This window comes from Acyrthosiphon pisum, chromosome A2 (genome assembly GCF_005508785.2).
Source record: "Acyrthosiphon pisum isolate AL4f chromosome A2, pea_aphid_22Mar2018_4r6ur, whole genome shotgun sequence".
Taxonomy (NCBI): Eukaryota; Metazoa; Arthropoda; class Insecta; order Hemiptera; family Aphididae; genus Acyrthosiphon; species Acyrthosiphon pisum.
Window position 1 is genome coordinate 55,106,103 of NC_042495.1, and position 72,089 is coordinate 55,178,191.

At 29.1% G+C, this 72,089-nt stretch overlaps 1 protein-coding gene across 1 annotated transcript; it reads right to left on the reverse strand.

The window, feature by feature from the left end:
* Positions 1-3,537: 3,537 nt before the first annotated feature.
* On the reverse strand, positions 3,538-53,923 carry LOC100572347. The gene is made up of 6 exons (XM_003246928.4): positions 53,460-53,923; positions 19,205-19,416; positions 17,616-17,751; positions 17,180-17,313; positions 5,606-5,849; positions 3,538-4,295 (listed from the first exon to the last, which is right to left on the reverse strand). Exons 1-6 carry the CDS (start codon positions 53,548-53,550, stop codon positions 4,195-4,197), a joined length of 918 nt encoding a protein of 305 aa, XP_003246976.1. The 5' UTR covers positions 53,551-53,923; the 3' UTR covers positions 3,538-4,194.
* Positions 53,924-72,089: the final 18,166 nt, after the last annotated feature.

The window sequence follows — 72,089 nt, forward strand, 5'->3', positions numbered from 1 at the left end:
TATTGATGTTTGGTGCATATTTTATGTATTGATGTTGTATAAGGCATATCGTTGAATGTATTTTGATACTTCAAATTATTAGTATTGAAATTTGTTATTAATTTTTCAATTGTTGTTATAATTTAATCACTAACAACAATACCAAAATAGTACCAATCCATTATCAGTAGTTATATATTATAATGTAATATGTGGCTCAACGTGGATGCCATTTTTATCCTCATGGAATACCTACAACAAATGCGTCTCTGAAGTGCTAAGTGCATTACGTGAAATTCGCCATGAAAATAATAAAATTCGTCTTACATTCAGCACTGCAGTTATAGAATTATTATGTATTATTATAATAAGTGATTCACCAACTAGCTCATTGCTAATTTTTTTTTCTAATATTCCATTTATTCAAATTTGGAATTTTTAATATACTTTAAGATTAATACTGTATTTTTACTTTTTGGATATTTAGATATTATAGTTTAAGGCGTTTTTGGTGCATTGTAACGATATAAAATTCCTTTTGTTCCAATGAGATTTGACCTTTTGTACTATACATTATTAAACACAAGATTGTTTTTAAATGTTGATCCAACTAAATAAAAATTTGAACAAGCACTTTCTGAATTGTTGTATACTGTGTAGGTGCTAAAATAAAAATCCAAATTAACAGTTTTACGTAACACGTGAAATAAATATAATATTTGAGTTTAGTGTTTATTTTATGCCTAATTCTTATGCCTAAGTCATGAAATGTTAATAATATATTAATTTTCAAATCACTATACATCGTCAAATTGCCGTATTTTTTTATAAACTTATGTCAATATTTCTACTGTGAATAATAATTTACTTAATGAAGATAGCATATCTTGTATGATACTTACGAATGCTTTTTCTCAAAGAAGTGGAGTGTGACGCAAACTTGTCAATAAATCTATTCCGGATAAACCAGAATAATTATAATAGATTATTATTGTATCAGGACTGTATGTACACTGCATGATTCCTATTTTACATCCAAACGTTTGTCATATTAATTGATGTCTAGTTGAAAATAAGCGAATGACACTTTTATTTTTGATCTCAGCTCTACTACACAAGAAACAATTTCAAATCACCTATTTTAAATTTTTTGTATGACGTGTCTGAAAAAAATTATCATTTTTTTCTAAGAAAACCGAATGGGTATGACGTGACCAAAATGTTTCTGCTATAGTGGCATAGACTCATACAAATAATCAGTCACAGATTTCCCCGAGGAGTTGAAACACATAAAAAAAATGTATATTTGAATTTTACTTATCCTTCTACAACACTTGGAAATTAATTAAAATTTAATTTCATAATATTTATAATGAACTAAAATCACCACCCATTTACCTATATGAATTACTATTTTACTATCACACTATTTGCATGCGTTAAGTCAATTAACTGCAAAATTTTCAATTTTAAAACACATATTTTTATCTAGCTTTATACATTATAAAATATCATAATTATTATTTATTATTAAGATCAAAATATTTTTAATATAAATATATCATAATGTCATAAAATTATTATTCATGAGTAGAGTTGTAGAAATAAATTGTGTGGAACGACAAAGAACAATATTTCAATCAACGGGGTAGAAAAAATAATACTCCCTGATTTTGATGACCGACGAATCAAAGTCGACCATCAACCATAGTATATAGATATGGTCACAATGTTCCACCTTTGCTTACCTAGTTACCTGTATGATGATGTACTTGATGTTTTATTATAACGTATGAAGTTTAAACATTTATTTTACAAAATGCTTAGTATTTTGTCTTTATGAGAGAATCTTTAAACATTTTTATGGAAATGTCCATATACAAGCTAATAAATAAAATATCATTTTAAAACCATAGAACTATTTTGGTTGTAGACTCGTTACAACGTATTTAATTGAAATTTCATACTAATTATTACAATATTGTTTTATAATGCAACAAGTATCCGTGGATTTTATTTTTAAAAATATCTAATTATGCATAAGGGCCTATCCCTGTTATTTTTTATAATGTTATCGTTGGTCTAAATCAATTTTATCATTAAATTCGTTATTACAGTTCTAAATATGGAGTTTTCAATTTATTTACGAACGTACACAGATCATATTTTGATATGTATTACAATCATACACGTTTTATAGTATATATTAAATCATCACGTTAAGTTGTGAAAACTATCAGCGTTGATCTGTAAGTTCGGATATCTAAAGCGTCTATTTTAAAACAAAATATGAAGTCCATCAGCACTAAAATGCTTTTGTAAAAAAATTGATTTCCCTAAGTGGCTATGCAATATAAAATATATAAATCGAATATATATTGTATAACGCTTGATATAACGATTTATTGTCGTACGTGGTAGTGTTTAATAAAATATTATGCAGAAGATTATTTTATCGTTAACCAGGCGTTATCGCAAAGAGCATGAACTTTGAGTTTTAAGAAACTATAAAAATAGCATAAACTTTTAAATAATTCAAACATTTTTCGTATTTCCTTATAATATTATATTGCCACGTTAATCTGGGTCACCTTTTATATTATTTTATTCAAGAATTGAACCCAATAACTTACTTTCTGATAATTTTTGACTCGCCATAACCTCATAAAATGTCCATATAGGTCAAACCCGTCATAGTGTTTTTTCCAAGTCCAAAAATATATTCATTCTATTTAATACAAGGTAATACACTCCATACCACAAGAGCTTTTTATTATATTTAAATTTTAAAGCGAGCTATGAGTATTTTAAAATTGTAAATTGTTTGTGCATTTTAAAGTACTTATAACTCGCTTAAAAATTTAAATATAATAAAAAGCTCATGAGGTTGTCCAGATAATAATCTTACCTTTAGATTTTATAAGAGGTCAATTTACTCTAATTTTTAAACTAACGGAGCTACACGTGTTCTGCTTTGCGTATAATTTGCTATGTTATACACTTGTAAGACGGAGACAACACATGCGGGTATCACGTCCTCTTAATAGACTGACATCAACAAGAACTACATATATTTTTTTTTTGAAACTATTGAATATAGCGATTTTATAGAGTTTAATTTTCTGAAAAGTTTCAACATTTTATTTTCATTAATCTCATGTATTTTAATATTTTTTTTTAGTTTATAGGTAAAAGAAAACACCGGTTTTTGTATTGGCGGCGAGTCTCCTTTTATGGCTAATGGGTATATCCGCACTGGACACTCAGTATAATATATTCTACCACACAATGTTACGTTAGAACATGAGCGAATTACTATTCTATAAACAGTAAAAAACCAAAATAAAATTAAATCGTTTGATATTTGTTCAAATATAATTAATAATTGAACACTTTTTAAAAAGTAATCTTTGTAGCGCCACTACCGACGTGTTCCCCTCGGTCAAGTATGACAGTTTGCGTATGTACATAACTGCTTGCATAGTATAATATGGACAACATATTATTATGGTATAATATAATAAAAATCATTTAAAAACATCAATTACTCGGTTTTTATTTCAAAAAAAACTTGAATAAAACACAAACATTCAATAATTTATTTGCTCGTTTATATATATACTTATATATAAACTGTTACACAGTTAAATGGTTTTGGAAAATACAATATCGTGGTTAAATCCTATATTAAATTTATAAATCGTAATATAGTATAATGTTTTTGTGATCACGTATTATTATGTTTATATCGTATATCGTGTGGCGAAAATAAATGTATGTCATTTTCGTATTTGGTTTTTTTTACCAATAATGGGTGTAAATGGGTGGGAGGTGGAGGGGATGCGACGGTATGCTATTGCTTCGGCCAAGGCCTTGCTGTAGCTCAGTCGCGCTGTGAAAGAGAAGAAAATATTTTAAACAAATAATTAATATACTCTCAATTGGCACGGTTAAATAGATTCAAGACCGAGACACAAACCCTTCTGGGCATCCACTCAGATACAAACATAATAACATCACAACCGGTCAACCGTGTTTATAAATATATATATTATATAATATATATTCATGTATATTACAATCATAATGTATAACATTATTACTCTTGTAAAACACTTATCAAATACGACGACGACGAATATCGTCCGTTATAACATGATGACGTAATAATAATAATGTTGGGGTGTTTGTCTATTGTGTATGATAATCGTAAAGCTATCTTAAGAGATACGGTGCTATTCGATGGGCGATAATGGCGACCAATACGAATGCACATCCAGTAGCGAAACGATCAGCTGAACTCGCTTGTGGTCCACCTAGAAACGTTACACAAAGTTTAAGTAAACATGATAAAAACATACATTTGCAAATCGATAAGGGCCATCATTTTTAAATCAGTAATAAAATAATATCGAGTAGGGGGACCGAGATTATTGCGATTTTAATATGGGTATAATTGTCATGCGATTACATTTCGCTGCGAAGCTCGGATAGTCAGTATACAAGAGATAAGACAACTAGTGGTTTTTGAAATGCAGTTCTATTGAATAATGTTTAAAAAGAAAAGTTTATCATCGTATTAAGGTTAAAAGGTACATATGATAGGATAAGAAAAGCTGTACTGGAAGAAGAGGTCAGAGGATGGAGTGCGTCGTGAAACAAATCTTGAAAGACGCGGATTAAAGATAATTACATGGATTTATAGGAATTAAGTTACACAACGAAAGCTTGGAGGAATGTAGCAACCAATCGAGTTATCGAAAACACAAAGAAAATAGAAGAATGCATATATAATACGAAAATTATAAGAAGACCATCATGACTATTATGGCAAAAGTGTTCAACATTTATTGGGTAACGGATCCGATAAATATATACAATAGTAGAACAACCTTTATTTTCGATAATTAGTTTACGTTTTTAAAAAAAAACTAAAATGATTGTAATCATAATATTATAATATTATGTAAACAAAGTCACAATTAACAAGAAAAATTAATTAGGTAACCACTAGCATTTAAAAAAATAATATATGCTTAATATGAAAAAATTGATAAGAATATAAATTTTAGCGTGAGGACTATTTATTTTTGGATTGAACGATTGCATTGAAATCTGGAGCTTTCTATGTCAACAAAATTGTAGATAAAACACAAAAAAACGAGTTAAGGTAGGTTATAAATAACAACTATCAACAGCTGATAATCATCAAATAATTATTAAAAAAAAAAAAAAATCAGAGCCACACCAAAAACCCCAGAGAACTCATCCACAAATTCCTTATGGGTCCATGCCTCCATGGTCCATTGGCTATGAACCCTAGACTCGCAGCTTATTTTATCCGATAAATATTTTTTAAAAACGTATACGTGCATATTGAGTATCTATTAGTGCCAAGTATTGGAATTGAAATTGAAAGTATTGCCAGTATCACCCTAATGCATTGATAATATTATAATAGTATAGGTATAAATATTATATTATATTATTATATGGGTCAGGATGATTACAGCCATATGATAAATATAATTTAGTGTAGTCGTGTATAGAATCGATTTAAAAACTACTTTACGATTGTCCCAAATTTAATCTCTAGGGGTGGGGAGGTAGAGCGTATACCACTTACCCGATCTCAGCACGGCAGTGGGGCTGATCATCTGGGCCAGTCTGGGTGAGTCATCCATCAACTCAATAACTGAGTATTTTTTGTACAACAGAAACTGATTGGATTCGCAGCGGACCATCATACGGCCACCCGGAAAGTAATCGGCGTGGCTCTTAAGCTCCAGTCGCGATCGGCTGGTCAGCAGCCCGTCGTCTTCAGCTGTGACCCAATCCGTCGTCTTTGCATTTTTCGTAATATCTGTCACCTGCAACGCAACCACGATTTAATAAAAAAAATGTGACAATTATTTTTCGATATTGTGTTATATAATCGATTTTATAATGTTGTCACGTCGTGATCGTTTTTGCCATATTTCACCACCGATTAAATATGACAATGTATTATGTGGTAAAATATATTGTAAAAGCAAAAAAATTAAAATTATAAGCCACTCGTCGTCGTCGTCGTAAAAAAAATGTAAAAGGCGTTAATCGTTTTATGACTCTTGAGATGAAGTTAATAACAAAACAAAAAAAGGTCTGTGCACTTATATAACAATATATAACGCGTATAATCAAAATCGACTACCCTACATACAAGCACAAGTGTGGAGGGTGCGAGACAGCCATAATTCAAACGGAACAAAAACTAACTAAAACGAAATACTTCAGTAAAGCATAACTTTTGTAGTTTTAGTTTATGAAATTTCAGAAAATATTGCACAAACCAAAAAACCAGCACCAATATCGATTAAAACAAACTAGTGGAAAATAATAAAAATTAAATTTAACGAGAAGAAAAAAAAATAATACGCATAGATGTAAGATACGTTTAGAGAGAGAAGGAACTCATTTCGCGATGTAACTGACGGCATTTAACGTCTTGGGGCACTATTTCCTTCTCTCAGACATCCGAGAGGCAGCGTGGTATAGTTTTGGTGTTGTATAAACCATGTTTATGGTCAGAGAAGATAATAATGGAAATGAAATCTTCATTATTCGGAACCCGTGCGATTCCAGTAAGTAAACCACTTTCGTTTCGAAATAATGGACCTACATTAAAATATGCAATCAAATTTTGATGAAACCCGATCGTTTTGACATATTGTATATATTATGTCTTATACCTGGGGGGGGGGGGCATTCTATAATTTTGTACGACACGCAGAAAGTTACCGTTACGTCAGGGAATATTATTTTATTTTTCTGATCGATTACACGTTATAGTTGTAATGACAATCAAACAATAAAAAAGATGAAATTAATTGTATCAAGTTCCTAGGTTGCCCCTATAGTAGTAGTAACTAACGGTATTATAGCAACGTAATTACCCTTTTTTTGATTCTGAGCGTAGCGATGAACGTATTAAATTTACAAGACATATATATGTACTGATGTATTTACATGTAGTGTGGATACTTTTTGTTTTTTTTTTATTTTATATCAGAAAATCATCCTCGTAATTTTAAGTCACGTTCTGGACATAGTCATATTCTATTTAATGATACTGGTCGTGATTATTTAATAGATAAATAATGGTTGTACAACTAACGGATGAAATTGCCACTGAACTGACGAGGGTTCAATGTGGCTAAGTCGTCTTGTTATTACCATCGACATGGATATTTTTTTTTCTTCGCTTTAACCGACTGGAATTGTCAGAGTGTTTCAATTTTTCAAATCGGCGTGAGATCTAACATTTGCCGTTGACCTAAAGTCTAAATTATGTTTTGATACTACCTCTATAATGTCATAACTCATAATATATATTCTATACAAAATCTGTCATATACCCATATCGATAAAATTAGTAAGTCTACAAAACACTAATGAAATAACTTTGTCGGATATCATTAAAATTTAATATTTAATATTGAAACGTATTTTTCTTTTAAATACATTTTAAGTACATTGATATTATACAAATCGTAAACGCATAAATAAACTTCACCGCTGTACTTTTTTTTAGAATACTTTCATTCATTGGTCAGATTTCCACTAAACAAATATGTACTTTTTGACGTTCGTAACTAAAAAAAGTAATTTGAGTTTGAAAGTAAAACGAAATTTTGAAATTTAATGATAAGATTAAATAATGTAATTCAGTATTTTATATTTAATAATTTATAACATATTATAAGTTATTAGTTTCCCTTTGTCATGAAATGTTAAATACCATCGTGACATTTTAGTATATGTATTGCTTAGAGTAAACTAAGCATTTGTTTCATAACAACTCTACAAATTAAATAATATATACAATGAAACAATTTTATAAAAATTTTTTAGCACAATAATTAATAATTTAATTTCCAACAATTAGTACTTATTAAAAAAATAAATTAAGAATAAGGATAAGAATAAGTATTTCAGGATTTAATCTTGTGGTAGTATCATGAGATTCATGGCTAACAATATTTATACTTCAAATATATAGTATCTAATTATTCTTTTATTTAAAGTAGTTTTCTTTCATTCTTGTAGGTATAGATATATTTTATAATTATGCATTATTAAGTATACATGTATTTTATAAATTGCAATTTTAATACTATAATAAATTATCATACGTCATTGGCGAGGGTTGGACAATTTTCAGGGCTAATAAGACAAATCAAAAAAATCACTATAATTAATATTGATTTACTAAGCAATATGTTATATACTTATATAAAGGGATATTTAAATGTTTTATCAAAATATAAATACATAAAACAATTAAAAGTAATAAAATGAAAATAATAATATTATATAATACTCACATAAGCTTAAAAGTGAAAAATAAAACAAGTTGTAATTTTATTTTACTAGTTAATCTTTAAACCAATATAAATTTATAGGTACCTAGTAAAAATTAAAATAATTCTTCCATAAATAATAAAACAAACACTGTAATCCCTAGAAAGTTATAAAAAATATGAATAACTATAGATAACAAAAAAAAATGTTAACAAATAATAATAACATGTATGGTATTACTTATTTTTATAGATACAAATACATAATAATATTATGTTAGTAATACTTTTTTAGAGCTCTTATATTAATGTGCAGCTATGCTCTTAAATGCCATTATGGATGATACAAATAATGGAAGATATATTATGATGTGTGTAAACATGTAAACTTATGTTGTTAATATAAAATATTAAGTTTTAAAACAATGATACGAGAGTCGAGATAAACATTCGTTGTTAATTATCGAAAACTGGTAAATGCTAACATATACGTTGTGCTTCTCAAAGCGTTTATAACTGTTATAGTGGTCATATCATTGAATACAAGTTATTCTATGGTTATACATTGATACCAGATACAGAGTTGTATTGCTGTTTATAATAAACACCAACTCGGTCCAATAATAATTATAGTTAAATTGTATAACAACGTAACGATTTACATTTACTTGATTTACTGATTAATATTTACTACGGCACGGATACCATGTCTCTATTATAATAATTTGTTATAAATAGATAATATTTTAACTTTTAATATTATTAAGAATTAAAAACTACTAAAATTACAAAAAAAAAATTTTAAAAAATCATAAAAATACCTACTTATACAATTTAATATATCGTATTTACATGTTTTGTATTCCCGGGGATAATCTCGTTTCTATGACATTATCAGGGAATTTCGAAAATTGACAACTCCAACTTTAGTACAATGGCATGAGATAATCCAGCCACAATCCAGTTATCCAGTCTTGTAAAAAATACTTTTGAAAAAGTATTAAGATAATAATACTTACCTACTAGTATTCAAATAAAAAAATATTAAAAATACTTTTAAAATACTATTATAAAAATGTATTTTACGAACACTTACAAAGTATTTGAATACAAATACAAGTATTTTTTTTAATTTTATGCTATATAGTATATATTATATATGTTGTACAACAGTATAAGTACCTATTATGTTGCTACTTATCATAGATTTTTTTAATTACTATAACATGTCTGACAATTTAGAGATATATACATGTTCACATATTTCATTCTGCATTCAGATATCTTTCCACTAATATTAATTAAAATATAATTCAAAAAAATAAACTTAAGAGCGGTATTAACTATTAACATGGAACTATTTTAAGGTTATAAGATTTTAAATTGTCTTAAAAAATTCCAATATGGAAACTATATAAAATTTGATGTGGTATTTTTTAAATTTTAAATATTTTTATTACCTACTTTTACTATACAAAAACATAATATTAGTTTTCAACGAAAACAATATTATTTTTATTGTTATAAATTGTTTGTGAAAAATAATAAATTAAAATTAATAAAAAGGACTTTATGGTATTTTAATACAAGTATTTAAATTTTGTTAGAAATACTCTTAAAAAGTATTCAAAATACTTAAAAAAGCATTAAAAAAATTGTATTTAGAATACATTTAAATACTTAAAAAGTATTTAAATACAAATATTCAAATACGAATACTTTACAAAACTGCAATAGGTAATTTTAAGGCTTATTTTGATTCCTAGATATATCAACTATCAAGTATATACGAAATACTGGCAACGTGCACTTCGTTGCTCGCAAAATGTACTCAAACTTTGTTCAATTTGTTATTTAATATTTGGTGTATGGTGTTCAAAATTTATCTTAACTTTTCCGTTGTCCAGAATAAAAATTCTGATTCGCAGCAGTTTATTATCAGGTAGGCCATCTATACCTGTGGTAGATTGCGGAACCCGTGCTGTTTGTAAGTGAGTGTATGATATAGAGTACTGTACGTATATCCCAGAAGTCCCATATCACCCTTAGTATCTCTGTGGAAAATCAATATATTTAAATGCAGTTTTTTTACAGTCATAAGTATGGAAATTCTGATTAAATAACATAATATTCGATTTTTTTAAAAAAAATTCAAAACATATTTTTAGGCAAATAAGTTTATTAAATTTCCAAGATAGCCATTTTGTTGATCATACTTTTTAAAACAGTTAAAAAAAAAAAAAAAAAATATTAAAATTTAATGAAAATCGCCCAAGTTGGGGCTAATTATTATTTTTAATTTTAACGGAAAATCAGCGTGATTGTAATAATTAAAATGCGAATCGCATTTTGCTAATGCCGTATGCATAGGTAACATAACTATTATTCTTAGAAATTCAAAATAATAATTAGCTCTAACTTGAACAATTTTCATTAAATTTTAATATTTTTTTTTTTAAAAAACTGTTTTAAAAAATACGATCAAACAAAATGACTATCTTGGAAATTTAAAAAAATTATTTGTCTAAAAAAATTCTTTAATAGTTTTTGAATTTTTGAAAAAAAAAATCGAATACTATGCTATTCAATCTGAATTTCCATACTTACTACTGTAAAGAAAACTGTATTTAAATATATTGATTTTCCACGGAGATACTAAGGGTGATACGAGACTTCTGGGACATGCTATATATACACATTGACAAAAAATAATAATACAAATCAACTAACATGCCCGATTAACCAATAGGTAGCAACCAATATATAATGTTACGCCACTGTTGTATTTTTTACATCCAGATTTCCTACTTTTCCGGTGAATTTTCCTAAAATTTTCTTTCGTAAAAACCTTTTCCTGGCAATCACGAACATCTTAAAAAAAATTTGAACCAAATCGGTCCAGCAGTTCTCGATTGATGAGATAACGACATTTTTCACGCTTAATTTTTATATATATAGATTATAACTACAGTTTGTATATTCTACTAGTATTTTTATTTATTTGTAATTTATTAAAAGCGAATTTCCATTCCGACTTGTACTCATTACTTTCTATAATTATAATTATTTCACTTTTCATAGTAAGTTCAAAGCAACTTTTAATATCAACATACTGTACTCCCGACATTTTTTTAACAAGGTGTTTAAAACAAACAATTTGCACAAAATATCCATTCTGATTACACCGTGAGCGTCAAAAGCAGATTGAGACAGATTAGTCTCTATAATGTGGTAGTAACGAAGAATATCGAGTTCACGGTTTTCGGTGCAGTGCGTCTGTTTATAATATACACCCTGCGGGCTCAGTTTTAGGATTATTATTATTGTAATATGTGTTCGCGCTCGCATTAGAATAACAATTAGTTCGCGGGAACAAATAAAAAATTGTTTAAAAAGAAAAAAAAATCCTCAACTCGTATATACTATATTATAATATACGCGTGTGTACATGATTATAATAATAATAATAATAAAAAAAAATATGAATGCGTTTTTCGCACAAAAACGTTTCGTATAATATTTAAGCCCCCATTATTATTATATTATTCGAAAATATTTTTTATGATTCACGATAGGAAGAACAAAAAACATAAAAATACTATTATTATGTCCCCGTAATACGCGTGTATATACCGCGGTTATGGGTAATTTATTCCGAAATGTTTTACAATGGTTTGTCCGGGTACCCCGAGCGTTGCGCAAGCTTTTTCTCTTTTCTGTGTAATGACTTCCTTCAATTGCGACGACCATGACAATATTATTATGTAATATACATTATATACGTACAACATACCTATAGTAATATTATACGCACCTATATTATATATTATACATACATTATGTAAACCGCACACGGTCTTGCGGGCAGTTTTAATCAAAAGTCTATGATTTTTTCATAAGAAAAACACTCGTTTATATTAATGAAGTGCGTAGTACAGTTAGAAGGTATATACAAGGGTACGTGTGTAACGACGGGGTTGGCGAATTTCGAGTCTTTTAACCCATGTTATAATTTTATATATCAGATACACAAAATCATAATATACTATTATTATTATTTATATCGCACAAAGACGACAATACACGTAGTTGTTATACGAGCATGTGTCTCACATCGTATAATGGCAATAACCGTATAGGTTCAATGATAATGTTGTAGGGATAAAATTTATTTTTGAAGATGTCAAGCGCGCATATACCATATTGCATAATTATAATAATACAAACATGCCACTATAGGTGTTTCGTTTGACTGGCTACACTGATGATATTCTAGGTACATTTTGTATTTTGATCAATTTTAAGTACATAGTTTAATGTACATACCTGTGCAAAAAAATATTTTATGAACTTTTTTTTATCATAATAAAAGTTTATTTTAAGTAGTTTTTTTACTACCTATACATATTACTTATGATTTTAATTTTCTACCATAGTACCAGACGTAGATGAATACTTATCTAAAGGGATAAGGCTTTGATAGTTTGTTGAATTAAATATTATAACCAGTACCTAATTATTAACAAATCCACGCGTTTACATTACTTCGATTTAAGAAATTATAGTATCTTATAACCAAATTTATGTTTATAGCTTAACTAGGTATTCCATTGATTTTGACGAAAATCTCAGATACTGTTTTTAGAGATATCAGAAACGTTTAGAGAGTAGCTTAAAAATATACCAAGTGCTAAATGTAGTAAGCGATTTGCGGTAACCACATTTATCTATAGCCTATAGGTCGAATTATTTCACAAAGTTAAGTATACTGACGCCGATGTACTCTTGAACTGACGTACACTAGAACTGAGATACATTCAGACCAAGATACACTTATAATGTTATAGAATTGTATTTTATATTCGTTAATTTTTTCCCAGGCGTAGTCGGGTCTTATAGCTATGTACTATTTATTTATTTGTAATTTAAACGGGCTAAATGCCCAATACATGTTTTATAATATGTGTATAATTGGTAAGATTAAATATAATTTTAAATGAGTACAAGTTCAAATCGAAAGAAAAAAAGTAAATAATAATAATATTTTAATAATTTGAGAAATAAAAACATAAATTTGACTACTAATAATATCTATTAATATAATTAAAAAAATAGTAATGGTGAGATTAATTATCATTTAAAAAGTAACAAGTATATCGTATAGCAAACAGTACACAAATAATAATACAATAATTTGAGTATGAAAATAAATGTGATTATTGATAATATCTATTAATATAATTACAAAAAGGCTCAATAGAGTGAAAGTTAAAACAATCAATTAGAGTATCATAAGCTAATTTAGTGGATCTATTTAATGGTCCATTTAATATATAATATTAAAGGTCTAAAACGGACAAACCTATGCAACTCCACAGTTTTTGACCGATGTTCATAAAATGTTCATCAATAACTCAGCTAGATACATACGGACGGATCCAAGTTATTCGTCTAGTTGGATATACTTTTAGACCTATATTTTATATTTGGTCAATACAATCCAAATTAATGTGTTCAAAATATGTGTACCTAGTTTACATTATTTTAATGGAGTTTGAGACAGGGTTAATCCAATGACATTTTTTAATTTCTAACAGATGAACTGTGAAGGATCAGCTATTATTAATAAATATATCTATTATATGAAATCAAATGCCAATAAAAATTATGACTTTTACGCAAATTCACAGTTTTCGAAAAATGTCTTAAAATAAGGTCATCAATACATTCAGCAAGATCCGTAGTATCACAGGCTACCTTTTACTTTTTAATGTATACACATATTATCACTGTACACTTATATATTTAAATATTTTATTTGAATGTAAGTTGACTTACGCACAACTGTCATTTGTGTTAATATATCGTCGCCATCGGATAGTTATTGATTATTACGGTTAGATATAATAATTTCTGTATTTTATTTTCGATCAAAATAACCCAAAAAATAGCCATGTTAAAAATCTGTGAAGTTGACATTGAGTTAATGATGTTAAGAAGGTGTTGCCATGCAGGATCAGCTAGTATAGGTACCTTTAATAATATTATAGTATTTGTACGACTGGGGTGCAGATGAGTTTTATGTACTAATAATAATGTGTACCGGATACGGATGAGTTTTGTTCCGGCGACGGATCGATGTGTTAAATATTTACTTGCAGGAGCCGACAGAGAGTGCAACCGAACGAGAAACGATTTATTAAACGCAGCGGGACACCGGAAGCGAACGTCGTGCGTGCGTTTTCACGTGTAAAACGCTTTAAACAGCGATGGGTGTTAAATATTAAGTATTCCGTTGTACCAGCTATTACGGACCGCGATACCGTGGAGATGAGACATTTTGACGAATAAAACAAGATTTTTCGTTCTTAATTTTTTTCCCCTGAAATCGTGGCTGGGCAGATTCTTTGGAAATTCTTATTTAGTTCAAACACAATAATACATGCAAAAGATCAATCGTTTAGAAACCGTCTAACCGTTTTAGGTTTCTAACCACAAGCTTAGAACATATCATGTCCCCGTTGCGTGTCCGTCCACCTACCCGTTAATTACAGATAAAGTATAAATATTATGTACGATATTATATAGGTTGAGGGTATTATATAGGGTACGCGTGGTTGTAAAAATATATATATATATTTTTTATTAGGATAAAGTTGTTTCGACGACAGAGGTAACTAACCTGTAAGGTTGGTAGGGTTGGTACATTTGCAGGTATGGGATTTTCGGTGCGGTTTGTTAGCAGCACGTGTATGTGTGACAAGATTTTTACCACTACGAACCCGGGTGGTCACCCATCCGACAACTAGTGGCAGTGGATATTACTTACGCTCAACCACGTTGCGTGATTAATTATAGCCACCGCACCATCCAAGACACCGTTGTAAATATTATTTAGTCCATTTTCATTTTCGTAGATATATTTATAATTCAAAATAAAAAACTAGAAATTCGTTTAATTAGACACTATAATTATTAATATGAATATTTTAATATTAACTACAGTTGAACAAACAAATAATTGTATAACTAACAGTTTAATTTAAAGATAGGTAATGTACCTATACTTGCAAGTATTAAACAAATATTAAAATATGAGTATTTAATATTATATAGATTCATACTAGGAATATTAAAAATCTGGTACCAATATTATAAAGGTTACCAAATGGTTTTAAATTTTAAATGGAATTTAAGTAAGTTTATTGGGTTGCAATACAATTTGTTTTCATACCAAGAATTTACCATGCACACTGATTGAGTTTTCCCAACTTGTTTAGATTTTGTAATTACGGTATATGAAAGCAATAACAAAATCGTTTATAAGTTTTTGTTTTTAGTTTAATTTATTCTCTAGTGAAATCACGATTGAAAATGTCCATAATCGTAACCGAAAATAAATCAAACGATAAAATTTGTATTTTAGTTCTAATCATATATTTGTTAAATTAGTTTTACCTAAATACGTACTTACTATAGCTAAACAATTTATATTGGTTGCTATATGAGTATATATAATATTATTGTATATCAAATTTGGTATTATTTTTTAAATGTACACTGTAAACCGAGATTCTAAAATAATCGATGACGAATAAAAAGCAGTGATAAAAACATTTTTGGTAGGTTAAACTAGATACACAATTAGTACATAATTCTAATTCTTACAGTAAATGCTTTGTTTGTGTTATTTTGGGTTTAAAAATAATGCGAATGTTGTAAATTAATATGTAGATAGACGTATTTACGTGAATATATTCGAATTGTTACACTATGGCCTCTTTAAAAAAAAAAAATTAATACATACTGTATATTTATTAAAAACCGACTGGCGTACTGCAAGGGATGACATTGAATTTAATTAATCGTTTTAACACTTAACTGTCACATTTGAAACGGTCGACAATTACTCTGCATCCTGCATACATAATTATAGACCTTTAGACTACCTAATATAATAATGAATTAAGATATTATAAATAATATGTCACGTTTTACATTGCAGTTGAAAAAGTTTTGGATTAGTTAGTTATCGGTCGTCACCGAATTGGGACTTTTGTATCGGAACCATAATGGTAGTTTTTAATTTGTTTCGCACGTTTAGTATAATAATAACCTATTTTGTCGTAGAAATTCTACCTTAAAGGTTGTAAGTACTTGTGGTTAAAAGTATGATGGCATGGTGTTTATATTAAACAAGAATTAAGAATTGAAACAACTAACAAACTTACACTTATAGCAATCAAAAAATATATTTAATAAAATAGTACCGGTTGAAAATATAAAAAAAAAAAAATTGTCAGTATTTAAAATACTATCATAATAGTTACAAAATAAAATCATACAATAAAGTATTGAATAGGTATAATTAAAAAAGTTATTAAGTACTTTTATTTAAATTCAATATAACACTGGGGACATTGTATTTTACAAGTATTTTTTATCCTCAAACAACTATTTTTATTGTACATAAGTTGAAAAAAAGCTATAGCAATTTTACATCAATTAATTATTCTCTATAAAAAGCCTCGGATATTTCTACTTTTAAAAACCCAAAACACAAACTGGATACATTTTTTTTACAAGACGCCAGCCTCAATAATGAATACCAAAGCGTTTTTGCCTTCAGACACAAACAAAAATAATAAAATCAAAAACACACAATACACTCTAAATCAAGAATTTAGAATTCGAAAAACATACGATAGCTTCGTAAATATCGATCTCTTGACTTATAACTAAACTTTAAATTATACAGTCTTGGTATATAATTTATATTATATCCTATGCAATTTTACTGCGTTAAACTAAATGGTGAATATATAAATTGGATAATATGTAGAATTCGATCCACTCACCTTTTTGTCATTTATGAACCATGTGAGATTGGTGGCCGGGAACGCCGAATAAGAAGTGCAGTTTATCTTGACCGGTTCGTCTTTGATGTACTTGAGCTTACCGGCAAACATAAGTGGCGGCGACTGTGGTTCTTCTGCAAATTAAATCATGACGGTAAATGGCCTATCTATTTAAAATATTATCGAGTTATCGACATATTAATGTATATTTGAATATGATTCTTTTCATGGTAATCATTAATCATATTATTATATTTTATGTAATAAGCTAGCAGATATCAGCGCTTGGTGAGTTATTGAACTAAACATTAAAATAACTATTCAATAATAGAAAAAGATTTAAATAATAGTAATATTTAGGTTTTGGTTACATCGGTATTTTCACAACTATACGGTACCAATCAGAAACTGTAATAATATTGATAATAGCACTTACCAATTATAGTTATGTATGACTCTTTGATTTGAGTGTGAAACAGTGGAGCGTCCGCGGAAATTTCACATTTATAGTGGCCTGACATGTCCCGAGGTAGGTTAGTCAGTGTGACTGAGTGGTCGTCCGACTCGGATATCTAAACATGTTTACAAAAAAAAAAGATTTATAAAACATCTTAACTTTAAAAATAGATTGGTAAATTTTGAGAAAAAACCGTGTTCCCGTTTTGCTATAAATTATAGTAGACCATTTTCGACGGGTTGGTCAATTTTTGTAATTTTGCAATATTGAATGACAAATAGTGTATAGTTCATTGTGGATCGCGATAACGGTGGATTGGCGTTTTTACCTCAACCATAAGGAATTTCCAAACGTTCGTAGAAAGTTCGTTCTGCAGTGGTTATGATACATATATTATTATATTATACGTTGTACCTATTTACAGTTTTATTACCAATGGAAAAAAGGTCGTAGGTCCGGCGGATGCATTTAATTTAAAACGTCAAGAGAAACACATAATGACGGCAGGAATTTCGTTTGCCGCGTTGAAAGATCCGCCAGAATAATGTTATAGAATATTATTACCATGCACGGAAAATAACCCGAAACGGTCGTAACTGAAGGTTCACGTATAAACATCCTTGGGGGACTGTATATGAGATGGATAAACTTTGCTCTTATTTGCGTCGAGTCGAACATTCATTCTTCCGAGGGACCAAAGTTTCATTCGTTGTACGATATTATATAATTTACGATTATTATATATAGTTATTATAATTATTGTGCGCACTTATATAATATATATTTATTAATTTTATATAACTCTGCAGTACAAATGTGTGTGTGTGTGTGTGTGTGTGTGTGTGTGTGTTGCTTGTGTTATAAGTTATGTCACTGACTTGCACGCTTATTAGTTCGGTATTACCTATCATCCGAAATGGGTCCAACGTTTTTAAAAATTGAGTTTTAGCGAGTAAGGTCATATGACTAAGTCAGCTAATTGATAGATCTGTTATTGGATATATTAGTTTAATCGAACCAAATACCAATAGGTACTGCAGTCGATAAATAAAGTAAAATAATAATTATGTGTACTTACGTCGAATTGATATTAAGCCACGGTGACCTAATAACTAATAAAACGTAAGTACCTTTAAATTTATTAATTACCTACATTGGCTAAATTCTTTTTAATATCATATTTAATTATAGGTTTAAACACTATTTAACTGAAAAATATAAACTTTTCTGAAAAGCAGTGATTTTCTAATTACCTCTTTTATCCGATCACCGTCCATATAGTGTATATAGTCTCAGTGTTATATAAATAGTGTGATTTATTTGTTATAAACATTTTACGATTTTTTTTTTACCGTGAGTCGTTAGGACATATTAAACTGTTGTATATATTTTATTTTTTTAATTACATGATTCTCCCCCTCGACATCCGACTTAAACCGTCGACGTTAGGAAAATTAACCCCTTATAATAAACTCCAATGGAACAGTTGTGACAAATATGCTTTGAGTAGGTTCATAAATAATATTGTATAGGTATATCGTATACAATTTGTGTTATATTATACTCACGTCAACCGACGTAGTACCGGACAGCGGAAAAACCCTGGTCGGTGGTGACTCTTTGGGCACGAACCTGTAGAACTCCTGGTCTCCAAAGTACCATTTTATCGAGTAAAGGGGCACCCCCTCAAGATCATAGTCACAAGAAAGCCGCAACTGCTCGCCTGCTCGAATGGCTTCAGGGTTCCAAATTCGGACACCCTTCAAGCCGAACACCGCGTCTGAAAAAGATAAAAACGCTGATGAAATATTTTTTACAGATTGTATGTTATCATAATATGTTCTACTGATTATGTTGTAATGCATGTATGTAATCCAGCTAAGGCATATCCATTCGATTATCTAACCCAACGACAATGGTTATAAAAAACGCTAGGGAATTCACGTCATAATAATCCTTAAAATAATCATGTATTTATCCTCTAAATATCACCAATGATGCCCCTAAAATATGCAAAATATGCATAATTTCTTAAATATTCTATAAAAATTCGTATTAACTAACCGAAACAATGTTAACACGTATAATAGGTATTTTTATACCTTACTATATATTTTTTAATGACTCTTTTTGTTTATTTATAAAAATTAAAATTACCTATATAAAGTGTATTTAACATATAGGTATGTACTTTTCAAATTTTGATAAATAAAAATGTATAATAGTTAATAGTTATATTGAAAATCGTTAGTATAATATGGTCATGTACCTATAAGTTAAACATTTGCCATTTACCAAATATGATACAAATAGATTTTGCGAAAAACAATAACGCACAGATTCAATATAACTTGACTACTAATTAAATTAGGTACATTATATTATAACAACAGCTTTACAAAACACAAGATAAGAAAAAATTGATTTTCTCAAAGTTATTAGATCGATATAACATATTTTAATGCAGGAAATTATTTGACCTACGCAACGATGGATAGAACTTACTATAAAAGTACATAAATATAAAAGAACAAAAACAATAATTTTGTCAAATTCAAATTTAACAAAAATTGTTTTTTTTTTTTTTGAAATACGTAATAAATAACAGTATTTTATATAATACACATATTGTGATGGGAATACGTTTCCGAAAAAAATAACAAAGGTCGACAAAACAAAACAAATTCGATACAATATATAATATGCAGTCGTGGCATATACATCGTATACATAATATAATATATGTGTACGGTTCGCCGTATACTTCTGTGTAGAGTAAACGTATATATTATTGTTATAGTACACATTGTAATATCAAAACTTTGAAATATTAGTCGGTTGTTTATTATTATATCCATTCCGCATGTGCATAATGTATACGTACCGCGAGTTTCAATAATATATCATATACGGTTGTAGTTGATGCAGAGTGATTATTTTATCGCACAACTTGTCGATAACCCCTAACTTAAATTTAGGACCTGACAGCTATGTTAGGTTGTTTGGATTCGCGCGCCCCGAATGCGCCGTAATAGTATGTACATAACATATTAGGTACACCTACTCGGAGATAATTTTCCTCATAATTCTTCTTTTGTTTAAATAATAAATCACGTGATGCAGACCGTCGTAATGACGTGTATTCTTCTGGTGGGGATATTTCATAATATGCTTCCCAACGACACACCCACAAATATTTTTTTCCGGTATCAGTAATTATAATAACTACAATGATTCATATTCATATATATATATATATAAAGTACATGTGCCCGATGACTTTTAAGAAACGGGTAAAACGTATTGTCCGTCGAGTGGATACGGACAAATGATTATGATAATAGTGTAAAACTGTTAAAATAAAACGTTTTGTATGAATCGTTTGGTTAATCGACGTATACTGCATATTATACACAACTATATTGTAAAATGTATATTATATGAAACTTTGCGTGTGTAAATTACAATATTATTAACATATTGCTGTTGTTGCAATAACATATTGTAAATATATTTTATCGCGACATTTCCTCTAATTTAAGGGACGGCAGTTAGTTCCCGAGTGGGTCCGGATGATTTGATAAACAGTTTTGAATCCCAGAAAAGGGCTTTATACATCCTAAATATAGATCAAATTTAAAATAATTAAATGCAAACATTTAGACAATTCTGCGTCTACAGAGACAAATAATTAAAAAAATTATACAAAAATAAATTGTTTCTAAAAAATACAGAAGAATCTAAAAAAAAAAGATTGTGGTGTAATCATCATTAAATTTAAATATTTTTGGCCGTCTGGTTTTTTCCAGTCCATGATTTAGAATTGGTCCACAGTCCGCATATTATTTTCAACTTCTATATAGGTACCATAATATCTAATATCCATACTAGTATTTACCAAAATGGCGCGTGATGATAATATTATATAGGTGTGTGGTAATATTTGAACTTTTGTTTTATTTACTCTCATTAACACAATATAAAATATAATAAAAAAAAATTTAATACAAATATATAATATAATATCATTGAATATCTGAATATTTAGAAACAAAATTATAGTTATTAATTATTATACCTAATATAAATACAAATATTTCTTTCAATATTTTAGTGTGAATAATTTAATATTAATTTGATCTGTGCCGTTACCTTTCCCCCCGACCTTGAAATACTTGTTATTGAAAATCAAAAAATAGTTTTTTTTTTAATTGCTACACATTTTACTTGATTTTTTTTATGGTTAATACCGTGAAAAAATTAATTTGGGAATAATCGCATCACTCTATGTAATCGGTATATTAATTAAACTGCTTGTGAGTACAATTAGAATTTTTGACAGTGATTAACATCGGTACAGCAATAATATTATTAACAAGGATTTTATTATCACATTAATTTTCTGGCAAACAATAATGATGCACATGATGCAATAAATCATTATTTATGGAGCCGGGGGATGTTGTGTAAACGCAAAAGGGTATATTAAAGAGTCCTGAAGGACGCGATTTGTTCTATAGGTACCTCGTACCCATAGTATGAAATTGTATTTTACGGATTATTCTACTTTACACACACGCGTATCACTCGTGTTGGGTATGATTACGAATAAAGGCCATTGATTATCATTTTATATCTCTGTGTCATTAAATTATTATTAAATCATTGTTTTGGGTAAAAAAAAATATGTGCCTGTAGCAGTGGCCACGCTATAAGGATTTTTTGTGAGAAAAAATAAGAGAATACAAACACCTCTTAACAAAATCCATATAATATCTTTAACTTCATGTTAAGCTTTTTTTCAAAACATTATAATATTATTTATTCGTATGAAAAGTTGAATAATTTGTTTACTGATATCTGCGCAGGATATCATTCAAAAGCCACCTACACTTCGATGTACCGAAATTGCCTACACGAAGTGCCGGCCACAGAATATACGTCATTATACACACTATCACTACCACGCTATATACTCGTTTTTATATTACATACAAAATGTATTAAATAATAATATTGTTTATTTAATGGGAATAAAGCCCATTATATTAGGAATGTATAATATTGATTATAATATATAATATATAAATACACGGCGTGGTAGTTACATCAATAATTAATCAAGGCTAAACTATAGGTATGTGGAAATATAAATCCGAAAACAAAATAGTATACCTAAAAAAATATACGGGTGTGCTAATTATCCATGTGCATCATTAAGTCAATAGGACGGTTGCAAGTGTAATTAGCAGAATGAATGGGTACAGTAAAAGGAATTTGGAATCTTGTGAAATGGGAAGGGATTTTAACATTAAATTGGTGAGCAAAGGACAAGGGGAATCCATAGGTTCATACATCCACCTACGCAGGCATACAAAGTTAACCTCTACTCCTCTATCAATATATCCGATGAGGGTTGTAATCGAGCTTATGCATGACTGGACAGTAGTCATGTGGATTATTGTGGTCAGATTTTTGGACGAAGTACGTGGAATTCGTAAATTGCCTTTGTACGTTGCTGTACACGGGAAGAGTCAACAGCTGTGAAAAATTCCCATTGTACTGGCGTGTATTCTAAAAGGGGTTTAACAAGATAACAGTAAATGGCCTTTAATGAGGCATAGAGCTTTAATTATTTTTGAAAAAGCGCATCTCATAGCATAAAATTGCAAAGTTCTACAACAAATCACTACAATGTATCAATAAAAGATTGATCTCGGGGTGAAGGTAACACCTTAAACATTTTTGACGTTAACTGCTTCTAACCTTAAAATATTGATGTCATATATGTATTTGATAAAACACTGACATCTAATAAAAAGATACAGAGCGAATGTCGTTTGTGATACATTTCAATCTGATTGAATTCAATCACGATACACGTGATTTAAATTCACTCTGTAAAGATATACAGTGAGCCACCGAAACACATTGAATCATCAGAAAACGCTAGTTGTTTGCAAGAAGGTACAAAATTGCTTATAACATTTATAAAATGTGAACGAATCAAAGGGGATAGTTGCTTGGGAAACGCTTAAAGTGACGACAAAAATATTAGATTTATTTAATGTACAATACACAATGGTTGATTGATTTCCCTATGGCTTCAATAATAATTTGTTAAAATTAAAAAAAACTATTTATTATATCATAATGTTTACGTTTAAAAATTACGAATCGATGCAAATTAAAATAATTAAATGAAAGGTGGGTAATTATTAACTTTAGATTAATCTGACTTGCTTCATTTCCTGCTCCAACGTTTTACATTCAAATGGATCTTACTTGTGGATGGCGTGGTCATGATATAATATCGATAGGTTAACGTTCTCGTACTATTTTTTCCTCTATTTTCGCTTTTTACAAACATAATATTGTATAACTGCAGGTTTATTATAAGTGACTTACGAGAAAGATTATGGAATGGATGTTCCTTAAGTTTTAAATATTTATATATCACATTACGGGGATATATATTAATAATACCATATTAAACTATACTCGACCGTTTTATTCCACTTATGTATAGTGCCTATACATTATACGATATAACGTCATGTATTACATTTTATGTATAGTGTATGCATATAATATATTTTATATCATAGCAAACTTAATTTTAGACACAACGTGAGTCTAATATATTATAATATATTTAGTTGGAGATAAACTTTCTGAGAATCACGTGGATTCGAGAAAACCATAACTTCTATAAAAAGTTGGGCTATAAGAAATATGATTTTGTGTATGTGAATATTGAATAGGCGCCGGTGCTCGGCTGAACACTCACGATTTTTCCATGCTAAAATCTATGATAATATAATAGACGTGGAACGAACAATGTATTTCTACATACATTATGAGAGAAACGATCTCTATATTTGACGGCATTATCAATGCAAACGTACAATACATCAGTTCCATAGCCAAAAATTCACAACACGTAAATAATAGTACACAAGAATACCTTTTAAAGTGTTATATTATTTAATTAGTAATAAATAAATAATTTAATTAAAATTATAGAAAATATAATCGTACACCTTAACTATGAATATGATATTATTAAGATTCCGGGTTATTTAAATATAGACCATATTATATTTTATTTTGGACTTAAACATATTCTTACTGCATATTATGTTTTTTAGAATGTCGTTTTCCATTGTATTTTAATAGATTTAACGCAGGGTATTTAAGTTATTTTATTTTAATGTATAAACTATGAGCATAATTAACGTTGAAAACAAGTATGTTCTCTCTTAAAATAAAGGGAATACTAATGTGAAATTAAATTGTTATTCAATTATTTGAAACAAGAACGACTAGTTAACAACCAGTGATAATAATAGAGCTAAACAAAAATGAGTTACATCATAGAGCCAAGAATATATTTATGATGATAATATGCTGATATTTACATATTATAACAATAAAAGCGTTCGTACATTTGTTATTGATAATAAGTTTCACAAAAATAATTTATCACATTACTATAACTATTAGACCTGAATCAAAAAAACTTAACCGAATTGAATACATATATATGGGTATATTCGAACAAAAATACGCAACATTGGTCGTCTCACTTTCGGTGATTTTGGTATAGGTAGGTAGTAAAACTCTGATCTACGCATAAACACAGACCAGTCAATACAAGATTTATAATACAGCTCAAACGCGTTTACCGTCTTATATAGACGAGCGTCTTCGTTAAAAATTAATATATACAACGACCCTAATAAGAAACTTTCCTGTCCACTTAAAAAACTTTAACGACGCGTCTATTGATTTATGAAATTGAATTAAACTTTTGGAAACGCTAATCAAAGAACTAAATTTATTTGACAAAATCAAATTAAATAATCGAGATTTTATTTCATTAAAATAAAGGAATTACATAAATAATGACTGTGCAGAGTGCGCGCGCGCTCCAAGTCCAAGTATATATATGAAAAATATCTAGAATAATATGAATATAGCCGTAGATATAGGGTACACATTAAAATTGTCAATTAAAATTTAATAAATTAAATAAAGTATACCTTTGTACCCTACTCGATGACTTTGGAAAAACGGTAATGTACTATTTCTCCTCTTATTTTAATTGTTTATGCATATTATAATATAGCGCAATGTTTTTATTTATTAAAATATTTTAGTATGACGTTTTATTCTGGTCTAAGCTGGGCAGACGCATAAAAGTTGAGATGGTGGATTATTGAGTTGTACCACAGCGGGCAGAATTCATTTTGAGTGTGGATCTGTATGGTTTACTAAGGGATTATAATATATAGTTCTCATTCGGAGATAACCTATTGCGTTTTTATATGAAAAAAAAGTGTTCAGCTTTAGCTACATTTATTTAGATAGGTTATCTTAATTTTAAATTCAGATATATTATCTATATCTTGATAATTTTTTTTTTTTATCAAAGCACAACACTGATTAAAAAGATAAAATAAACGCCAAGGGGCGAAAAACAGATTGGTTTGATAAATATTATATAAAAACACTCATTTACCGATCAAAGGACATATTTTGTCCACGGTGATATTACAACTTAGACGTAAACCGTTTCATATATATAGAGCGACGGTCTTATCTTTGTATTTTAGACATAGGTAGTGTATTACATTAAAACTGGCGCGTGTTCGAAATATAATATTTATGCTCTGTATAATAATAATAATAGTAATATATGCGCCGGTATTATACGACTCGCGTTCTGCAAAACATAGCCCATGTGCTTTATACCTATATATATATAAATATATATATAATGTGCTTGTGTGGGTGTGTGGGCGAGTGTGTGAAGTATCACCCAGAATTAAAATAAATTATGCAGGGATACACGTAAAAAACGCTTTTACAACACACGGCATATTGTATACAGGGTGAACAATTTAACAGCCTACACACATTTTTGTTTGTTTTAAGAAAAAATATATTTTAGTTACTATTATGTCATGTAATTTACGTGTAAAAAATACCAAAGTACCGCTAAAGAATAAGTTTTAATTTTTATTATTATTATTTTTTTTTTTTATGACAATTTATATTTATTAATTTGTTAGATGACAAAAGAGAAACACTTCTTTTTAAAGAAAATGATAGTGACGGGCAAACCCAGACTATGCCAGTCTTGGTCTTGCTGCAAGACTCTTGCAAAATTAAAAAAAAAAAATTATATCCATATTTATGCTATGAGCTTGTAGAAATTGTTAACAAATTGTTAATTGTTTACTATCTATAAGATATAACTATATTAGTACATGGGGGACGAGGTGGCCAAGCGGTCTAACGCGTCGGCTGCGGCGCTGCCGGTCGCGGTTTCGATTCTCGGCCACTGGGTGGCATTTTTCTCTGGGCAAGTCACGGTGTCCGGAGAACAAATTCCGCCATCCCCACCCCGGGGCATGGCAGAAACCTACGGGTGCCCCATTCAAAATTCTGCCTAAATACACCCACGTGGAACACTCACCTACCGTTCTAAAACTCACAGTACCTCCCCTCTCCCGATGGCCTAAGTCGCCGCTAGATAAAAAAAATAAAAAAAAAAAAAAAAAAAAAAAAAAAATATATTAGTACAATATATATATATAGCACAAGTTGCTGTGGGTTAATTAATAAAAAAAATTTTTAGAAATATAATAAAAACGTAATAATATTGCATTTGACGTACCTACAACACGTTCCAAGAATTGAGGAAATAACAAATTATTGAATTATTAAAAACAAGATATGAAATAATTGGATACCACTATAACGTAGCTTGTAACAAATAGCAATACAGAAACTAAATAAAATTATTTTTAGCTGCCAAATATGACACAAATGTTGATGTGGGAGCAGTGAGTACAAACAAATATTGTAATAATAACACCAGTCACCGATATAGTCACCAGATTCTGCTTCTGATGATGCAATTTTAATTAGAAAATAATATGTCATCATAAAAATGGCCACCATAATGAAAAGTTATATTTTTTTTTGTGAATATATTGCAAACTATAGAAATTTTTTCAAAAATAACAAAAACGCATATCTCTGAAAATGAGTGTTGCCAGTTAAATGTAGAAGATTTTATATTTATACGTAGGTACTCTACATATTATTTTATAGGTATACCAACACACTGAAGAGCTGCAAATATTATTATTATATTAGGCATGGAGCAAACAGCGTGTTATAACGATGCGAGTTAAATGTATTATTATTCGTCGACGTGAAATCTAATCGTCTTTGCCGCGCGCTGTGATGCCTGCAAATCTGTAGTCTTTGAAGTTAGCGGCGAAACTTTTGACTTTGTGTACATAAAAACGACAAATAACAATAATAATAATTATAATAATAACAAAGAGCACGACGATGTGAAACAATAATAAAACTAAATTACAGCAGGCACAAGTACATAATAATAATAATAATGCACGCGTCGACATTGATGTTTGCGTTAGTATGATTTTGCCATAATTTTCGCGCGCCAGTGAATTGTGAAGTAAAAGTGCAAATAATTATATTATAATAATATTATACGTAACATTATTAGCCTGCAGAGCAAACATTCACAAGGGATAGGTGGTTAACCAGCGCATGTGTGCTGCCAAAGTTTTCAATCATAATTCATAATATACGATATAAAGACCCGAAATATAGGGTAATAGCACGTTACGTTTACCCCGAATGAATGGTCGGATGAATAATTAATTTCATCATTGAAATATAATATCGTGATATTATATTATTATTATCATCATCGACGTCATCGTTGTGGCACGGGTAATTGAAAACTCGACGGATGGCAGACGAATATTATTCTAGAAGTGCGTATAATATATCGAGATTATACGACAAGGAAGCGGGTCTTAAGCTTTTATTATATAATAATTATGTCACGGTAACGTGTAGGTATAATAATGGCATTTATTTTCGTAATGCGTAATACGAAGGTAATATCCGTGCCGGTGGAGTAACCACTGCCGAGGTTTGTATACACCATCTTAACGTATAATATGTTGTATGTATAAGTGTATAACAGGTACAACTGTTGTTGTTTTTATTTTTTCAAAAATTTAAAATCAGATATTGGTTCTTTTTCCAAAATTCAAGTCAAGCATAGACAATAATCACTTTCTATTCGATCATACAACCACTGCAACCACTATAATAACTGAAATTATAATTGTTTATTCGATTTTAGGTACCTAACCTATTTTTTTTAGTACATTACTTAGAATTCTTCGTTGGTAATGAGTAAGGACTAATATTGTTTATCATTAATAAATTAGATATTTCTTAAACTATGTTCATGTCGATATTACAACGATGCATATTTTTCTGTCGGTGGGTGGATCAATAATCAAAACGCTTTATAAATGATTTAATCCACTTATTTCAGTCTTGGTAGGCAGTGGAGTAGGTAGTGTTGAATTATATTCATCTTAATTCATCCTCATCCTAAGCTAACCCCAAAACTTCTGATTGCCGTGTCCTACTTATACGTTTGTTTAAAAAACTACCTTCAATAAATAATTACGTGTAATATTAAAATGTATAGAACATAATATTTCACACAGTTTTCGATTCTGATTTGAAACGCACGTTGAGTATATAAATTCTATTACTCACTGCATAATATTATTACAATATATTGTATCATTATCAATACAGAGTAGATTTCATCGAAAAGCGAAATAGGATTTATGATTTATAGTTTGTACATTATTATCGTTATTATAATTCAATTATCTATATAATAATGTATATTATGTTACAAGCGAGGTAGGAAATAGATAGGGCACTGTGCACAATGCCCGATTTTAATGGTCAATGTAGATAGGGAGAGTGTCTTTATAGTCTGGACAATGTGAATAACAAATAAATAAAGGTGGGCAAAGTACAAAAGTGTTAAAATTAATAAATTGAAATTTTATTAAAAACTATCCACTTAATTCATTCTCAATGAAAATGAAAACAATTTAAAAATATTATTATTTAAATACCCTTATAAAATATATAATTGTTTTGTATAAGCTGCTGAAAGATAAGAATATTATTATTTTTTTTTTACATCAACTACAAAGGTTAGCTTACATAAATATTACATTATTATAATATTAAATAATAGCACTGTACATTTCGATTTGTTTAATATAAGAAATTATATTGCGGTGGACCAATTTTATAATTTTGAAAGTGTTTTGATCTGCAAAATGTCCATGTTGTGTAGGTAATTTCTAGCCAAGGTGTAGAAAAGGGACGCAAGAGGCGATCAGAGGTTAGGCTACGTCGAATAAAAAAAGTAATCCTCTTATAGGCTTCAACAGCAGAAAAAAAAAGATTCCACGAAATTATTATTTTTATTTTTTTACTTTAGATTTTATTTCTATACATATAAGTACCGTGGGCAATGATATGCCTAAAATGTAATTCGAGTGAAAATATATTATGTGTATTTAATAATCATAATAATATACTAGTATACTACTATAATACAAGACGATGTATTGTTATGAAAACATTTAAATTTATATTCGGAAAACAATTTTTACGCACAAAATTCAACGGTAGGTTACATTACAATATCACGAAACATTCATGCTATTATCATTGCAGAAAAATGAAAAAGAACATTCTAACTCTGTGAAGAAAAAACTCTGTATAAATCAGTGCCAGCCATAAATTGCGTATATTCGAGAGAATTGTCGCTATAATATACGTATTTATATTATAAATGGTTTTTATTTTGTACAAAAGATAAGGTGTAATGAACTGTCTTTTGTTGTCATTTTATATAGTATGTATTATTCAAGTGTATGCCTGCGATTTTTATTTTATTTCACGTTTCGTTGCGATCTGCAGTGGAAAAATTTGATACGGATTTAGAGCATTTTAACAAAGCATAATAATATATTAATATAATTTATGTCTTCATATATTGATACACAATCGATAACGTTAAGCCTACCATAACTAACTATTTCATACGTACCAAAGGTGCTGAATGAATTAATATTTTGTAGTATGTGTTTCAATCACAGAAAACAAAATCAACTTTTAACGAAACGTAATGTTTTTAAATTTTCTAATATTTGAAAACAGCCCTTCTGTATAAATACAATACATCAATATTTTTCTGACATGCAACTTTTGGTGCTTATTGGATGTACATGTACTTTATACGCAGCTAGCAGTCGATCAATATAATTATCATAAGTATTTCAAACTGTCATACGCAATAAAATAATAATATAATATATGAAAACGAATTATACAATAAATTAAAATAGTACCACAACGCCACATGAACAAAAAACTGATAAAACCATAGCTGTAGTAGACATAACAACCAAACAAAGATAAGATGCAACTAAATAGGGTGTTTCATTTCAGATATTCTATTTTATAATATTCAAAATCGACCAAAATGTTCTATTAGAACTTACCTATAGGCTTATAATGTTAATATCAGTGAATATTATTTCTAATATGTGACTTAATAGTTTCAATGCCGAAATACCTTCACTGGATGGTTTCTACCCTCAAGACATTCAAGCCATTACACTTAATTTAATTTAAAAAACATACATTATGCTTATCGTACTTTTTTATAGTATAGGTTGTATAAGTTCTAGATTAAAAAAAAAATAGTTTTAATATTGATTATAATTGACGATGATAGTACTTACAACTTAGTAGATAAAAAAATTATAGACGATGATGTATATTATATTATTATCGAAGTGGTGTTTTTTAATTGTACAGTAATTTTTATATCCTTAGTATTAGGGTTACCATTAGTACTCTTTTAAGAGTACATGTACTCTTATGAGCTCTTAAAATTTTTGTACTCTCACTTTTTTTATATTAGCAACAATGTACTCTTATTTCCGAAAAAACCGAAATAGATAGGTAAGACATCACCATAGCTATAAATCTTGTGATTGTTCCGTTCTACTTCGCCATACCTGCTCAAAATGCCAATGTCGAGTTAATATTTAGTCTTATGAAAGCACAATGGACTGATGATAGAAATAGACTTCTACCCGATTCTGTAAAACATTTGTTGATGACACAATACAATTTTAAGCATTTTGACTGTACTCAGTTTTATGATTATTGTATTAAAGACAAACGTTTGCTATCAAACATTCGAAGCAGTAATAAATATTAAATTCTTATACATATATTATATTAATCAAATACCCATGTACCTAATTAAAATTATTAATAAAAACTATTTTTTTACCAAATATATCATATATGATAATATTATACATTTCTGTATTAAGTATTCATACATAGTTTAGTATATAAAATGTCTTGTTAATTAAATAAATATTAACTATGTAATCAGAGTTTTTATATTACCTATGTACTCTTTTCTAAAAGACACAATGTGGTAACCCTACTTAGTATTTTTTATATTATTGGTCTGCAATGCCAAGCATTAGGTATATTTTAAATTGTCGGTTTTGACACTCTAATGTTGGCGTAAACGATTCATTTTTAAATATTCCGATAGCAAATGTTATCAATCGAAGTATATAATATCCATAAATTGCATTTCTGTATATTTTACATACACTGCAGTATACGTTTGGAAATGGATATTAAAAAAAAAAAACAACAAAACAACTCAATACAAACAATAATTACACATGAGAATTGGATCTACAGCGCATTTTATGCTACGGAGAATAAAACGTAATGTCGGGACAAAAGTTCGACGAAATAATTCGTTCGGAGTTTAAAAAACAAATAAACAAACGCTGAACGTGTCGTCACGTGAAATGATCGCCGTGGAGTCGTCACTTCGACGAAAATGTTATTGAAACGAATAATTTATTGCGATATTAATTTAATTAATACAAGTTGAATGCTTTATTTTATTCTTGAAAATGGCCATTATATTTTTCCCTGATTTCGATAACTGGCAATGACCATCGACTCTAAGGGTCTAAAATTGTAGCATTTAATATTATTCAAAGTTGAAAGTTTTAAGAATATCAATAATGAAGTTAAGTATAGAGCACACACCAATCTTGTTAGGAATACTTTTCAAATGTATTCAGAATACATATTTAAATTCTTATTCGAATACTGTCTTTCAAAAGTATTTGAATATAAATACAAATACATTTTAAAATTATCTAAAATACTTTACAAGTACTTTCTATAGTATCTTAAAATGTTTTAAAGTTTATCACAAATGTAGGTATACTTAAAATTATTAATGTATATTTAAATTAAATAGGTAATTAATAAATGCATTCTTTAATTGGTTTAATAATTTCCGATGTCACATAACTATTATATTGTTAATTGAACTTCAACCAGTTAGATATGAATTTTAGTTCATCTGCGTATTAAATTAAATTTAAAAAAAACCCTAGAAACAATATAAAATATAATTTTAAGACTAATTTTTAAAACTGTTATAAATGAAAAGAAAATAACGTTCTTTGAAATGTGACTGTAAAAAAAAGAGGTATTTAGTGTTCTGGAATAAAATACAAAGGAAAAATATTTTGAATTTAAAATAGAATAGACCTTAAAATACACTTGTTAAAAAGTATTCAATTACAAGTATTTAAGTACTTAGCGAGACTGCGTAAGTCACAGATTAATTCATGACCATTTCTATAATACACCTATTATATATTATATATTATGAAATAAGTAAATTACATAACAATATGACGGTAAAAAACAACATAATATAATACATATTTTTTTTAAAAAATGTGATATATTCCTTAAATGGTTTATCGTCCATTCAGTGCTTCCCCGACAAGATATTTTTAGTAATTTTTTTTATCGATTTAAAATTTAATTTTATCGATTTTTATTTATATTCAGAAATACAGCCTCTAAAATAACTTCTGCTGCCGATACTTCGATTTGATATTATAATAGTATGAGTTGTATAACACTGTATAACATTGAACGAGTATTTTTGTTTCACGTACATACACGCGGTACACGTGTAGTGTTATTGCATCACGATAACGTTGACAATGATCTAGACAACAGATTGTTATAATATAATAATATTATTATCGTCGTTTTGAATGTTCTATTCCATTATTATACGCGATGTTCCCGCCCACACAACGCCCACGCGGCGGTAATGTATTTTCAAAACTGTTAATACCGTCATCGTTATTGTCGTGTTCGTCATCCACCGGAATATTATTATTATCATTATTATTGCCGTTATTATACCGTCATATTCCGTTTGACGGAACGTAATAGTATTATTATCATTGTATACGCATCACTTAAACGACGTTTTACAATACACAGATAAACCGATTTGGACGCATGCGAACACTGTGTTTTCCGCGACTTGTGTCGTAATATATTATTACTTCACTCGGCTGTGTCCTCATATCGACTGTACAGCGAGTGCACTTGGTGCGAGCTTACCCGCGAAAGTTCGCTTCGCTTTAAAGTAGGGTCGTTAATCCAACTTGCGACGCGCGCACCAGTCAACCATCACCCCGTTGACACCCTCGGCCGTCGTGCGGCACGCGTAAAGCTACCTTATATACCAAACGCAGTGCGCTTCCATATGATAATATTAAGTATTCACTATGATATTGCAGATTATAGCGTTATATATATGATTATAAATGTTTAATGCGCAGCGTATATGTAAACGCTGTAAATGTTAATTATTAACGATTACGAGACGATGGGTAAAGGTACTACAGACTAAGGTCTATAATAATATGTCATACCGTAATATTCAAGTTTACAAAACAGCGTGTTCGGTCGATATTCAACACAAGTTATAATATTATTATAACAAACCGACTGAAATACCCATGTTTAGAAAAAAAAAATACGCACGATGTATAGTAGATATTTTTAGTGGGTACCTGCGACGCAACAATGTACCTATATATATTATAATTACATAAATTCGGTAGGTACACGAAATGCGGTGTAGGTATTATGTTTTTATGTTGTTTTTTCTTTACATTGACGTTGATCCATAAGACACGCCTAATTATACAGCAAACAGTTAAAATTAGACGCACGAACATTGTAATAATTAAGCTTGTTTTAATAGTTTTTGTATGCATGCATACAAATTAAGAACTAATCAATCACTGTGTTGTAATATTATGTTGTTTCAGGCGTAATAATATATTATAAATGTCTATTTTAATTTTTGGCTACGGTTTATGCTAATGTGTTCGAAATGATACCGAACAGAAAACATTACTATTATGCAGTGTTAATTTCGCCTTTAATTGTTATAACCGTCTATGGTTGTTAAAATCCATTATTTAATGCAAAATAATTACCGTATTTAGAATGTAGATATTATGTAATATTATAAATTAATCTACGCAATAACGTGGGCATAATTACTATAGATTATAATATTATATTTTGCTCTAGGTAGTTCAGGACGTAAATAGTAATGTAAAGATAAATTACCACCGGGGTCGACTTAGTATGGTTAAATGTGTACTATGTTAAAAGTATGCTATTTTCACCATTTTTAAAAAGAACCCTAATATTAATAACACTTATCAATAAAAACATATCGTCTAATTATTGTATTTTATATACTGCGCAGGCCGATCGAATTTTTACAATAATATCAAATAGGTATATGATTAATTTAAAATCAGTACCACACATTGAGTTGATTTTTTATAACTTTGAAATTATACAATTCGTTTATTCGTGAAAAGTTTTTTTAGGTGATTGATGACTCGTAGTGTTGTATACTTAAGATTTATAATATTGTATAAAGTGTTAGTTAAATTAACTTCGAGTGAGAATATTACAATTTAAATGAAACTGGCACCGTTCAAGTGGGTACTTGAAAAATAAAAAACTTTTAAAAAACACAATTGCTTATTCTATCATCGATGATCCGTTATAATATTAACCCACTAAAAAATACTCTTGAAGTCCAGTATTCAGATTTCTATATTTTCAAGTTATAATAACGTAGTAATATTACAATATTATGTAGGTTAATTTGAAAAATATTTATTTTTTGTATCAGCTGAATATTCATACCAATATATTGTGTAAGAAAAAGTATTGTGAGGTGTCAGGCTAATTATATAAAATAGGTTTTATATGTTCAATATTTCGTAAGAAACCCTAGCGTATTATTAGATCCTGTTCAGTGGGGCCCATTATCTTTTTGAAAAAATAGAAGATAAAATAAGAATATTATGCCTAGTGCATACAACACATTTGTATCGTCGAATTCTATTGCTTTTTTTTTTTTGTAAAACAACTGCCAACTTAAAAATATGAATTTATTCATGTACGTATACCATATAAATATGTTCAGTTTTTAATCTATATTATTTATGTACTACAATATCAAGCTTGTTTAAACTTTCTGTGGTCAAAAATTTGTTTTTTTGAAAAAAAATACACTTAGACATCTACTCTGTCCACTATACTATTATGATGATTATATATCTAAAATACATAACACAACTCGACATGCACTTAAATCGTGTATGCATTAAAGAAGCTTTGTAATATTATTTTTAAGGTTGTTTGAGAGCTAAGACGTATAATACCAGAGGTCTAGCAAATCCTTCACTCAACCCTCCCCCCTCCACATCAGACTACTGTCCTTAGAGCAAAATCTAAAATCCCGACTAGCTAGAACGCATTCCGATGAATAAATTCTTTTTTATAATGTTATAATGCGTACTCGTGCGTGTATATAAATATAACATATATATTATATATATAATATTAAAATAGCACTATAATACACGCATACGAATATTATATTCATATATTATATAATAACGCTGAAAAATGTAAATGGCTATATTCTGTATTTTATGAGTGCTTACGGATAGAAGGAGTTAGTGAGAAAGAGAAAAATGAAGAAGGCGGTGGGTTAAAAATCTCTTAAGCGCATCAACCCGCGTTCTTATCATTTCGCGTATCTGGCTGCGGTTAAATGGATTCACATTCATCCCGCTCCCCTCCACCGCTGTGCAGTTCTCTCTTTCCGAGATCCGTTAATCTCCGGTCCGTGATCCGACCTATCCCGTTTTCCTACTCCTTCTATCCTTTTTATCCTTCTCCACCATCACCACCACCTCTAATACTACCCCACGACCAACCCCGCCTTACCCTTGCCTTTTGCCCATCTCCGTCGTCGTCATCGTCGCCATAATATCCTCACCCATGCTACATTGGGTGTCATTCTTATCTGCCATTTTTAAGACTTAGCCAAACTAAGCCACAGGATACCACCGGCTCCCACACCTTGGGAAGATATTATGTACCACATTCCCAGGGTCGTGGCGAGATGACTAGGTTATATCGTGATCATCACCATCAATATTATCATATCCATCATCACCACTTAAGTTAAAATTTGGTATAATGGTGCAAGTGGTATACACAATAAACACGGTATATTATGCTGATCCAGAATATTAGACTCGTGAACAGTTATCGCAATATAATTCAGTCAGTGGAATACATAAAATTTAAAATTATAGTATCTATTTATACCGATCAAAGATGAAAATCAATAATACAGCTAACTGACCAAGATTTTTTCCCTCAAATAACTGATGGATATTAATAAGTGATGAGTTACGACTAATCTTTTCAAAAAAAAAAAACAATATAATAGGTACCTACTAGATTCATTTGGAAAAATAAATTATTAAAACTATTAAGAATTATGATTTTACGAATAATTTCGATTAGTGGTATGTCGAGAAACTGTCACCCTACGAACTTAGCAGTTATTGTGAATCGCATTTTAATTTAATTATAATATATCATCACAGATTATAGTAAGGTTAGGTAAGTACAAAACGATTTATTTGTAACATGTATTGTATGTGTTTTTAGTGTTCACCATAGTGTATAATATACGCAATCGACTCAGTTCGGATAGTCCGATGAGCGATAAAATATTACAATCCTGGACGGAGTTCATAAAAATATTTTAATTGGTCATTTGCATATTGAGATTTGAAAGTATCGTACAAAAACGAAACGTCGATCAATTGCAAGGCACTTCAATCGTAGGTCCCTACTATATTATAATTTTAGTTTTAATCGTTTCATCTATGTATTACAATCATCGTTTTCTACCCCATTTCACGTACAATACCAATATTACACGTTATAATATTTATAGAATAAAGCAATATGGAATGTTATATTTCCGTATAAGCCTGTGCATGTCACCAATCACATACGTTTTTTATTTATGGTCCGTAACTATTTGTCAACCTTCAAAGATTTCCAACAAACGTTCCGTTTTTACTAGACCCTGTTATCCATTATAATATTACACACCGAGTTCATACAATTTAACATTGATAAAGGGATAGAAAAAAAGTATTATAAAATAGACGTATTATCCTACATGAAGCGAAAAAAACAGAAAATATTCGAAAATAAAATAGCATTATCAATTATTTGAATTCTTATAACACATGATTTTGTCCCTTGATTTATGTTATAGCATGCAGTTAAATTTTAATTGTTTGTAATTAATATATGAATGGTAAAATGTTTGTTTTATTTTTATAAACAGATTGTATTATATACGCATATTATGGTTTATAGATAGTAAATACCTGTGTGATAACATGATAAGTTTATTTAAATTCCATATACATAATAACATGAACATCCCGGATTTAATTTAGTCTAAGTTTTAGATTCTGAGCGGAGCGAATAATAATGTATTATAGGTATTTACAATGATGTGTGTTTTTTTATTTATTTATTTTTCTGTTTTTCATCAACATTATAAAAATGCTAATTGGTATTAAAAATGCTGCAATTTTCGAGATCAGCATCTTTTCTGATAGAAAAGTGAGTCTACTTTTGAGAGATAAAAATTTTCAATTCTAAGTAGTTTTAAAAAGTGTCAAGAAAAAAGCGGATAAGTGGATGTGATCTGCTGTACAGTAGGTTACAAGTGGGTTACTGTATAATGGATTGTATTCAATTTGAATTCAATGATATAATCATTGTATACGAAAAACGATTCTGAGCGGAGACGATTTGTTAGGCTTGATATTTTATATTCTTATTATTTATTGTAGCTTGTAAGTAAAATTAATATTTTTGAATTTGTCACAATTTTTTATTCCCTTATATGCTAATAAACAAAGCGTTTGAAATAAAAATGCCATTATTAGTGGTTTTTCGTAATTCATCAGTGGTTTTTCCCGTGTGATTAAATGTAATAACTATTGAGAAAATCAACCTCTTTTAAGTACCATCTTGATCCAATTTGCTAAAAGATAAGATAATATATGTTGAAATCAAAGTACTCCTTCAGATAGAAATTTTGTATTTAGGATACAAAAATAATAAAATAAACATCATTGTAAAACCACTAGCTTTCTCGCTCCGCTCAGAACCTATAATAATTATGGAAAATCGACAATTTTTACGCAAAATCGGTTTTCGACTAAATTGATTTTGGTTTTTGGAGTAACTCTATAACAAATGACCGTACACACTTGACATTTTTACTGAATGTTTATATTAGCATTTTCCATGAACGGTAACATTTTTTTAATATAACAGCTATTTTTGAGCTACCTAGTTATAGTTTTGAGAAATATTTTCAAATTTTATAAATTGTTTTTAAATTTATGATACTCAATAAGAACTTTTTCACTTAGTAAAAAAACTTGTAAATTTAATTAAGATTCCTTATAAGTTAAGTTAATGGAGTATCAAAAATATTAAAGATACATAGGCACTATTATTTTTCAAATGGATTTAAAGTCAAATTTTGACATTTTGAAAATGTTCAAATTATCTTTCATACAAATTCATAAAAGTTTTTGTTTTCATAGCTAAGATTAAACATGTTAATAGAAAATTCTATATTAAATAAAAAAAAAAAATGTTTACTGGAAAGTAATATTAATTTTTGATGAGTGTTTAAATATAAAATGTTTACGATATTTTATATTTGTATTTATTTTACGGGATACTTAGACAATTTTACATTAATATGTACAGCTTGTAAATAGTTATGTAGAGTGAAATATCTTAAATATAATACAAGGTAATTTTAACATTAGCAAAAAGGGATCATTTACATACAATATTTGAATTTGAGTAACTTAAACTAAGGTATACAAAATAAAATTAAAAACAGGAAATTGGGTTCTACATTGGCATTCCTCATTAATATCACTTTAACGGTTCATTTTAAAGGTAGTTTGTTGTAGCATATGTAGCATAAAAATGTGCAGTGATCAAGTTAATCGTTGGACCGGTACCGTAAAAAAATTGTGATAGAAGTTGGATGGGAAAATACCTTCTTGAAGTGAGCGTCCAAATAAAATCCAATTGACTTAAGCTTAAATAAGATAGACCATGAGATCCAATAGATTTAACACCATGAAAAGCTGAAAGACTATTAAAAACATCATCAACACTAAAGTTCATGGAATTTGGCAGATCAAATGTAGCAAAACCAAGTTTATCAACAATCGATTCAGTAGAATATACGCTGATGAGAACTAATTGCGCATACAAATTAGCAGACTCTTGCTCAATGGAAGAGATTATGCCATTGAGAGACATAACTTTAGGGATTCTATTGGTAGAACGTTCATTTTTAACGAATTTTCAGAATTGACTAGGTTTTTTTTTGTGACTTTTCAGCACGATCAACATGGTCATGATAAGATTTCTTAGACTCATATTTAAATTTAGCTTGGAAGAAAGAAAATTCATTATTATCAATAATATTTGAAGAGGACTTAAATCTTGCATGCTCCTTTTTCTTTTGGGAAATAATGTGCTTAAGTTTCTTATTAAACCAAGATGGAAATATAGATTCGCTAAAATAGCTAAACGGTGCAAAATCAATTACTGATTTATGAAAAGCATCGTAAAGTAGGTACCTATATTTACAGCTGAATCAATGTCATAACGTTGAAAAATGGAGTACCAATAAAAATAGTCGAAATAAATAAACGTATATTGTTATAATTGGCTTTAGGAAAGTTGTAGAAGGGATGGTTACTTGCTAATGCAATAAGAAATTGAATAAAAATTAGTTAACGTTATGTAAAGCGTAAGATGGTATTGGTCAATAGGTACAAGTGATTCATTAGATTTGTCGACTGTTAGGTATTCATAATTAGAGAATGCTAAATCTAAAATAGAACTGGTAGATATATTAGTATCAAAATTATTAAGTTGATAAAAACCATATATCGCAACTTTTCCGGAATGCATGATGCACGTGCTGTATATGTGTAAGAAAAAAGTTATCATTGTTACACCAAGAGATCTCAAGGAGATTGTAGTCACTACAAATAATTAATATGTCATTCGGATAAATGAGCATAAGGTGATAAATGGAATTAACATGGGATTCATAATAGAAAGGAGGGGATTGGGGAGGAATGTAGACACAAACAACAATAAAGCTAAATGATCTAATAGAAATGCGACAAATATATGCTCAACATTTAACTCTGGATACTGGAACAGAGGATACTGGGATGTATTTACGAATGCCAATGATAACACCATCGTTGCTTAATCAATTTACTAGTAGCATTTTTTTTTTATATTAAGTAAAGTTTTACTGACGTAAGTCATCTTAACTTATTGTTATTGAAGTACATTTTTTTTTAGCATTTGGAAAAATAGATGACAATTAATAATAATATAATAAATAAATATTAATAATAAAGATACTATTGGCTACGTTTTAAAGTATTTACATTCAGAAGAAAATTAAATTAAAATTACATAAATAATTAAGTAATAGTTGTAACAACAAATCGTGAGAGCGTCCACGCTTGAGTAGGCGTACAGAAGATGGGTCACTTAGCTTGTAATATTTCACACTGTGAGCAGAATTGATTTGATCGAAGAAGTTGATTGATAATTTTTTTATGTACTCAGTTATTGTGGGTAAATGGAAATCTTTGTAAAGTGCATCATTACGTACAAACCATGGAGTATTAGAAATGGTTCTCAAAACTTTTGACCGGAAAACTTGTATTTTGTGCATGTGGGTTTTTGCACAATTTCCCCACACAAGGACTGCGTATAGAAATAACGGTCGTAGGATTTGCTTATAAAGCATAAGAGAACATATCCAGCTTATTGCAGTTTGCCGGTTGATCAATGGGTATAGGACTTTTAGCCTATGGTAGCCTTGTTGTAGTTTGGAGGTGATGTGTGGATTCCATGTTAGTTTTCTGTCCAAAATTACACCGAGGTATTTGATATTAGGCGACCAAGGAATACTATTACCGTACAATTTTAAGTTACCAGAAGCTTTGGGGCGACGCGCGACGGTTGGTGAACAGAACCGCTGTACTCTTTTGAGGGTTTAGCTAGTAGCATTACTTCTATTATACTTGAAAATTGTATAATTACCATAATAATATAACTAGTTAATAAATAATGTTATTATTGCATTTTCATTGGTAAATTATCAAATGTTCGTCTATCGATTTTTGATATTTTGTTATAATTAAAAAAACAATGATCCAAGAAATTCAAAATTTTCATTAAATATTAAAATTACTATTTACAATACAATGCATTACAATCATGGTAAAATTTTCAAACTAATTTGACCCTTTTTGAGTTATTTATAATAGCCATAAGAAATTTTCCACATTTTGGGATTTATTTTTCAGTTAGTAAGAAATTCACAAAATTTTATTTTTCATAGCTAAGATTAAAAATTTTAACAGAATATTTCACATAAGTTTTTCTACATTTAACAAAAAATAAAAAGTTTACTAAAACGGAAGATTAATTTTTTATGACCGTTTGATTTTATAGTTTTTAAGATATTTGATATTCAGAATTAAATTATGATGCTTTAAATATCTAATTAACGATTAAAGTCCAGAAGTCTACCAGTTCAGTACGCCAGAACACTGATAAGTTTAGGGTTTGATAGCGCTCAGGAATTGCAAAAAGAATGAGCAAGCTTTACAGCACCCAATAGCTACTATATGAGACCCTAATAATAGAGTTCTAGGAATGAATCTTCCTCGTTGTACCTGGTAGGTCATGGTCGATGTGGTTATCTCCTACATCACATACTGGGTTCCAAGATAGACCATTATGTGACTGCGGAATCGGAAACAGACAATAAATCATATAGTAGTCGAATCATATAGAATTGCCAATGTAGAAAATTCAATCAAGGTTTTGAAGGCCTACATGCACTGACACCTGAAGCAATCACCTGGATTATGAACCTCGACATCTGTTGATGAACCCACATCTCAAGAACGACTCACCTTTAATATTTATGATTTTTGACTAACTATAGTTCTATTTTAAGTTATACCATTATATTTTTATATCTATATAATGTTTTGTATTGTTTTAGTTTATACCTTAGTTAGAGTTTGATAGTTAAGTTGATTTGTGGTAAAAGCCATACGAAATAAATAAATAAAAATAATTATCGACTTCCCATGAATCGATTTTTGATATTTTGTTGTAATTCTAAAACCAATGATCCTTCTATAGACTCTTGAAATGTTTATTAAATATTTATATTATAATTTTTCATACCTAGGATAATGTTTAAATGATTTTGACTCTTTTTGAGCTATTTATAGCCATTACATTTTAAATTTGAGTATTTATACTTATACTTGTATATACCACTAGATACTGAACTCCCACCATAAAAAAAAAATTAAAAAAATATTTTATTTAAATCATTTTACATTTACTATTTTATTTAACAATTAAAAACGATGTTATTCCCAATACATTTTGTATAATTAATGAAATGTTTTGCCAACCGACAAAATGGCAGCCGTCCACAGCTGAGCTTCTCTCGTAACAATGTAAATTATTAAGGAGTTCCTTATCTAGTATAGACGTGTAGTATATCTGTGGGTGGAACACTCTGAATATACGTCAAATATAGCTCCAGATCAATTACCACTCGCACCCGATACTAATATTAAATAAATACACTGTACGATTTAATGTGTGTACGTATGTATGGTGAATAAGGTACATAATATAATAGATTTTATTACTTTATGCTAACATTGAGTAAATTAAAAAATGCATTTTAACTTAGAAGACATTAATTTCTTTTGTTTTTTTTTTTTGTAACAATGGACGGAGTCATGCCTTTACGTACCTATAAATTATGTATAGAAATAATAAACCCTCAACGCAGTTGTCGAATAACAGTATAACGCCCAATAAAAGCGTATAATATCGTAATAATAATAATAATAATGTAAACAACGTTGTGTAATATAATACGAGTACAGTGGATTGGGAAAAATCATATTAAATTACGGATAACAATATTATATTATAATACTACATAATATTCTCGACTGAGTGAAATATATAAAATTTATTGTGATGATGTAATAATATTATATATTTATTTTATTGTTTGATGTATCAACTGTAAAATAGTAAAATATATAATATTATAATATTGCGAAGAATCTTAGAAATAATAAGAAAATTGTTGTTTTCGCTATTTTTTTTTTTATTATATTACGACATCTTATATACACATCTTTGAAGTCTCGTTTTTCATGCTGTATAATTTTACAATTTAAAAAATACGATATATTTTAAGAAATTTTTTAATTTTTTTCGACGGGGGGTTTTAGATAATATTGTGAAAAATTAGATTTTTAGGTAGATACTTAAGTAGTTTTCCTATATACGTATTATTTGTAACTTAAATGTATTAGTTATATTTAAAGAAATCATTTCTTAGGTTCTATAGGAAGCTCCTATCGAAACGCTGCAGCGTGATTTGTACAGAGTAATTGTTTCTTGACGAGTGACATTTATTTCGGTTTCAAATGAATGTGTTAGCAAATCGTTGTTAACAATGGTGCTTTATATTATATTTAATATAATGCTACTTTTTAAAAATTTATGATAAATCGTAAAAGGCTCGTCAAAAGTGTACTGTTGAGAAATTTTTTTCAAATCGTTCATTTCACGCAAAAGTTTACTGATACCCATATTTCGTAGGTTAAGAAAAATCACACTGTTTTGAAGACGAACAATACGGATAGTTGTTCGGAAAAGTCGTGAGGGGAACATCGACTTGTAATGATTTTATTCTAATGCAGAGATATATATTTTAATATTATTATATCAACATAATAATAGACAAATATTGATATCGTCCGAACTTACCAGAAGGCCAAATTTTGTACGTAAATCTTGTACGTAATTGGAAGCACGTAAGCGTGGAAGCGTTTGCATGAATTGAATCGACTGAAAATTTCTGTTTTATTTGAACGCTGTATTATATGCGTGTATACAATAATATTAGTGTCTGGATTTAAATGCAGTGTAAATTGCTTTTTTTCGTTCTTGGAAAAGGCATTCAAAGTTCATAATTCGTTTTATGTAACAGATACATCAAAGGCAATACTTGAATTTTGCATTTAATTTTTATATTTTCAATTTTATTAAATTTGAGTTGCATATTATATATATTAGCAGGGTGTACAAGCTTTTAGTGTGAATAAGAAATTCAAAATATTAAATCGCGAAATATTGTTTTCATAATATTATTTGCTTTAATACTTTTAAAGAACTTTTTATCCATAACAAGTGTCAATGGAACTTACAATTTATAAATCCGATAGGTAACATATCTATTTATTTATCTTCAGTGACTATCGGAGATGGTGTCTCGAGGACTCAAAAAAATAACAACTCATTAATCAATAATTGGAGTTGGATCGCGATCCCGTTTATTTTAATTACCTATTTACAAATTTATTTATTATACGTGTCCAAGCTAAGTTAAGTTTTTGATAAATGTTCTGAGAAGGCTGAAAGTTAAAATCTTCGTTTTTCTTTCGCTTGCATGCCTATCAAAAAAATGTGTGTTATTTTTTAAGCGAGAAATCGAAAATGTATTTTGGGTTATTTATTTTTATTCATTTTTTTATAGACTTATAGGTTATTTAAATCCAGTCCCTAAAAATAATATCACTTCAATTTTTTTGAAACGGAATGAATATTATTCAGTTTTTTTTTTTGAACTTTATATCTAATTGTTGTTTGTTATTTTTTTTTCCCATTAACTCGTGTCGTACGTGTCTTATACTTTGCAATATTTGTAGTCGTCAAGTAATATGTAAACTAGTAGAACACTTATCGTGATAAATATTAACATTAATTCTCAACGACCGAAACAAACCTTATAAACGCCACATATACTATGAAATATGTAGTTACCTCCATCATATATATGAATAAAGACCAATGCAATTCGTTTGATAATAACGCCCCAAAATCGATTACGTGTCACTGCAGTTTACGGTCTTGGCAATGTGCTGCAGGATGGCGTTACTCTGTAGGTTAATTAAATGTTCGCGAGTAGGTTTCGTCGTGTTTATACATTACATACATTCATCAATATTATGTGGCAAGAGCTTGCAGGTAGTTGGTTTGTGTGCTGAAATCACCGTGAAAAAATCAGATAATATCCGAGAATTGTGATTTTGAAAATTGTATCACTATTGACCCTAATTTACCATAATTATGACGCCATGGTGCCTGGCAGTTGAATCGTGATCAAACCTTACAATAATATATTAATATCTAAATAGAAAAATATCAACACCATAAAATATATTTGTAAAGTTATTTTCTTAGAATAAAAATTATGGCAATATAATTGTATGATACAATCATAAGTTTAAGTAATATGATATAATATTATTTAATTTAAGGCATTCATTATTGCATTAACTACAATAATTACAATACTAAACTTTATGCAAGCCATACACAACATTTTTATTCAAATGTATAAATAACGTATTAATTTGTTTTTAAATTAATATAATTTATAGTACAATAATTTATTAGAAATGTTTGCAGGATATAAATTATATTTCTCAAATTGGAAAACTCAATTATTCAACATAATAATTATGTAAGTGTTAACAAACATTAGGTCATTATTTAAATTGCATATCATGTACTTTATATACTGACACACTATAGATATAAAAATAAAATTTATATTAAATTTCTTCTAAATAATCTGTTGTTAAAATATTATTATTAATAGCTGGATGACCAACTATAAGTAAATAATGCAGATATTATATTATTTACTATGGATCTAGTGATATTTGTTAAATAATAATAACAACAATTTGTTAATGGTCGGTTGATTGCGATATTAATAAATTCAACATAGAGCATGGGTAGGTATACAGTGTTGTTGTTATAAATAAAGTCGGAGAATAAAAATTAAAACTTGCATTTTGTCATGAAATTTAATATGGGCTGTGTTTTTTATATTTTAATACCACACACTGATATTGCGGTACCTACTTAAATTGCCAATACTATGTTAATAATAATATTATTCAAAGTGTCTTGTAAGTTCCATTTTTCATTGATACGAGTCATGACAGATAAATTATATGCCTAACTATAGTAGATAATTGATGTATTTATAGTATATTAATATAAATTATATGGACCACACAATGTGCAGATAATACAAGAAATTTAGAGGATGTATTATAATAGTTGCAATTATTTTTTTAGTTTGACGGTCGCCATTAATATTGCTCTTGGGTCCAGAGTACCTATAGGTATATTAAAGAGATCGTATTTGAAAAAAACTATGCGGTTTCAAATCGCACGATTGATGAATATGATTAAAAATATCATGCTGTTGACGTATTATAGTTTACCATTACGTATTGTATACGAAACGTCAAATAATCATATTATGTGTATAAGAAATTACACAGTAAAAAACATATTATTTTGGAAATGTCGTTCCAAATCGAGTATAGTTTTCACTGTTGGACGGATAGCGCATTATTCAACATTTATGCGGCACATGAGTTATTATTGTATTCGCGTGCAGCATATGTAGATGTATAATATGCGATATAAGCTGACGTTTTGAGTTATTTTAATGTCAACCGAAAGCGTACTACCACGAATTCGAAAAACGAGAGAATATAGCGATGTTAAAGTGGTCGAGAGAATTAAAATAAATACGTTTTTCTATGGAACCAATACGTTCTAGACTTTTAAACTATTTTAGTTCTTATATACGGCCGTACATTAATCATTTTGTAATAATTGTAGCTTAAAAACATGCAATTAACTATATTGTAATTATATTTTTACATTGATTTTATCCGAGGTAATAATATAATGTACTATATTTATTATTATTATTATTATTTTATATGCGGTGCCAATACTACTACAAAAGCTGTGTTTTAAATCTTCTAGAACAGCTGACGAAACAATTAAAAATGGTAACGATAAAAACTAGAAATAATCACGGAATTCTAGATTATAAAATTTCTTACATATACAGCTGGCGATCGGTCAACCGGCCATCCATATGTCTGAGATGAGTGATATACGCAAATAATTATACGACTTTCGTGACTATTATATGAACGTGTATAAATAATTTGTTTTATTGTTATTTTCTACCACACAAATTTAAAATTATATAAACATATTACATTTACAACCACCAAAGTACATAATTTATAATATTATATTATGTTCTATTTTTTGGATACTATAAGTTATAACGAAATATATATTATCGTGGCTTGGTACGGTTCGTTGGCTGCTACCAGTCGTGGAATGCGACTGAGAGTAAGTGACGCCTGCTGCTACTAGATCCCGAATGGGTGACCACTCAGGTTCATAATAGTAAAAAAAACCTTGCCACACATACACGTTTTTGCTTACCTACTGTAACAACACCTTACCGTACCAACTTTACCAAGTATAGTTCATAATCCCCTACAACAGCTAATAACCAAAGTCGCCAGGCTTAAGTTTAATAATAAAAAAAAAAATAATATATTATCTTTTTATATATATTACAATATAGTATCATAACAATATATAATATTATTATGACATTATATAGTCTAATAATAATAGTAATATTAAAAAAAAAATTATAATAATTTATAGCAAGACGATTTGTTTCTATTTGCATATAATATACATAGATTTAGAGCAAGATGGTTAAAAATATTTGAAGCAGCAAAGGCCCTATATGGGCTGTAAAATATAAAATAAGAAGAAAACAATATATTATAACATTATGTACACCGATGTATTGACTCTGCAGCCAATTTCACCCACGATAAATAAAGAGAGTGGTAATGATACTGGTGTGTAATATACGAGTGTTTGTGAAACGAGCTGTAACGGAATAATATTAATTTAAACGGTAATCCATACGCAGTAACAATCGCAAAAGTGAATAAAAGGTATATTATATTATCTGATATAATATAAGATGCATAAGATATTATATTATGACGCAAAGTTGCTTTAACAAGAAAGATGTTTAACTGTAATTCATTCTCGTGTAGGTACACACCACACGGGACCAATTATAAACAAAATCATTCCATCCATAACTAAAAAAACGATAGGTATTCACTATTCAATCATTCGGCTTTTAAGAAATTTACATTTTAAACTCTATAAAAATTTGGTTACATTTTCATACTCAACACTAAAACTACAAATGTTATGTATTTATTTCGGTTCAAGGCAACTAAAAAAAAAGAAAGTAATAATATATGCATTTCGAAGATAATTATGTATTCCAAATATACAATAGAACTCAGTAATTTTCCAAAAATATTGTCAATAATAACAACATTTTTTATGCAACGCGGGTAACGCATTATTACTGTAATAACAATATGGTGATATTATGATAGTATGTATAATAATGTAAAAATATCGCCCGAGTGGTTAGACGATTTCAGTACCATTACTAATGGTTAAATTGTGTACCATAACAATTACTGAGGTATATTTACTTATTGGTCGACAGGTCTGGTTATCGATGTTTACCTGTTTGATTTGCGCGTGTGTCATCAATCAACCATCACAGTAGGTCGGCACTATTGTTATAATTGTTCTATACTAGAAAAGTATATTATGTTACCTATCAAATTTAAATACTCAATTGAGTTGTACAATTTTTTTGTATACGACATAATCTATAAAATAATATATGGGATAACACTTGCGTTTATATTATAGGTTCCTACACGTTACTATATACTTAAAGAGTACTGAGTATAAGGTTACTCAAATATTAAATTACAATATTATTGCTTATTGCAGTAATCTGCAGCAACGCAGCTTTGTTTTTTTTTTAGTAATAAAACGTTCAACAATAATATTCATTTTTATATTGATAGTTGTTTGTTTCAGACATGTATGTATATTATACACAACGGTTTTCGTATAATATGCAGCGATTCATATTCACGTATAGATGGTCGTTACGTTTTGAATCGCTCAACTATAGATAATGGAAAATATATAGGTACGTTGTAAAATTTAACACATCCGTGTAAACAACACTCTCCGTAGCTCCACCTGCACGCGCGACTCAACACAATTTGAACTGAGATACAAAAAAAACTGTGCCTTCTAAGTCGTAGTTAACATAATAATATTGCACGTATATGATATGATTATTTTAATGTATTTTTGCGCGACTAGTGAATTTGCGTTTTAGCTTTACGAACCCATTTTTTTCACTTATGAAAATGCTGTGATTTATAACGAAAGATAATAATGATATGTTATTACTCTACCATTATATTATGTTATACCTATTGAGCTCACACAAACATTACAATTATTTACTTTACGCCGGTGCGATATACGTAAGTATAAATTATAATAAGTAGGTGCGTATTATTGTTGTTGTGTACAAGCCCGTTAAGCAACGGACGTATAATGTAATAAGTCACATAATAAATAATATCGATAAGACTGCGATCGATCGTCGGTTAATGGCAGTTTTAGGCTATCGAGAATAATATATCATACAAATATCGGTGTACACATATACTACTAACGTACGATCGCATAAGATTGAGGCAGTATCGTATTTTCGGGTGAAATATAAAATATATCGACTTGGAAACTATGACACGATGGAATTTGTATTGTATTATTACCGTATGGTCGTATTATATTACATTATGTTGTAACGTTGAACATAGTCTAAAATTGAAAAAAAATATATTATATTTTACCACCCAAAAAAATTACAGCACCATGCGGTTATAACGCAGCTATAAACTAATACGCCTAAAGGGAAATAATAATATAATTTTAAAATCCTTGTTAAAATTTACACCGCACCCTTTGTGCATACTTGAACGAGTTTTGTAAAAATATGCACAGAGGGAAAAAATATTGTAATTAAAATATTTTAGCGAGACGTTTTTATTTTCATAATATTGTATTTGAACCACCAGCGACGATTATATTGGATTCTGCAGAGTGGGCTGAGGGGACTATCTCGGATCTGTGTACTATATTATATAATTATAATGTGTGCTCCATTATTTCATTATTTTTATGCGATTTTGATTTTTGATAAATACATTTTCAGTGGTACTTTATGAAAACGCTAAGTGTATCGTAGAATAAATGTAAATTCATAGATTTTTTTTAATATATTTGATTTTAACTTTGTATTAAAGACATTAACCTGCAGTTTCGATAAGTATGCGTCGCGCACAAGTGCTCAACGTACGTTCTATATATTTTTCCATTAGACGCTTAATATAAAATAAATAGTTGTAAAACTATAAAAAAAAATAAAGTTTAATGAAATAATATTATTTAATAATAATACATATATAGAGTCTATTATGAGAATAAAAATGCTTTTAATTTTAAATTAATCATATCCTATTGGTATAAATAATTGTATAATGTATAACAGTATATTATAAATCAGTTGGTACATATTACTATATTATACATTATAATGGTAATTGCCAATTGGTATTAATGAATTATCGTATGGGCTATGATTATATTTTAAACACTGAATTTACTTAATTTTTAGATTTGTTTATTGATATTTATTTTGCATTTATTATGCATTTCAGGGAAACTGATTCGTTTTTTTTTTAAACTTTGTTTCGAGTAGAAATAAAATTATTTAAAAAATATACCATATAATTAAATAATTAATACAGTTTCAACCACAGTCGGAGTATAACGTTTATTTAATAACTGATAAAGAGAAAAACTAATATATAGAGTTCTCGTAATTTAATTTAGTTATGAAAAAAAAATAAAAATTATTTATATATAATTATGCAGCTATTAAATTTAGGCATTTCATACCAGAGAAGAATAACACATTTTTCCATTTTAAATTTATTCATAGTAAAGAAATAAAGATATAGTGGTTATACATAATAACATAATATCATATCCTCGTATGGGTGCATAATACATTACATTATTAACATAATGTGTTGAAGTGCACACAAAACGATTCAGATTGTCTATGACTACCTATAGAACTCGTGTCTCTCAGATATTGTGTCCACTTGAAATCCTCTGTAATAAATGCCCTTACGGCACCTTCTCCAGCCACGACGATCGTGATGGGTGTGAAAGTGGAAAATTTATCGCGAGAAGTGGTTATTATGAACCAATAAACTCATAAGAATAATAAGTGTAATAAAATTATATATGTATAGGCACTGAGGGTGTGTGATTTTCTCAAGTCGGTCGAAAGCCTCGTGATACGACAAACAATAAAGTCTAGTTTTACTAAAACTACGTATGCGCCGTTTCGTGAAAAAGTTATTAAACTATTTTTAATATAATATTGTTTGTTTACAGATACTATATTCTCGAAGGAAGTCGTTGAAATAATTTCATTATCGTATAGCCATGGTATGGGTCGTAAAAGACATGTATATTTTCACCCGCGTGCATATGATCATAATATATATACCACTATGGGACATTATACCTAGCGATTTTGGGTATTTTAAATATTCGACTTTTGCCTATAACTTAAAAGTGGTTTCCGAAAATCGTTACTTTCTTTTAACCAGATGAAAATATCAAAATTTTTTTAACATCGTTTATTATCGCTATAACGCAAGACGTCTTATGTATAATATTATACCGATGCACAACCTATTAATAGTTACATATATATATATATGCAGAGTGTCCAGGGTGATAATATCGTCACGCAATCGTTGAGTGGATTTGATAGCTACCTATATCATGTCAATCTGACTGGGAATAGGTATACCACATACATCATAGTTAATAGCTAGGACGTTCTCGAATGTACCACTTGTTAAAACCCACAAGACCATATTATCAAAACAATGGTTACCGCGAGGTCGATAAAAAAAATTACAGTATTTGTGTACATTTACCTAGGTATATTATTTTGTGTAAGCATATTTTAGATTGTCATAATAATAATAATAATACCTAATAATAGTATAGTGCACGGATATCACCGTGTAATATTATGTTTATCAAAATTGCTACCCTCTTGGAAAATTATAAAATGCAATAACCTAACGTGTTGTACGAGTAATATTCATAACATTGGAATTCACTTAAATTAGAAATATAATTATTATCAGTTATATTTTTATGTGCAGTAAACTCGATAATATTATGTTTGGTATAGTCCATATACATTTGTTATGCAATAACGATATTCACAATTTTATATTAAAATATCCCTATAGGTATATTCGTAAAAGTAATATGTAATATGTGTTGTCTTATCTAAGCAATATAATAACTTTAATTTGATTTTTGGATTTGACTTATTAAATGTTTTTAGCCGTTTCGTGTGTATGTGATTTATTTTGATCTTAGATTCAAGAATTAAATTTCATACAGACATAGTCTACAAATCGGCCACATTTCCTTGGGACTTGGGGGTGATTGGAGTAAGTCGGGATATGTAGTTATAACACTCACCCGAAGCCAGAGCCAACAGCACCGCGATCAGACAAACCAAGACGATAGCCCGCGGTCTCCTGGCCGTCGGGGTAGTCCGAGGCGGCTCCATCCGCGGCAGCCGGTATCCGCGCGGTGGTAACCGCTCGGAGTGTTCGGTCACCACGACAGGCTCTACACCAAACGGACGCGTCAACACAATGTTATTGTGGTGACGGGCATGGCCACCATAAACCGGGTGTTTGGTTGTTTGTCGTACTTACGCACGGTTGCGCAAAATATTATCAAAAACGACGAGTAAAAAAAAGAAATAGGCAAATAAACAAAACTAAACCGCGAGACGATTGTGTGCCACGTTATCGAGTGTGTTTGTGTGCGTGTGTGTGTTTGAACGTGACCGTGTTCGGTTACGCACGGTATAATCGGTGCTAACGTTCGCGCTTTCAGTACGGTCGCCGACGTGGTACTGACTGATGCAGCGGCGGCGGCGGCGACGGTGGCGAATTTGAGTGCGCCGCGTCAGTGTGCTCCGCCCCGGCCAAACGAGTGGCGGGCGGTAAGTGCCGGAGAGAAAACGTCGACGCCGCCGCCGCCGACAGACGGAGATGAGAAAAAACGAGATCGACGGACCGAGCACACGCGTAGTCACGTCATTGTACGTATCATCGACTATACAACTCGTCTAATATATTAAATATATTATAGTCGTGTGTTGGTCGGGTCGACGTCGGAAAAACTGCTCTTATTTCTATTTCATCTCAGTTAACTTTTATATAATTACATGCACGCTTACGATCGTCTCGAATTTCACCCCGTCGTCCCGCCATAACAATATATAATACAATATTATAATATAGACTGTGGCCGCGTTCAGAAATGTATTGTATTCGTTTATTGTACTGGTCACCATACATCATACTGCTGCAGTAGCTGTACTACACGTTTCGACCAGTTTAAGCATACGGTATTCGGTTATAGGTTTCTGCAAAGCCGAATCTAATACAAAAACGCTTGAAGCGTTTAAATTCATCTGATTACAGCCCAAAACAATATTACTCCTTACTCCTTAGTATTTCACAAACAATAATGTTCACAAAGACCTGAAAATTCCTACCCTTAATCAATTACCAACATTATATTAGGTACTTGAAATCGAATACTAACTTAAATTCTCAAAGTAACCCATTATTAATCAAATAACTATCCTCCATCTCACTTCCCGGTAGAAGACTCAAGAGATACAGTGGCCTAGAGACCTACCAAAATAAAAATAAACTAAAAAAACAATAATTCATACCTAAAAAGTACCTGTAGATCTGGTGGCACTGCCGAGTAAACCCATAAACACTACCTCATGTTAATAATATTGTATCAAATTTACTTATCGTACTAATTGTGTTGTATAGATTGTGAATAAAAAATGAAAAAAAACCTATACATAAATTTTAAATAGCAGTGTGATTGTTATTACTTATTTTTTTCTTTGTCATAGTCTCGAAGATATAATATAATAATAATAAAATATGGGAATCATAGACTTTATCGCGGACGTAAAATTTGTCGACACTGCACTGCTTCGCTCATTATTTTTTCATTCTGCCTCAACGTGTTTGTGTAATCTAATACTTAATAACCTATCACGCAGGACTACAGCTATGTATAATATATATATAATTTATATTATATACTATCCATGTATATGTATAGCGTGGTTGCAACTCCACCGTTCAAAATGGGTGAATTTATATATATATATATAATGAAGACGAAGTTTTTTAGACAGTTATTACGACTATAATAGTGTGTTGAAGAATTATAGCAATCACTGCACAAAACTTAAATCAAAATTATTACGTGGCTGATGACATCTTATATTCGTAAGTGGACGTCATAAATGTCATTGCGGTTGTAGAACTATAACTATATTATAATTACTAGCATTGTATCATTGTTATTATATTTAATCTAACATGTGTCGCACGCATGTTCGGAAACACATTTATACTGATCCCCCGCCCTCCTTGAAAAAAAAAATTAATTAATTAAAAATCTTGAAATATATTACTTCTGCTTAATTATTAAAATATTATTGAGTAAAAAAATATTATTAAAATCTTTTCTTCCGAAAAAAGTGGTGAATTTTCGAAGGATTTCAATTTTTTCCTTGAATAAAGTGGTATTTTTTCATGAATGTTTATCATATAAATATGCAGTAACACAATTATTATCAAGAGCCAAGATAATCATTATATTGATTAGGTTTTCAGTACTTCCGTGAAACGCATGAAACATAATTCAATTGAACATATTCAAAAATTGTTTTGAATTGTTGTTAAAAAAATATGAATAATTTTCCAAAAGTGCTCCCATAATATTATTGATAATTATGATTTGTTGGTGCTTAAGAATAACATTTAGTACTTAGAAAAGGCGTCAGCCTAGGGGAAACACAAGGAGATATAATTTAGTTTCAGCTCAAAACAATTATGTGGATTAATGTTCAAATTTTATAAAAAAAATTTTCGTTCGATGTTTTTAATAATTATATTTTCGATTGGTCCCGTTAAAACAGAAATTCAGTAAATCATTATGAATATAGAATACTACACGATGTGAATATGTATTATAGGTACATTACATCATTATAGAATACCATAATTATTTTCACTTAATCAGTTGAGTTATAGTACATAGAAGTATTTTTCAATACTTCTGAGTTCTGATGACAAATAATTTTATTCAAAACACATTATCCAAATTACAATAATATAATATACGGTATGTTAAATTATGTGCGTTCAGGATCGGGAATTGAAAATTTCGAGCACTAAAAATAATTATGTAACTATAAAATGTATTAAACCTTGAGTCATATAGAGATATAATGGTACATTGGTATCTACAGCATAATTTAATGATTTAAAACCACTTCATCCTTGAAATGTAAAAGCGTTTTTGTTCATAAACCCTAGTTAACAATCACTTTTTATAATCACTACCTACAATATAATGTTGAGTATAAATTAAGAGGGCGTTTTAGGTTTTTCATATTTCGAAGTTGATTATAATTGGATTCTATAATTTATAGTAATATTGAACAATACCTACAAATGTACAATTCATTTTAGCTTCAAAATGTTATGATTTTATTTAGCATCCATAACTTTAATGGAGTCTGGAGAGGAATTCAATAACCAACTGTAATATTTTTGAAAAAATCTAAATCATAAACTCCTAACGTAAACATTTTAAATGTTTTTCATTTATATTTAGATTGAGAATTCTAAAAACAAAAAAAATGATTATTAATAACAATTATTAACCTATATATTATTATACTTACCTATATTATTATTATGTACGATGTTTAAAATAAATTTTCGAACAAATGATATTTGCATTTAGTTTATAGTTTATTGTATAATACTTTAATGTTTTTATTTCATCTTACATATTTTGCACTCCACATAATATTATAACGAATACTATAGTTATACTTTTTTGTAAAAACTAATGTATATTTAGCTAACTTAGAGCTACACAATATAATGCTGACGTCATAATAATTTACAAAATTATTATTACATTGATCTATAACGATACAACCAATAGTGAAAATATTACAATTACACAGAATTGTTAAAATGTCAATGTAAAATATGAAATCTGTATTTTAATATTAAAGCGAGAGGCAATAAGGCGCTATGGATAGGCATTTTAGGTACACCTTGGTCGTGCGGGTCGTACAATATATATTATAAAGACATATTTCAATAATAATGATAATATTTAAATAATGTGATACAGTGCAGGTAGCAGATGTAAATTAAGTGTACCTATAACATAGTACACTGTAATAGGACTGAATACAATTTCTGTAGCTGACGATAACCGAGAATGTGAAACCATGTTATGCACTGACGCATTGTTATTAATTATTCCAAACCGCATATAATGTAAAACTTAGTATACTATTATTATTATTTTAACACCGTCTCGTCTATAAGTATAGATGAATAGAATTCGATTATAATAATTATCATAGGCCGCATAGCTATTATATTAGATAACCAATACCCATTTTTACGTCGAACCGCTGACAAAACAAGTGGTCTCTCGTTCGAGTGTACCACAACAAACGTTAATAATATGATGTATTGTGCGCTGATTTCTGTATGGCGTATAATGTATGACGTATAATATATTAATATACATTACACCGAATTAGTGAGAATAATAATAGTAATACAAGTGCAGTCATTTCCGGAACACTTTTTGTCTGTTGTCAGTGTATAATATTATATTTTATGTAATTATATAATTGATTTTGTCGGTTATTGTTGTAGTGCCGATAGCTCATAATATTATCTATGCAGCGATCTCGTGTATTGGCAAAAAGGCTGGGAATTAACGAGTTAATAAGTTAAATTATTTTTAACTCATTTACTTAACTAACCAGTTTGCTGTTTTAATAAATTTAACTTTAACTTGACTCATTTGTATCTACGTTAACTTAAAATCAACTTATATTATTTATAAATTGTAATTAATAATACAATTAAGTTAATTTTGAATTTTCATATTCGGCATAATAGTATACAGTATTAATTAGGCACTGGTTATAATAATATATAGGGTAACATAATATTTATTTAGTTGTCCGTAAAAAGACATCAACCTGGACTCCGGGAAAACGGGGGACGGCGTTTCGCTTGCATATTATTATACAATATACGCATAGGTAGACGATAATTATTACCGCGTAGGAGTGTAGGACGAATAGGTGGGTATACCTATGATGTTATAGTCTGTCCGGGGTTTTCCACTTAATATTAGATACAATATAAATTGTTTATATTATTTAAAAGTATCTAAGAATTTCAAAGAAAATATACCGTCGTATTTGATCTACAACGACGTTATAACTACGATACCATAATTTATAATATAATATATTATGGTTAATATTATTACGATATTACAACAAGGAATATATTTTTGATTCTAAGTGGGGTGATATAAAGGAAGTAAAAATAAATAATTGCCTAAACTTTTCAAAAAAATTGGCAGCAAAATAGGGACGAAAACAAAAATGTAAGCGCGAAACTTGTTTCTGACTAAATTGAAATTGTTTATTTGTTCCAATTCAAAAACAAATAACTGTATACACGTGAAATTTTCACTAAATATTCATATTGGCATTTTGCAAGACATTAATTAGTTTGCTTAATAGATATTTGAAAATTTTTATTCACGTTCAATAACATTTCTGTTTTAGAGTGAATCAACTTTAAAATTGTTTGACTAAGTTTTCTTATTTTATTTAAATTAAACAGTACAATTTATTTTATCTGCGACTAAAGTTTAAATCCTTACAAACCTCGTTAAAATCACTATGTAAGTAATTTTGTTGTTAAAAATACATACAATTATTAATTAAAACATATGAGTCTTGGAAATGTAATACAAGATTCTTCATACATTTTTTTTTTTTTACTAGAAATTTAAAATAATATATATCGTAAAGCCACATACATTAATATAATCAATTTAATAAAATATTTTGGCGACATAAGATATTAAACATTACTATCTATAATTATTAAACAGTTGTACATAAAATAATTTTTATTTTATTAATATTCATAAAATATCAATTGTAGAAACTTTAAACACTTGATTATAAATACATTTATAATATCATAAATACACTATTTTTTTAAAAATATTTTAAGTTTTATTTTGAGCTATTTATAATCAGCATTTAAAATTTTAGAATTTGCTTAGTATTTATAAAGTGTTAGTAAAAAATGCTTATGCTTGGTTAAAAAGTTTGGAAAATTAACACGACATGTTAACATCCCCAATAAATTCTATAATATTTATATTGATATATTTAAAAAAAACATAGGCAGAAGTTTTGTGTGACGATCTGTCAGCCCATATGATTTTCTAAACTTATTTATTTATTTGTTTAAGGTATTTTATTATACATTACTGTTATAAATTTATTGCTATATTCGTAATACGATAGGATAAACTAATTTTTAACAGGAACTATTATAGTAGTATTTGATTAAATATTACTAGCTGTAATAACAGCTTATAAGTCAATATGAAATTGTTCAGCATCTTCTTATATAAATAATTAAATAGTGTTGTACTTTAGAACGGTGTAAATAAGTTTGTGGCATAAGTAGCTTAAAATCAATCTAAATATTTTGTACATTTCATTAAATATAAAAATGTATTAAGTTATGCATTAAACGAAAAGTTGCATGGTCAGTATAATTTTTACAAAATACATTATTATTTAAAATTAACTTTATATTAAGTTTTGTTACAATTGTTTATTTAAAAAAATATATTCGATGGCCAAATTGTTTAGTATACACCCTCCGTTTCTGTGGGAGTCCTGCTTGTATAGTAAGTGTCATACCTGTACTTGTGTGATTCAATTCATATGCGTTCAATGAGTGTTGATATTGCCTGTTTTCTGAGGATTCAAAATACCATGTCAAGATAGGATGCAAAATGTCACTAGGTACTCACCGCTATATTATAATTCCTAAGAGGAATGTACTGCAGTTTTATATGCCCCTGTACGACAATTATTTAGAGATTAAAATTGTTTGTATTAACATATTATAGTATGGGTGGTAGGTTTGAGGAATTTTTAGTACACAATAGTGTATAACATCAAAATATTATAAAATACTATAACACACTATCATGGGCCTGTTTATTATTCGGTGACACATAATATTATGCTAATTTTGATGAAATTTGACTGTAACAAGCAAGTGTTTCAAACCATTCTTTCTGCATCATTTGGTGCACAGCACGCAGTCTATCCTGACGTTTTTGAGTATTCTGATTTCTGACCGTTATTAATGGATGCTTGGATGTGATTGTTGTGCAAGTTATATCATTACATCAGGGAAGTCCTCCCCAAGCCTCGTACATGATTTTACTACACACCTTGTAGAATAGATAATAATAAATAGGTGATAAAATAAAAATATGTATTTATTATTGTTTTTGGGTATAGTGTATATACCGACTGCATACTAACATGTAATAAGATGATACATAATGCATAAAATACAATACAATATTATATAATATGATATACTATTAATTATTATAAACCAACTGAAAAGTATGACATTTAATTCAGGATCGTAACTTATAATATGAGATTTAAAATGTTCAAAATAGTATAAAATATTCCTAAGTAATGAGATTTTATTCATTGATGGTTCGAAATATTATAACTTGCGTACTCACGTAATATTACTTTGGATAATTAGATCCCAAAAAAGTATTTTTTATTTTTTTTTCCTTGATCCAAATGGATGATGTCTATCCGTCTATTCAAACCTAACATTAAAATCTTTAAATAACATATTTATTTTTGATTGAATACTAAGAAAGGTCTAACCGAATTTCTACTAGAACCTCCCTAGAATTTAAAGAACAAAGCATATATTTTCTAGTAAAATGTCTTAAGGCACAAAAATAAGAAAAAAAAATTAATACCTAATAAACATCATTGTAATTTCAATATATTAATCGCTCCACTCAGTATATAAAATTTAATTACTAATATATGTACGTTCATTATTTTCACTGTATGACATTGTGTATAAAAATGAATTATTGGATATTGTCAATAAATTACATTAAAAGACTTTAAATTAGGTGACATTTTTACCGTGTTTTTAATAAATCATTTTTAAGTCAACAGAATATGCGACTGAAAAACATAGTGGTCCTGCTATATAATATGACTAAAATCCACGACACACAATTAATTAACGGTTAATTATTAATTGTAATATTATTAGAGTTCCTCTTTAACAGTTTTGAAACTAGATTCAAAAGAAACTCACGTTGGTGGCTCCATACACAACCACCGCTTAAAAATCCGATTTCTCTGAACAGACACAATTTATTAGATAGCGTTTACACACCGCAACAGCGTAGGTTTTTTAACAACTCTTAAAAATAAAAAAAATTTACGAAGAGGGCTAAATATCGTCGTCACCGTTTAAATAATAGGATTTATGTGTTAACTCCGTCTTTCATTCGATTCGATTTTTGTTGTTATTCATTCGCACAACCAGTGCTCGAATTGGAAAATTTAAGTAGAGGAGCTCAATCCAACTATTTAAACACTGCGTTCCAAGGGCGCAATTACTCAACACAGACCCGTGGGAGGCTTTGCCCCCCACGCCCCTCCTCACGCTCCTACCTTACATACATTTTGAATGGTGTCGGCACAGATGCGGTCGGCACAGTTGCGGTCAATACCTTTTTGGTGGCACTTGCGGTCATTATTTTGTTTATACCTATGAACTGGTTTTACAATACTGACATAATAATATAAAATATTAATATTAATAATAATAATAATACCTAATATAGTAAAACTTGTACTAGAGTAAAACTAAACTTTCCTTCTTTTCTGTTATTTTTATATACGTTTTTATAACGTTATCGATGTCAATGCGATAATAATAATTCTGCTTTAGCTCTTATTCCACTTCAAGATATTGACGAAGGTTGGCTAATAATTATGGAAAGCAGTCTTAATAATGAAAAACTTAAATTATTTTATGATTATTTTGTAGAACAGTGGCTCGAAAATGAAATAATGTCCAAGAATATATGGAATTGTTACCAAAAAAGACACAGAACAAATAATGTTGTTGAAGGTTGGAACAGCTGATTGAACAAGCAGATTAATAGACCTCGACCAACTTTTTTTATCACCGATAAATGATAACTACCTATAACTGGAACTGATAACATTTCATTCGGAACACGATTTAAGATAGTACTGACACACATCAGTATGTGTGCCTTAGATAATATACTTGTATATAATCTATGATCGGTGAACTACTGACTATATAGCCAAAACACAGGATGATATAATAATTAATTAATAAACTAATATCAAAAATAATTTTGATATGAAAAATAGTAAAACATGTTATAATTGTTATATAATTGACATCAAATGAAATCCACATTTTAATAAAAATTATTTCGGACATTAGTTTATACCGTTCCCCCGCCCAAGTATAAAAAAAAATAAAAATAGTAGGGGAGCTTCGTCCCCCTGCGCACGCCCCCCCCTCCACCAATCCGAGCACTACGTATAACTAATAGTGTTTCTTGGTGTAGAACGACTCACGGCAAGTGGAGCCACAAACCGCCAGTAAGTTTGACGTCGACAATAACCTCGGAATTTAGTGAGCTTCACGTCATTATGGCCTGCGGACTGAAGTATACAACGAAGTCGAATAATGTTTGTGATGATTAGTCAACACTACAATATAACTTCTGTAAGTAATGTACAGGTCGGTATAATTGAAGCGATATTAATAAATTGATTCTGTTTGTATGCCAATAAGTGAAGACATAGTAGTTCTCGTTTACATTAATGTAATGCCCTCGCATGTTTGACGCGTATACACAATGCTCAGGTCGTCTTATAATTTATAATATTATTAATTATTATGATAAATCGGTGTACGCTGAAAAAACTATACTACGTGTTACAAAAAGTTCAATGCGTGTATTTTAATTTGAAAGCTGATCAATGATCATTATATGAATCAATATCTATTATTTATTTACAAAACAATAAGTCTGCCATACTTATACGTATATTACGTAAATATAATAGGTCAATAGATACCAAGTGGAAATCGATCATAGGTATTTTTTTTTTTAATTTTGGTTTATTTACGAGAAAATCTCAAACCGGTAAAATCAAAATCGGGAGTCAGGATTACATAATATAATAATAATTACGTAAGTACTAATATTATTATCAGTGAAATTATAATAATAATAACTTTAATCCATCTTTCTATAAAAAGTATACTCATTTTAATTGTAATACAATAATATTGTGGAGGACGAGGTGGCCGAGCGGTCTAAGGCGTCGGTGCTGCCGTTTCCGGTTCGATTCTCGGCCACTGGGTGGCATTTTTCTTCGGACAAGTCACGGTGTCCGGAGAAAAAGTGTCGCCATCCCCCACTCGGACATGAAAGATACCTACGAGTGTCCAAATCTAAAATTTTGCCAAAAACCAACACACGTGTAAGCAAACTATAGTTCCCTCCCCTACAGTAACACAGGCTAATAACCTTAGCAGTTGAAGCCTTAACCCTAAAAAAAAAAAAAATAATAATAATATTGTATGACGTAAATTTGGATATGAAAATATTCGATTGTGAATTAAGATGCGCACGGGAAACACGACCTTTACAAAATTGTACTGCAACGGTGACGTGGGTCAGGATAAATAACGGGTTCTTTCAAGCTAGGTGTTACTTGAGCAGACTTCGTGGTATTATGGTACAAAATATTTTATTATCATATACAGAAAATCGTATACCTAAGTATAATAACATTCAACTATTATATATTTTATATATCATAATTCATAATGTTATATATTATTATGGCGTATTAGCGTCACGTGCCGCGTAATTAAACGGTCCAAAGTACCTAGTTTGTTTTTGATATATAAAGGAGCGTACCGATGGAATTTCGATTCTGCCACTCCCCATCCACTATTGCTGGTTAACATATACCTATTACAGTGTTTGGAAGGAACGAGTTCCAAAAGGAACGGATTCCTGGAACTAATTCCTTTTCATAAACAAAGAATGAGAAAATGAACTAGTTATTTTTTTTTAAAGAAAAATAACAAAATTGTTCGTTCCTTTCTAGTTCCAACAATTTACACAGGTAAGTATGTAAAAATTGAAATTAAGATATATATTTTTTTAATGTGTATAATGTATATTGCTAATTAGTGATCGTTATCGAGTATCGACGTTAAGATAATCGACATTATAATATTATGTTAGCCAAAAATTTAATTTTGAAGAAAATCTCAAAATATATAATAATATATTACATAAACATATAAAATATGTATCTCCTTGTAGTTATATTATGATAAAAAATTAAAGAATATGCATTGTAACGAGAATATTACACTACTCGCTATTTAGTACGCGCCATGCGGAGTATTCGTCGACATACGACGGACGACCACTCGCCGCACATGCCTCATGACAATAGATGGCGCTGACCGCGTGTTATGTTTTAAAGTGTCGTGATCATCACCGAAATCATCAACATAAAACACTTAAATCATATCGAATATGAATTATAAGATATGTGTCATAATAAGCACCCAATAGACCTAAACACATAAATATAATAAGTTGCCAATACCGAAAACTTAAAAACAACGGTTAACACGTCTTATTGTAAAGCTGCGCCGCCGAAGAGAGCAGAGAGGTCGATTTATGCAGCCGGCCGCAGCCAGACAGACCATCTCCGATCGACTGTTGAGTCGATCATCCAACAGCCGGAATACCTCTGTCATGGAATACCGAAAGCAAATACTGTAGATAAGAATACGGGACAGCTCGATTAAAAATCCCGACACATTTCGTCCCCCCGAAAACGTATAGGTTGCCTACTTAAAACATTTTACGGCGTTGACTCTAATATTACACCTAATTTCTGATTCAAATAAGTACACAAATTAAAAATAGATTATCATCAAATACTATAGATATGTGTCTGTATTATATTTTGATAACAATGATTTGTTAAAAATTGTAAATTTTAAAATTTCTTATCATATGTCGGCTACGCCCAAGGATTTCTGATATAGGCAACCACTATGATTTTGGGGGGATATGTCGCAAGAATTTTAACATTCACTGTCCCGTATTGATATCTATAGTATTTTCCGAAAGCGGTATTAAAGCCCTGACATGTATTACTGACCGCTGGACAACTACACTCAACAGTCTATCGTGTCGCCAGTAGTGCCGATCCACCGAGCCAGCAGCCACCGTCGACGTTTAACCAGCCGAGCAGCCGCCACCAACTACCGGGTATAACCGTGAGTGTTTTCTACCAGTTATATAGTTTGTGCATTTGGAATCCTGATAACCAGGATTAACGCCTGTGCAACACAACTATATAATTGAATCTATGTTCTATATGTGATTTGTGTATATGGAATCCTATTAAATAGGGTTAACGCCGATACACAGATTTAACTAACTATAATTTATAAATTATATTATAGCTCGAAGAGCACATAAATTGGTTCAACAAAAAGGAAAATATTGTATAACTATTAAATAATTTTATTGTTATTAAAAAAAATATATAAATTACGTTAATTACAAAACTAAACCTACGTGTTGTTATTGTAATATCGTTACAGCATAATATGAAAAAAAAAACATAGAAAGAAATAAGTATTTTTATTTTATTTGGAACTAAAAAAGGAACTCGTTCATTTTCCAAAGGAACGAATTCTTTTTTTTTTAAGGAACAAGGAATGGAACGAATTCCTTTTTATAAGGAACTTGCCAAACACTGACCTATCATAATATTATGTAGTAGTAGACCTATGGCTAGTGTAACCGTTTGTGCCGATATAAATAATTGACAACGTTTTCGAGACAAGTGATCTTATCATTTAAATTATATAACAGCTGTATACCATGTTTATAATGTTCCCAAGTTATATTAGGTAGGTTCTTATATAAAATATTTGTTTTGTAAACTTCACATTTGAGTTTTAAAAAATAAATAATACCTACCGTCATTCAGACAAATAAAAAACCGTAACCCTAAAACTATGAATTATACATTTATACTGTTTTGACTTTAACCATGACGATGCCAAAATGTACAAAAACAATGTAAAGAACCTATTATCAGTAACTTTATCAGATTGTCTATGTCTAGAATACTTTTCAACATATATTTCCTTTTTAACGCGAAAATCATCTTTGCACGATCGTTATATTATATATAAATTCAGCACATGTAGCCAGTCTACTATTATAGAACTTAAAGTTTCCGTTTAAAACAGAATATAATATTAATTAACAGACCTAAAAACTATTAGCCGTTATAGTACTGTAAAATTTACAATTTAGTAAACAATTTGAGGTTTTGCCCATAACGTATAGTGTTACATTAATAAAAGTACTGCATTGCGTAAGCGTAAGCGTAGGTATTTGAAAAAATAATATATATTATGTCGTGAAATAAAATTCAAAAACCCACGGAAATCTATCGGGAAAAAAAAACGATGACGCGCGTCGTGTAACCACTATTTACACTATATACTTGTAAATAAATAATTTGCTAATAGTTGTTATTATATGATTTATAATAATTTTATTGCGATAATTCGATTCAATATACCTACCACCGTCAACGGACCAACAGAGGTAGTACCACTATTCAACAAATCCCTATTTATTCACCCCCAACGGATACTGATCCACGGAAATTAAAATTTAGTTCCCATGTCAATTTATTATACTCACTATGAAACGCTTTCCCGCCTAGCCATTGGCGTTTTCGTTGTTTGTACGCCTAATATATAGGCACGTGCATTGCGTATAATACTATAGTGGAAAATTATGATAGAGAGATAACGAGAGAGAATTCAGGGAACGTTACTTTGTAGACGGATTTGGAAAATATTTAGGAAAATTTCTTCCAGAAATATTTTTGTTATGTTTTCCGTTTTGTAGTGTTGTGTAAATCATGCAACCACCGTTTCAACAATCGACACGGTTGTAGATTATGAATGACACTTATCGCACACATTGTGAATTTTACTTTTTGTGTCATATTATGACTACATTTCACCAAATCGTACGTGAAAATGTGAAATTGAGAACTCCGTCTGCAGATGCTCATGACGTGTTCTAAGCTTATTAGTCTACATTTATTGCAAGTTCGTTTTGAAACCCAGAGCACTGTTTTTGAGCACATATTTTGTGATTTGACTTGGTTGTTCTATATTTTCACATTTATCCGTTTGAGAACACACTTATTATGAGCTGAATATCTGAAATCAGCATCAAACAGATCATAACTTGATGTTCAAACTCATTTTTAAAATGTTAAAATCAATTTAACTGTAAGTATTTTTATTTTCTATTCATTTTATGAAGCGATGCATTATGTAGCCACATATTATTTATTAAGTTGCATACTTCCATATTATTACTGTTACATATATAATATTATATTGATAACGAATTCAAATTTTATGAGAGGCATATGTATAAATGTAAATACTTTTAAATTAATTTCTGAATATATCTATTTAAACTATTAAATTATAAATACAGATTGATGTAGGTATTATAATTGTTATTAACAATATTTGGTATAATTTAGTACGCCATGCATTCCTAATTATATTTATTTAACAATGTAGGTATATTGTTAACAATTTTAAATTAGTTTTTTGTTCCATTGTACTGTTTATATTTAAGTTTATTATTATTTATAAAAATAATTAAAAAATACTACTACTAAAAAATAAATATGATTGCTTTACGTTAATAAATAAAAATAAGCTCTACTTAAACTTATATTAACTTGTTAATATCCATCCATGCAGTATTAAAAATATGAAACAGAAAATTAATTAACCTAATTTAATAAATAATAATTTATGGCTAAGTTGCGTCCGATCTAATCGGAAGAAAGGTACAGAAAATTATATATTTTGGAAACAAGTAGTACTAAAAATTATTATTTATATAATATTAAATAGGTATACTAATATAAGTATTTATCCAATTTTCCTTCTTAAAAAAATGTTTTTTTTTTATGTTTGATTTATCATAACCACCATATTTAATTATACGTAACACTTTTTATTATTCATAAACCCCATTTCTTGCAAACAAATCGAATTTTGAACATAGTTTGATATATTATTTTTTATCAAATGTTATCATTGAACAAATTCATACATTTCAGTAAATTAATCGTTGAGGTTAATTTCGTTTGAGGTCGATTTCAATTAAACATGTTCAACATAATATTATTATTAATCATACAAATTTGTTTGTATGTAAAGCTCTATACACCATAATCAAGTAATATAATATAATATTTATTGTTTTTACTAATTTATAAAAATAAAGAAATAATTAATATTTATTTAAATTGAAATATTTTTTTGTGTTACTTGAATCAGTGGTTGGTATTAAGTAAAGTAATTATATTCAATATAGGGGAAAACAAATAATTTTCAATTTGTTTAAGTTAAGTACTGATCATTGTGACATGATAGTGTGTATTCTTTTGTCTTAATATAGTGGGATTTTTTTATACGTGGTTGATACCTGTATAGGCCAGAAAGTTCCCCAACAGTTATAAATAGCACTTTTTATAGCTGATAAAGGTTATCTCGATGGTACTTTTATATGGTCATTATTCTATTCTCTCAGCTACTGTGCAAGTCGATTGATGTGTTTCATAAGACTTATGACCACAATACACTATTAAACAACCGTAAAATGTCTTAAGACATAATTTGTATTACGGTTGTAAGCCTATACATATTTACTTATTAATGTAATATTATTATATTATTCGTTGATGGTTACTATAATCTCAGTACCTACTTTTTTATTTTAATTGGTGGAAAATTGAATACCAATTTAAAATAATTTAAATGACCTGGTGATTTTTCAAAAATCTCTCAGTACACTATGACGCAAGTTGAAATTGCAAAAAGCAGATCATATATTTTCAAAAAATAAAATAATATTTTGTCTACGTTAATATTGAATGTTATATTCGAATAAGAACAGTTCATTTCAGTCGGTTCATACGGATGCGTCTAGGGGACCACCGTATTAAAATAAAATATTTTTCTCATTAAATCACTGAGTATCATCTCTATGTTATGACTTTATTATTTACGCATATTGTACATTTTATTGTACAATCATAAGTAAATTTTTCGGTTACTAAGTTTTTATTAGTAAAGTTTTTGACAGGTTTAGCTTTTGAGAAAAACCCGTTTAATGATGGTTTTAGATATACTTTCGTGTTTTTTTTTACTCTTTTCTATACACAAATCATAATATTTTAAACTTTTTAGTTTTAACACTTAATACTTTTACTGATTTTTTCCCCTAATACTTTCCAGACACTTATAAATGTTCGTTTATTCATACATATTTCATATAACCTGAAATTAACTTACTCTGCTCTCAGCCAGAGTTGCTTTTCCTCTATATTAAAAAAATAATACATTTTCTAGAAAAATCTATGCTTATGCGACGTTTAATTTTTTTGTTATTTCTATTCAATGCGAGACTAATAAGCGCGTCCAAACCCACGAGTGATTAGTAATTAGTTGACTTTGATTGATTTCGATGTGCAGAACATATTATTAATATCCTTGATGGAGTCATAAATTGATTTACCTACATGGCTACATGTTTTACACAGATTAACTTGAATTTAATTATTTCCTCACCCGCGCCGACCCACCAGCAACATCATCGTTATTTTAGTACAAATATTGCTAATTAATCAAAACACCATTTTTGAGTAGACGTTGATAATAATTTTCCGCAATCGAAGCTTCATAGATCATAATATTATATTATTGACTATTTATTAGTTATTACTGACCAAATTTATCCGTGTCCACTTCTGTTTACCTTGAGTTTATGTATCTAGTTTAAATACGTTAAAATACGATATGGAAATAATAATAATAGATACGGACTGAACTTTGTACCATTTATATGTTGTTTTTTTCATTGTTTTGATCAATTTATAAACTATAAATTAAATTACTAAGTGTGAACATATTTTTCAAAATAATGATCGTTTAAAATCTGACTATGTAGTTACAAAATAAAGTATTGCGATTTTCTCTTGTTCTTCTGTATACTCGCATATATATTTTTAGCTCATATAACTTTCACTAAATTTGACATTCATCCAATATCCATCTATACCTATATATTAAATATTTATCTGTGAGTTCAAGACTACATTCTATTATGATACATCTTTTTGGTAAAAATTAATTTTATTATTCAAGTACTAAATTACAACTCGAATTATATAAATATATAAATTCATGTTTAAGTAGAAACTACAATTGTAATGGTTTCATTTAAATTAAATACCAACAGTGCAAAACAAAGAAATCATTGTTCTACACATTGTGAAACTTTCCGTGGACATAGGTATGTGACAAATTGTATGTGTACAACAGTAGTATACCACAATATTATACACGACTGCTGCGTAATATAATATGTTATTAGTGTTATACATATTATATTTTAATTAAATATATAATTTATTATTCACTAGACACGATGCATAAACAATTGATCTTGATTTGATTTTACTCGAACGTGAGCTGTAGAGTTGAACGTAAAACGTATAATGATAAAAACATAACAGTGAAAATTTAGTGAAATCATAAAAAAAAAAATTAACGGAGCGAGAGAGATATTATTATAATATATCACTTTGTAGGTATCGGTAAATTTATCGCAAGTCAAATTATAGTGACGAAAATAATATTTTACCGCTATCGACATATAATGATATTATAGTACACAACCACTTCGTTATCTACACCAAAAGTTTCCGGAACGTTTTGATCACTTTTGAATTGAAACAATTAGCCAACAACAATATCTACACTACAGCTACAACTCTATAGAAACTATTCCGTCAATCAGCCTCTCATAATAGTATGAATGAGTGATGACGCAGATCGCAATGTAAAACTATATCTATTTGCTATACTCAATGACCGTTCAAAATTTCATAAACTATATTATTTTGTAGTTTTTTAGTTTTAATTTTTTACTTTCTTTTACATATATTTCGTATTTTAGATTCTGGGCGGAGTGAGGAAGCTAGTGGTTTTACAATGGTGTTTATTTATTATTTTTTTTTTTTTGTATCCTGTTTACAAAATATTTACCAGAAGGAGTGCTTCGATTTCAACATATTATAGTATCTTATCTTTTAGAAAATTAGATCAAGATGATACTTTAGACAGGTCATTTTTCGATTTTCTCAATAGTTATTTAATGTCACAGGAAAAACCACCAACAAATTACGAAAAACCTCTAATAATGGGATTTTAATTTCTAACGCTTTGTGTATCACTATGGAAACGAATAAAAAATAATGATACCTATTATAATAATATAAAATTCAATTTACAGGATATTATAATAAATAATAACAATATCCAGACTGACAAACCGTCTCCGCTCAGAATCGTTTTTCTTATACAATGATTATATCATTGAATTCAAGTTTAATACAATCCTTTATACATTGACCCACTTGTAACCTACTATACAGCAAAGCGATATCCAGTTACCCACTTTTTTTTAATTGTAATTATTGTACATATTACCTACTATTGGGCTATCCACCCGCAATTGTAATAACAAATTATTAATATTGGTTATAGAGATGTTTTATCGTACAATATTGTAATGCATAATGTTATCACGGTGGGAGGCCAGATCAATATGTCTTTGCTTAGGAAGCGAAGCGCAAGATCGGTGGAGATCTGAAACCGCTCGTCTATATTCGATTCAAATTAATACCGAGGGATAAATATTATAAATATGATAATATTTTTCACCGCAAGACAGCTTCATATACGCGTAAAATACGTTTGCAATGGTATACACGTTGTAAAAGATAAATTATAAATGTTTTTTTTTTAGATGGATCTTACTTCCTTGAGGGTTCAATATTATTCCAGA

Coding starts and splice junctions, on each gene's coding strand:
- LOC100572347 (XM_003246928.4), bottom strand. CDS start 53,550: ATGGAGCCGCCTCGGACTACCCCGACGGCCAGGAGACCGCGGGCTATC. Junction 17,314..17,615: donor GTCATACATAACTATAATTG/GTAAGTGCTATT, acceptor TTTAATTTGCAG/AAGAACCACAGTCGCCGCCA. Junction 5,850..17,179: donor GGTTCATAAATGACAAAAAG/GTGAGTGGATCG, acceptor GTTGCGTTGCAG/GTGACAGATATTACGAAAAA.